This window comes from Patiria miniata, unplaced genomic scaffold (genome assembly GCF_015706575.1).
Source record: "Patiria miniata isolate m_02_andy unplaced genomic scaffold, ASM1570657v1 HiC_scaffold_7, whole genome shotgun sequence".
In the NCBI taxonomy this organism is placed as follows: Eukaryota; Metazoa; Echinodermata; class Asteroidea; order Valvatida; family Asterinidae; genus Patiria; species Patiria miniata.
In genome coordinates this window covers 38,004,508-38,063,153 of record NW_024037074.1, presented here as the reverse complement: position 1 = coordinate 38,063,153, position 58,646 = coordinate 38,004,508, and the positions used below count along the sequence as shown (strand labels likewise).

The 58,646-nt window shown below is 41.5% G+C and overlaps 5 protein-coding genes across 12 annotated transcripts; all 5 read right to left on the bottom strand.

Moving 5' to 3' along the window:
* Positions 1 to 661: 661 nt before the first annotated feature.
* Positions 662 to 7,962, bottom strand: LOC119746241. The gene is made up of 4 exons (XM_038223072.1): positions 7,491 to 7,962; positions 4,312 to 4,502; positions 2,289 to 2,411; positions 662 to 1,952 (listed from the first exon to the last, which is right to left on the bottom strand). Exons 1-4 carry the CDS (start codon positions 7,679 to 7,681, stop codon positions 1,369 to 1,371), a joined length of 1,089 nt encoding a protein of 362 aa, XP_038079000.1. The 5' UTR covers positions 7,682 to 7,962; the 3' UTR covers positions 662 to 1,368.
* A 3,063-nt stretch (positions 7,963 to 11,025) lies between these two features.
* Positions 11,026 to 14,701, bottom strand: LOC119745162 (sterol 24-C-methyltransferase-like). The gene is made up of 4 exons (XM_038221386.1): positions 14,697 to 14,701; positions 14,166 to 14,356; positions 12,160 to 12,282; positions 11,026 to 11,815 (listed from the first exon to the last, which is right to left on the bottom strand). Exons 1-4 carry the CDS (start codon positions 14,699 to 14,701, stop codon positions 11,232 to 11,234), a joined length of 903 nt encoding a protein of 300 aa, XP_038077314.1. The 3' UTR covers positions 11,026 to 11,231.
* A 5,274-nt stretch (positions 14,702 to 19,975) lies between these two features.
* Positions 19,976 to 28,861, bottom strand: LOC119744656 (demethylmenaquinone methyltransferase-like). The gene is made up of 4 exons (XM_038220714.1): positions 28,467 to 28,861; positions 25,808 to 25,998; positions 21,706 to 21,828; positions 19,976 to 21,123 (listed from the first exon to the last, which is right to left on the bottom strand). Exons 1-4 carry the CDS (start codon positions 28,673 to 28,675, stop codon positions 20,504 to 20,506), a joined length of 1,143 nt encoding a protein of 380 aa, XP_038076642.1. The 5' UTR covers positions 28,676 to 28,861; the 3' UTR covers positions 19,976 to 20,503.
* A 4,780-nt stretch (positions 28,862 to 33,641) lies between these two features.
* LOC119746072 lies at positions 33,642 to 41,374 on the bottom strand. Of its 5 annotated transcripts, none has more exons than XM_038222859.1 (5): positions 41,276 to 41,373; positions 39,073 to 39,364; positions 37,917 to 38,116; positions 35,632 to 35,754; positions 33,642 to 34,975 (listed from the first exon to the last, which is right to left on the bottom strand). In XM_038222859.1, exons 2-5 carry the CDS (start codon positions 39,276 to 39,278, stop codon positions 34,407 to 34,409), a joined length of 1,098 nt encoding a protein of 365 aa, XP_038078787.1. In that variant the 5' UTR covers positions 39,279 to 39,364; positions 41,276 to 41,373; the 3' UTR covers positions 33,642 to 34,406. The 5 variants fall into 5 exon arrangements, with proteins under 5 accessions (XP_038078787.1, XP_038078783.1, XP_038078786.1 ...); XM_038222855.1 differs by having other exon boundaries at positions 34,407 to 34,975; positions 39,073 to 39,359; positions 41,276 to 41,374; XM_038222858.1 differs by having other exon boundaries at positions 34,407 to 34,975; positions 39,073 to 39,356; positions 41,276 to 41,351.
* Positions 41,375 to 44,506: 3,132 nt separating this feature from the next.
* Positions 44,507 to 57,757, bottom strand: LOC119745769 (ubiquitin-associated protein 1-like). 4 transcript variants are annotated; one of them, XM_038222366.1, is made up of 8 exons: positions 57,627 to 57,757; positions 55,425 to 55,648; positions 52,882 to 53,000; positions 51,663 to 52,595; positions 50,104 to 50,157; positions 46,863 to 47,066; positions 46,059 to 46,160; positions 44,507 to 44,927 (listed from the first exon to the last, which is right to left on the bottom strand). In XM_038222366.1, exons 2-8 carry the CDS (start codon positions 55,462 to 55,464, stop codon positions 44,796 to 44,798), a joined length of 1,584 nt encoding a protein of 527 aa, XP_038078294.1. In that variant the 5' UTR covers positions 55,465 to 55,648; positions 57,627 to 57,757; the 3' UTR covers positions 44,507 to 44,795. The 4 variants fall into 4 exon arrangements, with proteins under 4 accessions (XP_038078294.1, XP_038078295.1, XP_038078296.1 ...); XM_038222367.1 differs by having other exon boundaries at positions 57,608 to 57,756; XM_038222368.1 differs by lacking the exon at positions 57,627 to 57,757 and adding an exon at positions 57,177 to 57,194.
* Between the last annotated feature and the right edge of the window lie 889 nt (positions 57,758 to 58,646).

The following is a 58,646-nucleotide window of genomic DNA, read 5'->3' as shown; positions in this document are numbered from 1 at the left end:
GACTCTCTAAATTGTTAGGTGTCTTGTGGCAGATCTTTTGTCGAGGAATATAACGAATAATTATTTTGATTGCTTTGCATCATCAAGACAATAATTCAGGATTGTATTACGTTAATGCCGTATTCGCCAACTTAATTGTTTTAACAACTGAAAATAAATATGTAAATATGTAAGCGAGGAATGTAAATAATCATGAAATAAATTGATAGTGCCGTTTCTTAAAAGTATAGTCTCTTGAAATCACAATTGCAAAAGAGAACACAAGATATACTTCCATCAGACTGGCACAAATGATTGACTTTTATAACAGTATCGGCTAGAACCGTTTTGAAACCATATCTGACGTCCCAAGAAACCTACTTCAGACGGAGAGGAGTAAGAGTCTGTGATGTTGGAAGAGGTCTAGCACTTGATTGGCCTAATATGTCAAATGACGTAGGGTCAATTTAATTTACATAACCACCGGCGCCCGAATAGGGCACGCCTCTTTGAATGTTAAATATTCAGATTATATTTCAAAAAAATAATATTTTAAAAGCCAAGAAAACAGTGGTTACTCTGTTGAAAATTATTAACACATGTGACACTACATTTAACAAATAGAAGTACTTCATTTTTGTTTGAACATTCACCTTGTCATAATTATCAACCAACAAATTAATTGAAATATCAGGTAAATTACATGATTTCTTCTCCTTTATTGAGGCCAAATAGAAAAGTGTTCCCATGTTACCGATGTTACTGATACAAACATTTTAGACTAATGAGATATTCAACAATGAAAGAAAATATTAAGCAAATATAAAATATCGGCGAATAAATTTAGAACTTTAGCTGACAGGCTTTCATCTTCAAATTTTTGGGTTTTTTTTATATATATATATATATTCTTATTACAAACTAAGTCAGCCCAAGAATTGTTCTTTCTCCCTAATGCCAATATTGTAATATTGATTCAAAGAATAATTGAAGTGTCACAGAAAGTGTCCATATTAGCGAGATACTGTTTGCAATGCAAGCTCATCGATCTTGATCAAAACATTACAAGCTCAAAAGAAAGACGAATCTCACACCCGTGCATTCATTCTTTCATTTATATATCCGTGTCTTAACAAATGGCATTGAGTAGGACAGGCTATCTGTAAGTTTGAATACGGAAAGGTCTTTCCTCCAACCACCTTACATTGCCTGCTGAATACATGTATCTACAAAATGAAATGAGCTTGTTGCCAGATTTATCCCATTGAAATCGTGGGGAAACTCGAAAAAATTATCGGTGCCGGTATCGGAATCGCAATCAGCATCGGTATCGATACCGACGATGTTGCTTTTACCATTACAGTTTCTGTAACATGAATTATGTGGCATTTATTCATGTGTTGAGGGTTTACGGCACATCAGATGCAGTGCATCTGTCGTCACTTCAATAACAGACACAACCTCAAACTTGAACTTCTCCAGCATCTTCTGAACCTCCTCCCGCCCCCAGAATGCACCAAACCCATCCCCTCCCTCCCAGACCAACGAGGTGGGCATGCAGTTGTACAGACTGTAAGTGTACTCAACGTTGACTCTGCCCTGGTCCTCGTACTTGGTGAGATTGTCACTCAGTTTGGAGTAGCCGTTGGTCTCGATGAGTGAGAGCGTCCCGCCAGGCCAAAGCACCCGGTACATCTCCCGTACGGCCTTGGCTGGGTACGGTAGATCGTGCAGCACAAAGTTCATGAACACGTACCCGAACTTGCCGGCCCAGTCTGCGGGCATCTCGCCCAGGTCTCCCCGGGTGAACTCGACGTTGGTCAGGCCGGACTGCGCTGCCGCTTCCCTGGCACTGCCGATGGCGTGCTCAGAGAAATCGAGCCCGTAAAATCGACTCTTGGGGAAGTGACTGGCCATGATTCTGGTGGAGTCGCCAATTCCGCAACCGGCATCCAGTACCTCGATCCCATCATCTACAAGGTCAATTGAATTCATTAAATGCACTGTGAAACAATTTCCTCTTTTCGATTGAAGATTTTTTTTGTTTTAACGAGCAGTGGTAACTAGTGATAACACGTCCTCCTTTTCCAACTTCACATATATACAAAAATCTAAAAGATAGAAAATCACATAAACAAGACCACACGCACCAATCGACAAGGGTGCTGATGACCGCTCTTCTCTTCCACAGAATTTGGGGAGGAAACGCAGACTTCACAAAGACTTACAAATTAAGATTTACTTGTGATTGTGTACTTGTCATCACACGGGGGAGGGGCGGTTAGCAAAACCTAAGAGGGCCCACTCACTCAGTTGCTTGAGGAGCTGTGGCATTGAAGGGATCACCTTCTGTACAAGCTCGTCACGAAAGAACGGGCCTTGCATGAAGCCCATCAGCTCGTCAAACTTGGGATAATGTTCTGATGAAACACCTGCGGAATAAACAAAACAAGGATGGAACAACATATTTGAAATGACGAGTGCAAAACAAACTCTCAAAATGAACTTCGTCGATGGATTCTTAGAATTTCTGTCACGTCATCGACGTTTTCAATTACGGATTGACAGTAGTCGACCACTCAAATTAAACTGGTTCTAGAGGCCAAACTTGAAATCTAGTCTGTTTTAATATGAATCTAGAAAACGAAAGACAATCGTTATAGCTTTCTACGAGCTGAAGTTTTATTTACAGAAGAATTCCAGTCAATAAGCTTTGTTTTTGAAAGTCTACAGACCCAATAAAGACCATGATTTTGTACTGATAATTTAATTAATGTTTTAATATTTATGAAACTTGTATTCGAATCTTTGCCCTATATACCATGTTTAAGACAGCGCAGCTTAGCAGGGGCAGCCGAACGCTTTTCAAATGGGGGGGGGGACACCAAAAAAGGTGCACTTGCTTATTTCATCATCTTTCATTTTCTTTCAATTTATGGGGGTCAACTAATGACTTTTAGGAGAAATTTCTATCCGAAGATGATCACCCCTTGAAATAGTCCTGAAGCTCTTCGCCATTTTGAAAAACGATGCCTACACTCCATAGCAAAATAGAGCGCTTTTAGGGCCCCATTTTCATCCAAATTAAACGTACAAGCTCACAGTCCTGTGCATGGCTTCCACCCATATTTTTTACAAACCCTCTAGTTCATGGCCCACAGTATGCTCAAATATTGAGGATTTTGAGGGCATGAAAATCGTGATTTGGCCGGCGTAGGCAATTTTGGACTGATTTACTGGTCTGCAGTCATAATTATGAAGATGAACAACTTATGAATACGTTGTCCATCTTGCTCTTTGTGTTTCTTTTACACAGTTATGTAGGAAGACTTTTGTTATCGCGAGAGGGCACTGTTGCTTTTGATGGCCAATTCAGTGACCGTTTCATTCGCGTGAAGAGCACAATTCTTTTTTTATGGGCCAGTTTTCCATCTTGAGAGGGGCACAATTTTAATGTTGCGAGCGGGGCACTAATTGTGCTTTCGAGGGGCATTTTTCCATCTCGAGAAGTTATCGTGAGAGGAACACTAATGTTTTTGATGGCCAATGTTCCATCTCGAGAGTCGAACAATTTTATTATTCCGCGAGGGGTAATTGCGTTTTTGAGGGGCAGTTTTGCATTACAAGAGAGGAGACAATTTGTATTGTAGCGCGATCATTATGCTTTCATATACGTGTGCATGAGCCTCATGCACACGTATGAAAGCATAATGATCGCGCTAGCTAGAGGGGCAGTTTTGTTTTCATCTCGAGGGGGCACATTTATAACTGCGAGAGGGGCACTTTTGTTGGGCTTGGCCTGGGAAAATCTGGGGGAGGCCAAGTCCCCCCCCCCCCCCCCCCCCCCCCCCCCGGTTCTGCCGCCTCTACAAGATAACACTGGAGAGAGTGCTGCCCCCAGTTTATGATGAAACCATATTAAAAGTCAACAGCTCATTCATATTTTCCCTTTGTTTGTGGGTTACCTTTCTTGGAACATCCTGTATAATAGCTGTTTGTTGATTTGTCTTTTCTTCGAGCATGAAAGTTCGTTTACTGTCCCATTATTATATCAATTAAATAAAAGATACCTTTTTAAAACTTAAGTTACAGAGCTCGTATCGGGAGATGGAGGGTACGAGCTGGCCCACGTGTACGACCGTCTCATGTTGTGTGACCAAGCCTGGTCACGTGACGAGTCACGTGAGAGCCTAAACAACACCAATTGATAAAGACACCGTGATGGTGTCGCAAGCTCCTAATACGAGCTCTGTATTAAACTCAAGTCTCAAACAGGTATCTTTTATTTAATATTATACTCTTGTTTATGAGTAATTAATATGCAGTATATACCCGACGGTCCGTCTCGCTTGAAACACTCGGCCACTTGATGGAACCCCCCGTACAGAATGGGCGGGGTTAGCGCCAGTCCTTTCAGCTCCAGGATGCCCGATCGGTGGGCGGGGAGCCAGAATCGCTCCGCCTCCGAGTCAAAGCTGACGATCCGCGCACTGGTCATGCATCCCAGCCACTCCCTCACATATCTGTAATTTCAACCAAAACTCTGAAAATGTTTAACGGGCATTTGAAATAGATAAATGTGCAAAAAAAAATCACAACTCTCCATACATTTGGGGCAAAAATCATCCAAGATTACTTCAAAGCAAATATTTTAATTCAAAAACACAAGCCAAGTTCAAGATCTCATTTTGAATTTTCAAATCGCGTTTTCGTTATCTTATTTAGTGATTCACGGATTGACTTCGTATAGATCTCGTCAGTGAGATTTTAGAAACCAGAATCTGCGTTCAAACAACACAAGGACGTGCGATGCCACAAATAACACTAAGAGCAGAATGTTCTTCACGAACCACAATAAAGCCTGAAATTAGGTTCCCACTGGTAGCGCTTCCGGAACCCTTAAATCGGAAAATTAACGTGTACAAATTTGCAGTTAATTTTGGTACACTGATTTCTTAAGAAAATCACTCTCAAAAAACGTGCTCGGCGTTCTGTCAGTAAAACGAAAACAATTCACATGCATCCCTGTAACAATTGAATTCGTTTTGCTGAAAGAACACTTACTCTTTTTGTGATCCGTGGACAAAACTTTAAAACAGTGTTTGTGTTCAACATTTGAAAAGTACATAAGTGACCTGAATGATTCTTGTGCTAAAGAAAGTTTAGTGACCGGGCTTTCATATCCCGGATTTTGAAAGTGCTACAGGCAATAGCTCATTCAAATATTGGTTCTGCCATCTGGGATGCGTTAGTTTGTACTCACCCTCTATGTGGGGTGGTACGTGGTAAGTGAATGACCCAATATAATAAGGACGTGAATGGGTATAGCACGTGCGTTGGAAATAACGTGAGGAAAGGGCAAATGGGTTTTTTTGTTGAGTAAAAAATATATATAGCACTGTGCATGCTGTGTGCAGAGGCCAGGGCCAGGGAGAGTTGACATTATAATTTGAATAACACACTACCACACACTTTCTCAAATTTGTATCCTTGTGGAGTCATTCCTTTGTTCTCGTGTAGTAAAGTGTTCAATTTTGAAAGTGAAGTTTCAAAATGCTCTTATTTTAACCAGAATTAGTTTCCTTGGCTGAAATTTGGACTTAATATCCCTTTTCTAAAACTCTTCCATTTGTGACAAATCAACCCACCTTGGAAATTCCTAGTTTTTGAGTAAAACCCATATATCTATTTCGTGAAAACCTTGAGGAGACCTATTAGAAATTGCCCTGTGGAGACCTTTACAATGTTTTGTTCCCTATTGTGTGTGAGTCTCCTATAGGGTGCAGACCAGTAAATCAGTCCGAAATTCCCTGCGCCTGCCAAATCACGATTTGCATGCCCTCAAAATCTTCGGTATTTGAGCATGCTGTGGGCCATGAACTTGAGGGTTTGTAAAAAATATGGGTGGAAAACGTGCACAGGACTTGGAGCTTAATTGCAGTTCTGTGTAATTTTGATGTAATTTGGACCCTAAAAGCGCTCTACTTTGTAATGGAGTGTAGGCATCGGTTTTCAAAATGGCGATGGGCTTCAGGACTATTTTCAGGGGTGATCATCTTCAGATGGAAATTTCTCCTAAAAGTCATCAGTTGACCCCCAGAAAATTGAAAAGAAAATGAAAGATGATGAAATAAGCTTTAATTTGATGTGTGTCTCGAACACCTTGGAGAGTTGTGAGTATTTTTCCCGAATTTTTGAAGTGGGAGCATTTACCATTGGGGTCTATGGAAGTTTATTTACTGGTCTGCTACCTATAATAGGGTGCAGACCAGTAAATCGGTCCGAAATTGCCTGCGCCTGCCAAATCACGATTTGCATGCCCTCAAAATCTTCGGTATTTGAGCATGCTGTGGGCCATGAACTTGAGGGTTTGTAAAAAATATGGGTGGAAACCGTGCACAGGACTTGGAGCTTGCAGTTCTGTGTAATTTTGATGTAATTTGGACCCTAAAAGCGCTCTACTTTGCAATGGAGTGTAGGCATCGTTTTTCAAAATGGCGATAGGCTTCAGGACTATTTTCAGGGGTGATCATCTTCAGATGGAAATTTCTCCTAAAAGTCATCAGTTGACCCCCCGAAAATTGAAAAGAAAATGAAAGATGATGAAATAAGCTTTAATTTGATGTGTGTCTCGAACACCTTGGAGAGTTGTGAGTATTTTTCCCGAATTTTTGAAGTGGGAGCATTTACCATTGGGGTCTATGGAAGTTTATTTACTGGTCTGCTACCACAAGGATACGAATTTGTGGTCAATATTCGCCGAGTGGAATAGAACATTCAATCTGTCACCGAATGAAATTATTCTTTCCATCGCACGAACGTAAAACATTCGTTATTTGTTTTATACAACGCCTGAATAAATTCTCGTCATTTGATTGGTAAATTATAAACTACAATTTATTTTGATTTTAAAGATGTTGAACTACCCCTTCACGAAAATGTTTGAACCCAACGCTGTAGCGCTGGCTCTTTGGAACAATACACGCTACGCTGAACGCGCACACCAGCATGCATTTTGCACGCAAATACCGCGTCATGGAACAAGCGCAAAGTGAAACGGTATAACGCATGGGTATAACGCATGGTCGCACCGTGCATTATACCGAATAATAATATGTCACGTGATCTACAATTCACCAATCAGATGACGGGGATTTATTCAGGTGGTGTATAAAACGCATTAACGCACAACATTCAGCTTTGGAACATTCCATTATTAAGTACGGGTAAAACACATGAATACTAGTTGAAAATATCACACTGGACAACTTTTTGGCCAATGTGGACACCAATGGTCAGCAGCGAGTTCAGCGACTATCCAAGGAAAAGTCTGTTTTCAAAGGCACGGCGATCGATATCATGCAGCATGAAATTATGAAGTTGAACTCGTACAATAAAAAACGTCAGCTATTTAAAACTTCTATCCAAAGGTCGCCGAACTTTGGTTCTCGATCTAGGCCATGGCCCTTCTTCTGGCCCTATGCCCTATCAGCCGGTAAAACCCGCCTCACCTTTCCTTATAATTGCCAGCATCAGCGATCTCCTGGCTGGTCTTGGGTTCCCCTCCCAGCGAGATCATGACCTCAAACAGCCCAGTCTCCAGCCCCATAGCAATACCCATGCCCACTACCCCATCCAAGAGCTGCTGCGTTGTGTGAGCCAGGAACTCGGCCGCGGTTTCGTTGCTGTCGTTGGCTGCCATTTTCTGTAGCCGTTTCTTTCCAAAGGTCACGTCGGGACATACATTTAAACGCACCTGCGCAAACCGCCAAGGGTCGCTCGTGAACTGCAAATGCCAACCTCGTTCTCATAGTGTTGAGCAGTACGCTCCCACCTCTACTTGCTCTTTCAGAGCTGCAGTACGATCTCGCCACTACCTGCTCTCTCACCCTGTTATTGAATCGTTTACATATCCACGCTTCTTTGAAACGGATGCAAATTAAGAATGGTCTGTTGCCTGGTTGTGCTTATATTAACATCAGTATCTGTTTTGTTAAAACAACATCAATTTGTCGTGGCGTTAGTAACGAAAACACAATATTTGTTGTCCAATTTAAAATATTGCAATCTTATCCGGAAAATATAAAGTATCACATTTCATAATTAATATGAGCAAAATGGAAAGGGGATAATTATTTTTCAGAGTGTGTGGACGTAATAATTTCAATGATCGTTAAAACAAGACACGTTGGAAATAACACAACCAAGTACACAATATAAATCCATTACTTGCTAATTGCGGTATCGAATCAGGACACAGGAAGCAAGTTCCAAACCGAGGGCTTACTGCTGACTAAACAGTAAGCAAATTAGTAAGTAAATGTACAATGGTTCAAACCACAGAGTAATTAAAGATTTAAAGGAACAGTTCATGGTCCTCTAAAAGGGATAATTTGGGAAATTTGCATTTATTGCAAACAAGGGCGGATCCAGAACACAATTTTGGGAGGGGCCCCAAAAAAATTTGGACCCCCCCAAAAAAGTGGGTCAAAAAAATAACGGCGTGGGGTTCGGGGCCCGCTTAAGGGCCCCGAAAATTTTTTGAATTCTAGATGCTCTGTGGTGCGATCTGAGGCAATTTCTGACCACTTAACCAATGGTTTTTTGATGAAAAGATGATGGTGTACTCATAGCCTGGCTTTATTGCGATGTCACATAAAAAAATTTAAAAAATTGGTCTCGTTTTTTTGGGGGCCATGGCCCCCTTTGGCCCCCCCCCCTGGATCCGCCCTTGATTGCAAAAGTACCTACCGAATTATTATCCGAGAGTTGTTACTTTTTATCATAATTTTGAGAAGTGGGGGTATTTATCACTGAGGTCTATTTATTGTTGACTGCTGTGATGTGGGATATGACATTTTGAACATTCATGACAATCGAAAAACTACTCACATGCAGGTTGCGAGCTCGAAACAGCTGATTGTCTGCCAGTTCGCTGCTCCCACTCATGTGTGAAAACATAGTGAAAATAGCTTGGGTACGAACCATTCAAGCGTTTCACATCGTACGTACCGTACACGTGTACGTGATATCCCACAGAGAGTGTGCCATGACATTTTTATAAACTTAACACATGATCGTTCTAGGCCAATGAAAATACAGTATTCAAGACAGAGGTTTTACACAAAGCAGTTTAGATCCAGGTTTGGCTCAAGAGGGGGCGGTTCAGCTGTCAATTTGTGCTATTCCTTTCTATAACTATAAAAAAAACGTATAGATCTGCCATTAACGCATATAGAGAGGTACCACATACTGAGGTACCTTTTGGCCAATGACGTATAGGGGTCAATATAATTTACATGACCACCAGAGCCCGAATAGTGCACTCCTCTTTGCATTTTAAAGAATCAGATGCATATTTCAAAAAAATATTATTTTAACACCCAAGAAAACAGTGGGCACTTTGTTTAAAAAAAATATTAACACAAATCATGTGACACTGCATTATACACCTGTTGCGGTTTTTTAGTCTTCGCCAACAAAATAGAAGAGTAACATTTTTATTGCGACATTCGCCTTGTCATTATTATCAACCAACAAATTAATTGACATATCAGGGAAATTACATGATTTATTTTCCTTTATTGAAGCAAAATAGAAAAAGTGTTCTCATGTTACCAATGTTACGTTAAGATTCAGAGAGGAACAATTGTAAACTGGCAAATAAAAAGACAAAATAAGTACGATACCTTTTGCAATGCAAGGTCATCGACCTTAGTCAAAAAAAATATTACAAGCTGAAAAGTAAGACGAAGCTCACACGGTATTTATTTATTTATTTATTTATTGATTTCTTCTTTATACTGGGTGGCCCATTCTGTCCTTTTATCAGAACTGATCTCCCATGGGTCCCAGTAGGAGAAATAATACAATAAAACATGATATGAACATTAAAATTGATAAAATTTCATCTAGCAGCTAGTGCCCAACAAAAGGCACATTATTCAATCCCTCAGACATCATTGTTGCATATTTGATGATCAAAATTAAAGAAAATCAATTTAATAATCATCATCAATAGCCCAGCTAGTTAAGAGTCAAATAAAATGGTTGATAATGGTCTGGACAGTTGTGGAAAATGGATATTTCAACCTTGCTGGCAGGCTTGGGCACCCCCATATTGGACAGCTTTCCTGCCAGATTCGGTTTTGGGACGTGGCAGAATAACATTCCCCATAATACTAGATCTTGTGCGATGCGAATGCTGTGAACGGTACATTCATTCTTTCGTTTATACATGTATATCCGTAACTTAACGAATGGCGTTAAGTAGGACTAAGAATCTGTTATTTTAAGCACGGAGTGTCTTTGATAGAAGCACCTAACATTGCCTGCTGAATACATGTATCTACGATATGAACTTGTACCCAGATTTATGAAATCATTTGACTCGTAAAAAGTTACAACCAACAGAAATTTATCTGTGCGATTTTTAGAAAGTAAGAAAAAAATATCGGCATCGGTATCGGAATCGCAATCAGTATCTCTATCGATACCGATACTCCACCATGCAAAGTATCGGATCATATCGAGGTTGCTTTATAGGCCTAGCATTACATTTTATGTAACGTGAATTTTATGGCATTAAATCATGTGTTGAGGGTTTACGGCACATCAGATGCAATAAATCTGTCGTAACCTCACTAAGGCCAAAAAAAAAAGTCTCCGGTTTCTGGTATGCGCGCGCGTCGCCGTAGCCATGCGCGTCGGCAAAATGAAAAAGTTTTTTTTTTAATGAAAGATGATGTCCCAAAACCGCCAAACTCACTGGTTTGACTGGAATACTGCTGCTGCACAATTTTAACGTGTTTTTAGATTGGGTTATGGTCGAGAATAAGCTTTATGTGGCCTCTCTGGACTCCCATATATTTGCACTAAGTTTAGTCGGGCACCATTTGCAGTCATCAGCACACATTTGAAGCAAAAAAGTCAGGTAAAAAAAAAAAAAACCGCGTCGCCGCATCACTTTTTGGGCAAGCTCCATACCAGAAACCGGAGTCTTATTTTTTTTGGCCTAACAGACACAACCTCAAACTTAAAGTTCATTCATCGAGGTTGCTTTAGGCGTAGCATTACATTTTATGTAACGTGAATTGTATGGCATTAAATCATGTGTTGAGGGTTTACGGCACATCAGATGCAATAAATCTGTCGTAACCTCACTAACAGACACAACCTCAAACTTAAAGTTCATTCATCGAGGTTGCTTTAGGCGTAGCATTACATTTTATGTAACGTGAATTTTGTGGCGTTTAATCATGTGTTGAGGGTTTACGGCACATCAGATGCATTAAATCTGACGTAACCTCACTAACAGACACAACCTCAAACTTGAACTTCTCCAGCATCTTTTGAGCCTCCTCCCGCCCCCAGAACGCCCCGAAACCCGCCCCTCCCTCTAAGAAGAGCGAGGTGGGCATGCAGTTGTACAGACTGAAAGTGTAAGAAACGTTGACTTTGCCCTGGTCCTCGTACTTGGTGAGGTTGTCCCTCAGTTTGGAGTAACCGTTGATCTCGATGAGTGAGAGGGTCCCGCCAGGCCGAAGCAACCGGTACATCTCCCGTATGGCCTTGGCTGGGTACGGTAGATCGTGCAGCACCAAGTTCATGTACACGTACCCGAACTTGCCGGCCCAGTCTGCGGGCATCTCGCCCAGGTCTCCCCGGGTGAACTCGACGTTGGTCAGGCCGGACTGCGCTGCCGCTTCCCTGGCACTGCCGACGGCGTGCTCAGAGAAATCGAGCCCGTAAAATCGACTCTTGGGGAAGCGACTGGCCATGATTCTGGTGGAGTCGCCAATGCCGCAACCGGCATCCAGTACCTCGATCCCATCATCTACAAAGTCAATGGAATTCATTAAATGCACTGTGAAACAATTTCCTCTTTTCGATTTAAGATTTTTTTGTTTTAACGAGCAGTGGTAACTAGTGATAATACGTCCTCCTTTTCCAACTTCACATAATTTTATATACAAAAATCAAAAAGATAGAAAATCATATAAACAGAACCACACGCAACAATCGCCAAGGGTGCTGATGACCACTTTACTCTCTTCAACAACATTTGGGGAGTAAACGCAGACTTCACAAAGACTTACAAATTAAGATTTACTTGTGATTGTGTACTTGTCATCACTAGGGGGAGGGGGCGGTTAGCAAAACCTAAGAGGGCCCACTCACTCAGTTGTTTGAGTAGCTGTGGCATTGAAGGGATCACCTTCTGTACAAGCTCGTCACGAAAGAACGGGCCTTGCATGAAACCCATCAGCTCGTCAAACTTGGGATAATGTTCTGATGAAACACCTGCGGAATAAACAAAACAAGGATGGAACAACATATTTGAATGACGAGTGGAAAACAAACTCTCAAAACGAACGTCGTCGATGGATTCTTAGAATTTCTTTCACGTCATCACCGTTTTCAAAGACATGACGTCGGATAGTACGGATTGAAAGTAGTCAACCACTCAAATTAAACTGGTTCTAGAGGTCCAACTTGAAATCGAGTCTGTTCTAATATGAATCTAGAAAACGAAAGACGATCGTTATAGCTTTCTACGAGCTGAAGTTATATTTACAGAATTTCAGTCAATAAGCTTTGTTTTTGAAAGTCTGCAGACCCAATAAAGACCATAATTTTGTACCGATAATTTAATTAATGTTTCAATATTTATGCAACTTGTATTCGAATCTTTGCCCTATACCATGTTTAAGACAGCGCAGCTTAGCAGGGTCGGTGGAACGCTTTTCAAACGGGGGGGGGGGACACCAAAAAGGTGCACTTGCTTATTTCATCATCTTTCATTTTCTTTCAATTTATGGGGGTCAACTGATGACTTTTAGGAGAAAGTTCCATCCGAAGATGACCCCCCCCCCCCCTTGAAATAGTCCTGAGGCCCTTTGCCATTTTGAAAAACGATGTCTACACTCCATTGCAAAATAGAGCGCTTTTAGGGCCCTAATTTCATCCAAATTAAACGGAAATACAAGCTCACAATCCTGTGCACGGCTTCCACCCATATTTTTTTACAAACCCTCTAGTTCATTGCCCACAGTATGCTCAAATACTGAGGATTTTGAGGGCATGCAAATCGTGATTCGGCCGGCGTAGGCAATTTTGGACCGATTTACTGGTCTGCAGAATACGTTGTCCATCTTGCTCTTTGTGTTTCTTTTACACAGTTATGTAGGAAGACCTTTTTATCGCGAGAGGGCTCTGTTGCTTTTGATGGCCAATTCAGTGACCGTTTCATTCGCGTGAAGAGCACTATTATTTTTTTATGGGCCAGTTTTCCATCTTGAGAGGGGGTACAATATTAAATGTTGCGAGCGGGGCATTATTATAATTGTGCTTTCGACGGGCATTTTTCCATCTCGAGAAGTTATCGTGAGAGGAACACTAATGTTTTTGATGGCCAATGTTCCATCTCGAGAGTCGAACAATTTTATTATTGCGCGAGGGGTAATTGCGTTTTTGAGGGGCAGTTTTGCATTACAAGAGAGGAGACAATTTGTATTTGTACTAAATAATTGTAGCGCGATCATTATGCTTTCATACGTGTGCATGAGCCTCATGCACATGTATGAAAGCATAATGATCGCGCTAGAGGGGCAGTTTTGTTTTCACCTCGGGGGGGCACATTTATAACCGCGAGAGGGGCACTTTTGTTGGGCTTGGCCTGGGAAAATCTGGGAGGAGGCCAAGTCCCCCCCCCCCGGTTCTGCCGCCTCTACAAGATAACACTGGAAAGCGTGCTGCCCCCAGTTCATGATGAAACCATATTAAAAGTCAACAGCATATTCATATTTTCCCTTTGTTTGTGGGTTACCTTTCTTGGAACATCCTGTATAATAGTTGTTTGTTGATTTGTCTTTTCTTCGAGCATGAAAGTTCGTTTCCTGTCCCATTATTATATCAATTTAATAAAAGATACCTTTTTGAGACTTAAGTTACAGAGCTCGTATCGGGTGTTGGAGGGTACGAGCTGGCCCACGTGTACGACCGTCTCCTGTCGTGTGACCAAGCCTGGTCACGTGACGAGTCACGTGAGAGCCTCAACAACACCAGTTGATAACGACACCGTGATGGTGTCGCAATAATACGAGCTCTGTAACTCAAGTTTAAAAAAGGTATCTTTTATTTAATTGTATATTCTTGTTTTATAAGTAATTAATATCAGCATATACCCGACGGTCCGTCTCGCTTGAAACACTCGGCCACTTGATGGAACCCCCCGTACAAAATGGGCGGGAATAGCGCCAGTCCTTTCAGCTCCAGGATGCCCGATCGGTGGGCGGGGAGCCAGAATCGCTCCGCCTCCGAGTCGAAGCAGACGATCCGCGCACTGGTCATGCATCCAAGCCACTCCCTCACATATCTGTAATTTCAACCCAACTCTGAAAATGTTTAACGGGCATTTGAAATAGATCAATGTGCTAAAAAAAAAATCACAACTCTCCATACACTTGAGGCCAACAATCATCCAAGATTACTTCAAAGCAAATATTTTAATTCATATACACACCAGCCAAGTTCAAGGTCTCATTTTTAATTTTCAAATCGCGTTTTCGTCATCTTATTTAGTGCACAACGGATTGACTTCGTATAGATCTCGTCAGTGAGATTTTAGAAACCCGAATCTGCGTTCAAACAACACAAGGACGTGCGATGCCAGCCAGTATTGTCGCTGCTGACCACAAAGTAATCGTACCTTTTACCTCATTGTACCTATGTGGTGTGGTTTTTTGGGACATGAATGGCTCAGTAACGACTGGGACGTATGAATGGGACGTATGTGTGTTGAAAATCACGTTGGGAAAGGACAAATCGGCGTTTCCATGAAACGACCACCGAGTGACCACTGAGTGACCACTGCCTTAAATCCGCTAAAATCCTGTACGTGGCGAAGGATATAATTAAAGAAAGTGGTTCAAATCAGCTCAAGAATGTTGCATAAAAAAATCATTGTGTAAAATGACCCCTAGTGACCATTAGGTGACCATTGGCCAAATTATGTGTAAAACCTATATGACGAGGCCTTGTTCAGACATGTAACTGACCAAGTTTGAGACTAATTGGATACAGACTGTGGGAGCAAAAGCATTTTGTATTTTTGAAGAACCACTAGTGACCACTAGGCGACCTTTGACCCAACTTGCTGATCATCTTAGATAGGCATATGGAGCAACTTTTGAGACATGGGGACTCTTACCACAAATCCTGTAGCAATGCTACATGCTACAGACTGGTAACCTGCCATAGCACATGTAAACAAAGGCGTATTATGTTTACCAGTGTGTGAAGCATTTCATTTGTGCACAAGTCAATGGTGTAGCACTTTTTTCTGAGTCCTTTTCGCCCTTTCATTTACACGTGTAGCACTGTGTAGCATTTAATTTGTGCACAAGTCAATGGTGTAGCACTTTTTTTCTGAGTCCTTTTCGCCCTTTCATTTACACGTGTAGCACTGTGTAGCATTTCATTTGTGCACAAGTCAATGGTGTAGCACTTTTTCGTTACTTGCCACGGCCCCTTCCTTTTCGCCCTTTCATTTACACGTGTAGCACTGTGTAGCATTTCATTTGTGCACAAGTCAATGGTGTAGCACTTTTTTGTTACTTGCCACGGCCCGTTCCTTTTCGCCCTTTCATTTACACGTGTAGCACTGTGTAGCATTTCATTTGTGCACAAGTCAATGGTGTAGCACTTTTTTGCTACTTGCCACGGCCCGTTCCTTTTCGCCCTTTCATTTACGCGTCAAGGGCGGATCCAGGGGGGGGCCAAAGGGGGCCATGGCCCCCCCCCCCCCCCCAAAACGAAACCATTTTTTTTTTTTTTTAATGTGACATCGCAATAAAGGCAGGCAATGAGTACACCACCATCTTTTCCTCAAAAAAATTGGTTAAAGTGGTCAGAAATTGCCTCAGATCGCACCACAGAGCATCTAGAATCCAAAAAATTTTCGGGGCCCTCACGGGCCCCGAACCCCACCCCGTAATTTTTTAGACCCACTTTTTTGGGGGGGACCAAAATTTTTTTGGCCCCCCCAAAAATTGTGTTCTGGATCCGCCCTTGTTACGCGTGTAGCACTGTGTAGCATTTCATTTGTGCACAAGCCAATGGTGTAGCACTTTTTTCTGAGTCCTTTTCGCCCTTTCATTTACACGTGTAGCACTGTGTAGCATTTCATTTGTGCACAAGTCAATGGTGTAGCACTTTTTTGCTACTTGCCACGGCCCCTTACTTTTTCGCCCTTTCATTTACACGTGTAGCACTGTGTAGCATTTAATTTGTGCACAAGTCAATGGTGTAGCAGTGAAGAAACTAAGTAGAAAAGCTTTTAAAATGCGCCGTGTTGATGTAAGAGCGAGTATACATATTGATATATATATATATATATATATATATATATCCTGAAGAGCGCCCCTAGTGTAATGTGGTGTCCAGCCCCCCCCCCCCCCTCCCCGACCCGGTTTTACATTCCCCCCCCCCCCCGAGGTTTTTTAGCCCGTGTATCTAAGGCCAAAAAAAAAAAGGCTCCGGTTTCTGGTATGCGCGCGCGTCGCCGTAGCCATGCGCGTCGGCAAAATGAAAACGTTTTTTTTTCAATGAAAGAAGATGTCTCAAAACCGCCAAACTCACTGGTTTGACTGGAATCCTGCTGCTGCACAATTTCAACGTGTTTTTAGATTGGGTTATGATCGAGAATAAGCTTTATGTGGCCTCTCTGGACTCCCATATATTTGCACTAAGTTTAGTTGGGCACCATTTGCAGTCATCAGCCGACATTGAAGCAAAAAAGTCAGGTAAAAAAAAAAAAAGCCGCGTCGCCGCACCACTTTTTGGACAAGCTCCATACCAGAAACCGGAGACTTTTTTTTTTGGCCTAATGGTTTGTCGATAATTTTATGTAGGATCCAGTTCGTAACCATTTTCATATAACGTCGTATTTCTGAGAAATTTGGGATGAAATTGGACCGGAGAGTTGCTCTATTTTGTAATGGCGGGGGATGATTTATTCAAAACGAATCGTCCAACCTTAATTATTAGGAGCTTTTTTTTTTAAATATGGCGGACACAGCAGGAGGGAGCTTTTAATTCTTTTGAGTGGGTAGGGGGCAGGCGCGGTTCTAGAGCCAATATTTTTGGGGTGCTAGCAGGATGGATCCAGAATTTTTTTCAGGTAGGCGTGCTGAAATGTAGACCGGTTATTTTCTCCGGACACTTAGGCCTCCGAAAATCAATGGGGAGGGGGGGGGGTTCTCGTGCCATATTTTCAATGGGGATCGAGCGCTGTTAAAATCCTACAATCAGGCACACTATATTAACTCAAAGTGTACAAATGCACCCTTCTCACCACTATTAATCAGGGGGAGACCGTTCGCTTGTACGTCACATTCTTACATTTTACTAGTGCAATTTTTTTTCTATGGAATGTTTTTTTTTGGGGGGGGGGGTTGACAAAATTTGGGAGGGGGGCCTTAAGCTCCCCCTGCCCCCGTAGAACCGCCACTGGTAGAGGGCCTGAAGTTTACAAAACAAATTGACAAATTATTTCACAGGCTTCACACTCAGGGTGTTTTTCTGTTATCAAACTCTATTACTAACTTTGTCTGCTGATAACGTGTTTCTCAAAGCAACTGTGTGTTTGTTTTGATTTGCTCTTGTATCACAACTGAGTCATTTTGTTCTTAAACGCTTGGACAAAAAAATGCCACTTTGCCAATCAGTCTTGAGATAAATAAAGATTACAATTATTATCTTACGATTAATACACAGTCATGTCAGTCCGTGACAACATGATGATGGGTAAAGTCCTTGTGTCTAGCCCGAAGTCCAAAAATCATGTATTTACCGTTCATTGTTTCCTGTTTCCATTTATTCTTAACCTTTCATTTCAACCAAATTAAAAAAATTGTATCGATTGTTATCCCGAAGAATTTTTTTGCAACCCTCTTTTTCTTCAATTAGGTAACATTTGGCACTGATGGGTTCGTTTATCTTAGGGTTTGTGTCTTAAATTATTTCACCATGACGCATCCACAGGTTTCCAGGCAACAGTAAAGTGCTCTAGAAATGTTCTGTCTGATCTGGTATACCGCACATTAAACACAGGCCAGTTTAATATAAAGGTGCAGGCCAATAAAATACGCCCAAAATTGCCTACGCGGGCCAAATCAAGATTTTGTATGCCCTTACTTTTGTTTTACTGCTGGAGCATTTTGTAGGCTATGAACTTGAGGGTTTGTCCAAAAAAGAAGGGTGAAAGCCGTATAATCCTGACTGCGATGTTATATACATGTAAAATTTGGATGAAATTAGGCCCTAAAGTCTCACTATTTTGCCATGGGGCGTCAGCATCATTTCGCCAAATGGCTATGGGCTTCGCGACTACTCTTAGTGGTGATCATCTTTGCATTGAATTTTCTCCCAAAAGTCATCTAAATACCCCCCCCCCCCAAAAAAAATGGAACAGAAAATGAAAGATGGTGAAAAAAAGTTTTACTTTGATGTCCCAAACATCTTGGAGAGTTGTGAGTATTTTTCCTGATATTGAGAAGTGGGGGTTTTTATCACTGAGGTTCTATATGGCAGTTTATTTGCTGGTCTGCAACCATTTATATGGAATATGTGTATAAGTATTAATATAATATACTATTGAAATTGATAATACTGTCACATCGCGCAGGAGGCGGATCCGGGTTTGGCTCAAGAGGGGGCTGTTCAGCTGTCAATTGAGAGGGGGTTTAGCTGTTTAGCAGGCATTGTGATGCACTGTAGATCTGCCACTAACGCATTGAAGAAAGGTACCACACTCTCTCGTTATCGAAATCACGGCTTCTTCTCAGAGTTCGGCTTCATCGCTGGCTTCTGCATATAAAATAGGAACCCGAGTCCAAACAAAATCGAACTCATCTAAATTTTAGTCCGATATTATATGATACGGTGTTCCCGAATAGAGAGTGCGGATCTTTATTAAGCCAGAGTCGTCCAATAAGATCTAGTGAATCCGATTGCCAACAGCGAAACCATGGTTTGAGAAAGAAATCCAAACCAGTTTGGGACACGTTGAACTTCAAGGTACATATATTCGAATTTTAAGCTTTCTCGTAAATTCTTATAAGACTCATATGTAAAATCTGGCAGTCATTAAACAGCATTCACTTAAAACCCACCACCAACGCTATATTCATAGAAATATACAATTTCTATGAATTAACTGCTCAGAAATTCGAAATGCTTTTACTCAGTATAGAGTTGAAGCTGCTCATGTCATTAATATATCAATTTTTTTTTCGAATATACATTTTTCGAAAGGATTACATATATGAATTGGCTTACAGATATAAATGACACGAACAATCACATTGGGTCATATTAGAACAATAGTAATGATGGTGGTTTCGTCGATGCAAAGTGCTGGTGAGTACACTACTTCATTAATTACAAATCTCTTGAAATGTTGCGCGAAAATTATAAAACGTAATGCATGTATAAATATTATAACATCTACCGGTTGAAATGGTTTTGAAAATGCATAAAAGCTATCGTACACGATCAGAGGTCTTTACACTCTCTGTCTCATAAATATTCATAATATGTCAGACACTACTTTATGAATTGCGAAACTCTCTTGTAATGTTTGCGTAATAAATAATAATAAGCTATATGGCATTTTGCTTAATAAACATAGTAGTTCGAATAATGCATAGAAACCTGAGCAATATTCAAGATCTTTACACTTTGCAAATATTCTTACGAAAGCGAACATGAAAGCAAAGCATGCGCAATGAAATAATAATGAAATCAATTCGGAAACAATGCTAACACTATGTTTGCGGATCACCGCTAGTTTTTCATCATCAGTTATACCAATGGGCCTTGTTCACGAGTCGGCCATAAATACTGGATTGAGAGTGAGGTAAAATCTTCATTTTTTGGAACTTGCGAAGAGAAACGAAAGCAATGACATTAAAAATTAATACCAGTCTGCTCTGATGAATAATTAAAAAATGATTAAATATTCTCTAATGTTTTATGTCCCATTTTAAAAAAAATAATGAAAGTGAGGCTATATGAATAAATAGTCTGGCACCATCCCGTTTAACAGTTCACAATTTATGAAACACATTCAGGGGAACAGACAAAAATGGCCGACTTGTGCATCAAGCCCATAGTTCAATGCGGTTTTATTATACATCTCCATATGTCCCAGCTTCCCAAGATGCACCAGTGAGAGGGAGCAGACCAAGCGCAATACTAACCCCCTGCGGTAAAATAGCCTCAAGAACGCATCGTTCATACGCGGGACCAACACTCCTATACGGCCAATTTCACATGCTATTATGCACAAAGATCTGCTAAGCGCGGAACCTATTTGCTTAAAAAAAAACACGTTACCAGCCAAAATGCTATCCTGTGTATACTGATAATTGCGGCTGGTTCTCAACTGATTTTTGCTTGCGATATAAATCTGCTTAGCGACATTCCCACTCAGTATTGCTCCATAAAATTAGGCATCAAGCTATATCCCGTTAGTCCCGTTACTGCGCATGTTGTTGTTTTCGCAAATCGGTTTACTGCACAGGTAGTGCAGCCCGTTCAACTCCGCGTTTGTAGCGCTAATGGACAACACCTCAAAGTTTGCATCTTCCAGCATCTCACGGGCCTTCTCCCTGCCCCACATGGCCCCGAGTCCCGCCCCGTCCCCCGGGTGTGAGGACACCGGCAGGCAGTTCATCAAACTCATGGTGAATTGAGTCAGGACGTAGCCTTTGTCCTCGTCCGCGATGTTGTCCTGGAGTTTGGTGTGGGTGACCGTGTCGACAACGGACAACGTGCCACCTGGCTTGAGCACCCGGTACATCTCCCTGAGGCCGGTGTCGGGGTACGACAAGTCATGGAGCACGAAGTAGATAAAAATATAGTCGAACTTCCAGGTCCAGTCGGCAGGCATCGCGCAGACATCCTCGCAGACAAACTCCAGATTGGTCAGACCCAACTCTTTTGTCTTGACCCGGGCTTGTTTGATGACCGTCGGGGAGATGTCCAGGCCGTAGACGGCGGTCTTTGGGAAGCAAGAGGCGAGCATCCTCAGGGAGTCGCCCTCGCAGCAGCCGACCTCCAGCACCTGAATTCCTCGCTCTGACAACAAGAAATGAAATCAACGTTTGGAATATGAGACTCCAAATCAACCAAGCATGGGGAAATAATTCGTAGGGAACCTTTCCATAATCTTACCCACTGTTTTGACACATCTTTCGTGTTTCCTGCATCTGACTTGTTTCCTTATTGTGAACTTTATGAGACATAATTTCAAGCAAGGCTGACCAAATGTTTGAAATCGTCCATATTTCGAAAGCATCCTTGAATTTAAAAATCAAGAATATAGTCATAACATCAGGGTACGACTATTTTTAATCCAACAATGACTTCCATTCAGCTCCACATGGACGTAAAATTCCTCGCTTTGGCTTCTAATTTACTTCAACATAAAGGCAACTCGTTAAAACACAGGCAACTAATTAAAAACTAAAAGCAGACACACTTGATTTTTTTTGTCTAAACGCGGCATTAGCTAATCCGGGCGGCCACGCCGGGGCACGCCCCTCCCACATCTCACGCCCAAGTCTTGTTGGGTGGCTAATGTTTCTAGATAGGTGCTTCGACTCTAAACACGTCAAAGACACACACACACAAAATGGAGTCCGTCTAGGATCAACCTACTGAGTTGCTGAAGCAGCTTGGGCATTGATGGAATAAACTCCTGCAGAAACTGATCCCGGAAGAATGGTTGGTGCAACTTGTCTAGGACTTCGTCCAGTTTGGGATACTTGTCGTATTCGACACCTTGATGGAGAAGAAGAGAATATTGCTGGGTTATAATACCCTTGTTGCTTGCATTTTGAATTTGAGCCAAATAAATCTATTTGGATTGTATGGTTTTCACGGCTTTCTGTACCCTTGCATAAACCCAAGTATATGGACAGATATAGCTCAGCTGCTATAGCTGGACAACAGCATGCATGCTATTATATAGTATCCCAGAGGTCGCACTTCGGTCACTCTTCTTTACTTATGCGAAAATTGATTTGAATTTGACCTCGTGGCGGATCCATTTGTTGTGGAGGGTTAAACATAAAACCAAATTTAAACATTGAAAACAGATTTAAAAATAGAGAAATATTTGCGAAAATCTCGATCATTTTGAGTGCGCGAACAGATGGGCCTTCATTCATACGCCACATCTCCCAACCCACTTTTCTCCCGAATGAGGGTGCTGTGGAAACATTTTCTTGAAGAAAAAAAAACAGTAGATATATCGAAGCAATTTAGCAAGTTCACTTAATACCAACAAATTAGTCACTGCAAAAAAAATGTAATTTTGGAATTTATAGGGCCATGAAAGAATTTTGCACTGGAGCATATTTTTGTAAGTTGTAGCAAATATCCATTCCTCTGAAATATATGAAAGGTATGAGATATCCTATTTGGTAAAGAATGGTTATAAAGCGTTTGCAAAGAGCACTTGTTTTATGCTTTTCCTGACAAATGAAGGCGTAGTTTTGGTGCAAGACGTTCTTAGCTGGGTAGTTCACGGGACAGCCAGGCCCTTCGCCAGCCCTGAGCATAAGGGGGCCAAAGTACCAACTAGGGGGCCAATTGCTCGCCACCCCCCCCCCCCCTCCCCCCGGTGACGGGCCGGCTGGGGACAGCAAACTCGTAAATGATCTTTTGCTCAAAGAAATTAGTTTTAGGCCTACTGGTCAAAAAATGCCCCGGATCGCACCACAGAGCGTCTAGAATCCAACATTTTTCAGGGACCTTGTAAAGCGGCTCATAATTATAAGGGTTTTGGTACTTACAAACCTGGGAATTAGCATTTGTTAAGTCCAAAAATTTAACCTAATTTATCCAAGTTCGTACAGATTTTAACGCCATCACGCGGTTTTTAGGGGTCTTCTCATGACTAAAGGGAACGTTTTTGTAATCCCCACATTAATTTCCATATGATTTGATTTGATCGATTTCACTACAATTTGGCAGGAAAATTGGTTGACCATTACTATAATATGACATTCTTTGCTCCATTGCTGCTACCACTAGAGATGATTTATCATCATTTTTTTTAACTCTTGGCATAATTTCAGTATTTTCCTTCTAAATGGTTTTATATTTTGTCTACAAACATTAATGTTCTACATATTCATCCCAATCAGATAATTGTTTGTATCCAATGTCACCGCTATTATTGGTGGGCCTTTCAACCCAAATTGGCAAAATCAAGTAAAGATGCCTAAATATGGGGATATTTTTTAATGCTCTGCAATAATGTTTCATGTACTATATCAGAAAAGTACCTCAAAACAAAGAAAATGGTACAGATTGAAAGGTGAAAATTACATGGGCTTCTCGCACCAATGTTATACATACTGAGCATGCAACTATGTGGCCGTGAATTTTGTCTGAACAGGATACAGGTTTGGGAAATGATGGAAATACGTTTGACCTACATTTATGAGCGCCGACGCTTGCAAATCGGTTGCCATGGCAACAATGGGCACACTACAGAAGTGGTTTTTTACCATGGTGACTACTGTTAAAAGTTTGGAAAAGTCACACAATTTCATGTATTCAGGCAATTACAAATTGGGAGGACACAGCGGCACCCATAACGATACTTTGTTGAACCACAGAGCAAAATCTACGATTTAACGTAGCTTTTACTCATTCCAACCGATATAGGGCCAGGGCCAAGACGAATCAGATTGAAATTCATGTAATCAAATAGGCCCTCTTCTTTCGTTTTTTTTTTGTAAGTACATGTACATGTATTTCTGATAAGATTGATTTGCTCTCTGAATCGCCTGATATGTTCTCTGTTAAAAAAAAAATATGTAACAACCGTAATTTTGTTACGTTCGATCGTGTCGAACCATCACTGCCGCTGGAACAAACTTTTGCCAGGGGGTGCTGGAATATAGAACGGACAAAATTAATGCGAAAGCGGAGCGCAAAACCATTACGTCGTGGCTTAATTTGGAATATAGATGCTCTGTGGTGCAATCTGAAGCGATTCATGGCCACTATCATTTGACTTTTTTAGCAAAAGTTTTTTGAGATTATAAAGACAAATTATTTCATTATTTTGTTTACAATATACATTGTACTGTTGCCCTTAAAACGTAAACTGTACTAAAAAGTGGAGAACCCTGTATTTTTATCTCCATTTTTGGTTCCATTTAATTCTGGAAAAAGAAATGTATCACTATGCATGACATCGCATGTAAATATTATTGTTGCAAGGCTGCATTCTTACATTTAGTAAATTCCTTCGTGTATGTTTTGTTTTATTTTCCGAGCCTTTACGGCGTGGGGCCACAGGGCCAGGGGCCTGCTTTAAGGCCCCGGAAAATGTTGGAGTTCTGGATGCACTGTGATGAAATAAACTGAAGTATACTGAAACTTATCAAACCCGAAAGGATGTTTTTTGGTTCAAGTTAAAACAAATGGTTCCACTGGAAGCGGATGAATTTCTGTTCATATAAATATTCACATAGTTCTAACTCACCAAACGATGTACTCTCGATATATTTGCAGTGTTATTTGTTTGTTACAGGGAATGGCAAATATAAAAGACTGAAAGACCAAATGCATCTTTATGTTTATGATCGGTAGATGGCAAGTTTGGGTCTGGGCAAGGATTTATCGGTCTACTGAGTTTTTATGAGGAAAAACTTGAATAGCTTTTTTTATTAAAACGAAACTACACTGGAATTGGCGTAAATTAAGCATGACTAGTTTCAATGAAAGCCAATTCCACTACCATTATGTTGGAGATGTGTGTGTGAACCTTGCTATTTGTTAATGCTGTCTGCAGAATGCTAGCAACGTCAATGCAACTTTTAAATGTAAAGAATAACCTTCAGGGGAAAGGTATGAATATTTGCCCTTATTGAAAGATCGTATGAAAAAAATCCTGGCAAGCATAAATCAACTTTGCCAATATTGTCATGGCCGAGGTTATTGCTTTCGGGTCAAAGCTTCCATTGTGGCGGAAATATCATAGACATGTCATGATTTTAGATACCTTGAGAGAAATATCGATTCTGCACTGCCTGAAACTTTAGAAAATACCTCATCTTGATATTTTACAGTGTTTGTGCAAGACGTTCGAAGCGCCGTGCTTAGCCGCGGCAAACTAGAAACGAACAAAACGAAGGAGACATATTTGTAGAGCAAGCATAATGTATAGTAGCCTTGGTCAATGCTCTCGTCGTTATTCGTCCCGTACGCGGTCAATCGTCGGCATATATCCTCACGCGCTATGCACGTGCATGTAAAAATACAGCGCGAACAGCGACCTCACGCTGCCACTATTTTTTATGCAAATCAGTTGGAGACGATGTCGACATCGTCTCCAACTGATTTGCATAAAAATAGTGGCCGCGCGAGGTCGCTGTTCGCGCTGTATTTTTACATGCATGTGCTAGCGCATGAGGATATATGCCGACGATTGACCGCGTACGGGACGAATAACGACGAGAGCATTGACCAAGGCTAAATGTATAGCGGAGCGGCACAATTTCATCGTCGTAGAACACTACTGGCTGGAACACATTTTTTCTGGGAGTAGGGGGTGCTGAAGCATATTCCAGCACCCCAATCCAAAAAGTTGGGGGTGCTGTAGCACCCACAGCACCCCCCCCCCCCCCCCCGTTCCCGCGGGCTTGAATATGACGTCATTACAGCTAGCGCCCTCCTTCTGGCGAAAAGTGTGTTTCCAAATGCATTGAAAAAATACGGGGGGTACCGGGAATTGACTTGCCTGCAGGTCCGTTTTTCTTGAAGCACTCAGCCACCTCGAAGAATCCACCGGCAAGACACGGAATGGCCATGGACAACATGCTTGACTGTAAGATGCCCATACGGTGCGCAGGAAGCCAGTATCTCTCCTGCGCAGGTTCGAAGGTCACGATGTCCGAGGCTGCCATGCACCCAAGCCACTCACGGACGTACCTGACATGAATTTGATATAAAACAACATTAAAAAAAGATCATGATCACCTAATTCAGGATGAAAATCGGGCTGTGCTTCAAGTATACGAAGACAGAGTGCGAGTTCAATAACCAGCAAGTGAAAAGACAAGAGAAACATCTCATAGTGTTCATGCAGTAAGTTTCATGCCACAGAAGTTTCATCAAGAGATTTTATTATATTATTTCCAAACACTTTGTTTTTCCACTTTAACAATTAAACAAGCCTAGTTAAGGCCTGGCCTATACCACTTTTTTGTTCTAAAGGTTCTATTCATCTGAGTCACATTATTTTTGGGGCTACAATGAAGCTTGAGCAAGTCTAATTCACAAGTGACACCAAAGCCTAGTTTCCATTATGGGCCTTATTCACGAGTCGGCCATATTGAATTGAAAGTTGGGTAAAATCTTAATTTTGGGAATTTGCGAAGAGAAATGAAAGCAAGTTAATTTATAATAAATTCCAGTCTGCTTTAAAAAGGAATAATTTAAAATTTGTAATTTGAACATTCCCTTATAGTTTAAAACCATATTCCAAAAAAAATGACAGTAAAATTAAAGGTTGCATCGTGCCTGCATAGATAGTCTGGCGCCATCCCATGCAACAGTTAACAATTAATGAAATACATTCAGGGAACTCGACAACAATGGCCAACTCGTGACTAAGACCCATCTGCGAGACACTGTGCGTCTGTCTGGGTTGTGGGCGACACTTGCGGATAAAATGTTTCCATCATTATGTCATGTTTCCATATATATATATATATATATACATATATATGTGCGTTGCAGTTTGTGTCTTGTTTTCGTTGCTCTATGCGTTTCTTACCTCGATATAGAAACTAGGCTTAATTTTTTAGTCAGGAACAAGCTCGTTGCGTTTTGAACAGTTTCTTGCAGAGGACATTTTAGTTTGGTATGAACTCAAAACTGATTCTTAGCCCGGACGAATGTCATTATTTTGAACACATTGCATCATTATTACATAAATTCATTGTTTTAACGGATTGTATTTCGGAGGCCTTTTCAGTTAAAAATACAGCGCACATTTAGGTACAGTGGGTTAAAATCTATACGCACTTGGGGGACAACGCCATTAGCGTCCCCCACCCCAAAACAAATTGGGGACATGCCCCCCCCCCCCCCACCCAAGATCGCAGTCCACATGCTGGCATGTCCTAATATATGTACTATATGTTTGAAATAGTATCATTCCACACATTTTTTGTTTATAAGAAGTGGCTTTGAATGCCGCATTGCGCTCCATACGGTTTGGTATATGGGTTGATGCCCAAAGTAATTTCTTCTTTTTTAGCGTCGATTTCTTTTTGGACAAAATGGCACGGAAACAGCGCGATGTTTGGGCAGCTTTTCACACCACTGAATGCGACCCATTTTGCCCCCCCCCCCCCCCATTTGTTTTTTAATATGTTTTAACTTTGCTCAGTCATTCATGATTGCAAGGATGCGAGTGTGGTATCAACGGGTAGCTGCTAAACAACCCTTTGAGATAATTATGTTACCACATTGCAGTGTTCAAGTCTTTTTTAACGTGCTGACATAGTGTTTTCATTGCCTTTTTTTGGTATACCCTAACCGTAATGAGCGGGATATTACTGTAATGCAAGAGAAGCCTTTGAAAAAAGTACATTTCTGGGCAAAACAACTAGATTTGCATATTTGCAATTCTGTACACAATTATTTTGTTTGCAAGAATCAAGTTAAACGAACCGCTTTTGTTACCATTTTGGTAACATATAAATATGAACATTTGTATGCATGATCTTCACAAGCCCAATACAGTGCAGACAGTGCAAATGGGAAACCCAATAATAGATGGGAATCAAATGTGCCATGATGGGTAACAAGGAACAAAATAGACACAATTGCTCCCACCCTTGCCTATATAGGTGTATGGAAGTTTTCTCGCGAAATTGCATTTCCTTAGGAAAAAATGAAAATGGAAAAGTGCATGACGAGGAAATCACAAACTCAAAGGGACCCGTATAGGAATCGATCAATTTTCCACAGAAGTTTCCCTATGGGACAGTCCTAGGCCTATTGAAGTTTCTTCATGGGACCTTTTACTCAAGAACTTGCCTATGGGAATGGTCGCATTGCGACCATGTCACCAATTGGGCTCATTGGGGATACATGGGTGACCACTGCATATTTCCCATTGAAATATCTCCAAGACCCACTTATAATTATGGAAGTTTCCAACGTCACCTTACGCTTGGGAAACGTTCTATGAAAAAATTATCAAGGCGACAATAAAGGCAATTTTTTTGCAGAAGTATTCTCACAAATCCTTTTTTGGTATAACGTGTGTCCTGAGGGAAATATCTCGTGGAACTCATGGGGAAATTTCCTCGGACTGTCCCGTTGAGTTTTACATGGGGGGTGTTTCCGTGATTTTCAGTTCAGCCGCAAATTAACTCATCACCTACCTCTCCTTGAGGTCAGCTATGTCCGCAATCTCCTGGCTGGTCTTGGGGTCCCCTCCCAGCGAGATCAGGACATCGAAGAGCCCAGTCTCCACGCCCATGGCGATCCCAAGGCACGCCAGTCCACCGGTGATCTGACGCACCACGCGAGACGAGAAATCCTCCGCCGTCTCGTCGGCGACTTCCTCGGCGTTGTGATTGGAAAGCGCCATAATAGTCACGTCAACAAACGGAGTCCGCAACGTTTTTGTTTCTTTCTGTCGCAACTATCAGTTTCAGCTTAGACGTCGTTGTCAGTTTCTGTTTAGTTTTGACGGAGCAATAGCGTCACAGCGACTGAAAGAATTATCATTAAAACCTTGATTCCATTGTGTTGATACCAACTATTTTTCCATACGTTTGACCTTAACTCATCACGCATGAAGAAATATTACCACATACCAGCACTGAACGGGACAATTAATGCATTGTCGAGCCAAGGGTAGGCCTAGGTTAAAGCATTGTCGCCTTTGAGGCCAAACGTTTCAACTCCGCTACGCGTGACACCTGTTAGTTGCGAAACCTCTTCCAGACGTCCGGGACGTGCGTGTCGCTTCAAAAGCTAGGGCGTTTCTTCGTGTGGCATCGTGTGAAATCAGGTGCAGATTTGGTAGAAGATTTTCTGCGACGAACAGTGACAAGTAGCGATATGTTCGGATCACGTTTGATTCACCTTTGGTATTGTGTCAGAATCAACCGCGCGAAAAATGACAGTGGCCCAGAGAAAAGGCGTGAAGAGGTTTCATCATCAAACAACAAAAAACTGAGTTACTCTTTATTTGATGAGATCAGAGGGCAAGATTGGGAAAGAACAAAAAAGGGGGCGAATTCTTTTTCAGCGGAGATTGTTATATTTGTTTCTCTTCTCTTTGTGAAAAGAAGCCTTGGCAAATAAAGCGTGTACGCCCGGCAGGGCAACTGGTGAGAACTAGGGTTGGTTGGCAAACACGGACAGAATTAATCATTAGCTGGGAAGATTGATAAAAAAAAATACGGCTACATGAAAATAATGGGTGCGTTTGACGCATTTGAGTGGTCGGCCACTCGGGTAGGGTATAACTTTTTGGAGAGGTTTCGACATTATTTTGTTTGGGGTAAGTAGTACGTGGCATTTGGCACATTCCAACGACAGCAATATTGTCAATGAGAGAAATAACAAGCATCGTCCAAGTTGGAACTGGGTTTAGGGCGGCAGCTCCACCGCCTATAAAGTGCCATCTTCTTTGTTGTCTTTGTTCGGGACCTTTCCCTGACCCGTAACACTATACAAGGCTTGCCTTTAATATCACGATAAATCATATTATTCAGAACACACCTCGGCTGACACAGGAGAACCACCGTGACGACAGTGTTTGTGTTTTGAGTAACTGACTTATTTGCCCTTCGGCGGCGGACAATTGGAGAAAATAACGACAAAGGGGTAATATACTTATAGTTTTGAATTCATTGTGTCTTCAAAATAGAATAATTATTTAGACATTTACTTCAAGTTGAACCTTGGCTCAAGCTCAGACCTGACCACAGATTTGTGTTTCTCCAGTGAATATTTTGTAAAAAAAAAAATAAGCAGGTTTAACAGCCAAACTGCATGGCATTTCTCTGCGGAATTTGCAAGTTATATTTGCTCCATGAAAATGCAATCCTGCTCTCCGAGTTCCATGCTTGGAGAGTGGGCTGCAAGCATTGTACGCCGCCTTCCGCCTCCCCCACCGTCTACCCCTCACTGTCCCCTCCCCCATACAAACTTACCTCCGACCCCTCACACTGACACCCATCCATGTTAAACCTTATGGTGAGGTATAGTATGTGGGGTACTTGCATTGTTCTAACGTTATCCTTCTTAGAAACTCCCTCGTGGGGCACCTTTTTGATTTGTTGTTCATGTTATTTTATGGATACTTCCAACAAACATACACTTCCTGCACCTGTATATAAGTACATTTTGTAAAGTGAATTTGAAATTTCTAACATGTCGGCCGTCTAAATATGACATGGCATCAGAAGTAATATTCACCACCAGATTATTGTACGATGTGAATACATTAGAGTACAGTTATTTGTATAGCTAGAGACAGTACAGGTTGGGAATTCAGGGCGGATCCAGGGAGGTTGGGGAAGGGGGTCAACCCCTCCAAGCTGTGTCCCCCCCCCCCCCCGCCAGCTCCGACCCCCCCCCCCCCCCAAAAAAAGTTGTTTTCTTCGGAAATTCCTTAAAAAATAATGCAAACCCCCCCCCCCCCCTGACACCCCAAAAATGAAACTGGTAATAATGTCCGCCTGTGCCCAAAATACGGACAGAGCCAGCTTGGTTTATAGAGTGTTAATAATCGTCACCCCCATTGAAATTTTTGCTGCGCGGCAACCCGTGGTCCGATTTTTATATTTTTGGTATCAAAATATGCGCAAGGCTCGAGGCTACAAAGTCATAACAGCTCGGGTCGCGAAAAAAACATTCAAGGCCATCGCGGAAAAAGTCGAGGGGGGGGCGGTTTCCGCCCCCCTGCCTTTTAGGGTTAAACAATGGTGTAGCCTAAAACTGCACATGTGACGGGCTCTTGGCTCGATGTCTCATTCAAAGGTGAAGAGCAATTGTATTCCTAGAAAACTAGCAAACGAAAACAAACTTTATTTTTCGCTGTGAAACTGGAACGTATAGCTTGGGGAGAGCAGCTAAAATTTCTTTTAATACGATTGTGCTTGTGATGCTGTTCCCGGAATTAAAATAAAAAGGTCAAACAATAGCATCAAATACCGTGGGGGAAAATGTCCCAAAGTGAGTGTGTGGCTTCTACACGGTGCGGGAGATTAATGAAATACCTTCAGCGTTCAAGTCCAGACCAGTAAACTTTAGACCCAAAATTGCCCACTCGGACCAAATCATGATTTGTATACTTTCAATTTCTCTCTAAAAAGAGTGTTCGGTGGCAGTGAAGGCTTCCACTCCAAACCGGTCTCCAAACCAGTCTTTGAACTTGCATTTCTGAGGCATTCGGGATGAAGTTGACCCGAAAATCGCTCTGTTTTGAAGTCGAGTGGAAGGTTAAGTTTTCAAAATGGCTCCAGGTTTCACGGGCTTTACTTTTAGGGTGATCATCTTTGGAGAGATAAATCATTAAAAAAATCACATGTCCACCTCCCCCCCCCCCAAAAAAAAATTATATATATATATATCAACAGAAAGTGAAAAAGTATATTAAGCTATAATTTGATGTATGACTGTAAAAACCTGTGAGAGTCGCAATTAAGTATTCTTCATGATTTTTTTTTTAAATGGGGGTACTTTTTGTATTGGTATCTATGGGAGTTGATTTACTGGCACTGCCCTTCACCCTCATCAGCGTGCGTGCTGTACGCCATCGAGCGTGAGCTTTATATTGGGTAGGCTGGAGAACCTTTTTTGTGTTGGCCCGAAAACTTTATTTTGTGCAGGCCGGAAAAAAAAGTGTGAGAACTGTGCCTTGTCTGCAAACTGTACACTCTCGATAAAAACCGTGCCTCCAGTGGTTCGGTTTAGTATAAGCACCTGGAGTAGTGCAGTATGTAGGGCAGAGTAGATTATTTTGTGACCCGGACATGCCCAAAGGCCACCCTGGAAATTGGAATCAAGCAACAAAGTGCGACTTATCTCCGCGTTGCCAAAGCCTTCACGAGCGCGTGCGTGTTTTAACTTTCCGAACTAGTTCATGTCATGTTTGAACATGGTTAGAACACTTGCCAACAAAGAACAGAGCACTTTATCTTTTTTCAAGGGGCGTGTTCTAGACAAATGCCTAAATAAACAAAGAATAGTCTTTCTTTAAAAACTGGGGCAACATTTTAGGTATAGTAAAAGATAAAAGACAAATGAAATTTTTTTACAAAAAACATGTCAAGTAAGTATTCAAATTTTTTTTAATTTTTGGATTTTAATTTCGAACGAATTCTCCAAGAATATGTCCTCCAATGAGTAATTTTATTCAGCATTTAGATGCAATGATTTTCTCGAAACGAGTTTTGTACTTATTCACACTCGAGCTGAATTTGGACTTGGCCCGAGTCGGGTGTTGCTCTTTGGTCTGTGCAGTATATTATGCATACACATTCACACCCACGTTTACGTTTTAACGTATACCTAGTGTGGACATTCCGTTGTTTTCGTGTAGTTAGGAAAAACCTGTGAAAAAAACTCATTTTACTCACACTGTGAAAACTCTTTCAACCCATTTTTTTTCTATGATTCCCTTTAGTGTTTCTCTTCCTTTTGCCACGCATAAACCTAACCCCAAAATGCCTCTAAACCTGTCTTCCAGAGAGGGGAAAACCTTGTGTGGACATGGGCAAGTCCGCACAACATCGCTGCTACCTGGTTTATGTGTGGATATCTTTTGTTTGGAAGTCCAGACAGTGAATGTAAATGCTTGTACACCGATCCACGAAGTGCTAGGCATGGCACTTGTTGCTTTGGACGTGACGCTGATGATGGAATTTAGGGCTGGGTTATATGGCAGTGTGTGTTGTGGATATCGACTTCAATCCGACTTGAGACCAACAAAAAACAATATAATTGCGTGGACCGATGTTTTCTGTTCACCGTCTCATTAGAAAGTTCATAATTTTTGTAATCCTCACAAATGATCAATCAAATTTTTAAAAAGGAATAAATGTACATGTACACATTATTTATAGAATCTCTGGGTGCAACTCACAGGAATTAGTTCCCGCGGAAATTTAAGGAGACCTACTAGTATGTTGGTGTATATGTGCACAGTGAGCCGTAGGGCCATGTGTTTCAAGTCAAAAAAAAAAACTTTCGAGAGGGGAAGGCACATGTTTCCTCTCTAATAAAAATCACTTTACTCTATGCTATCTTGTGTTGGTAATTCTTAGCTGCGGACAGCAGCGTCGAGTTAGTATCAAACAGTTAGTGAGTTAGTAACAAACATTGCAGTGGCAGCCTTGCATGGCTATATATCAACTCGTCCCTCAGGCCCTCCCTTGTGTCACTTTTATGGGTCTCCACTGACCGCCTACCGCCCCAACATGTCACATAACCAAAATGGGGTCACTATGGTCCCAGAACCTGATTTGTGTTCTCAATCAAAACACTACTCCTTCAAGAAATTACATGGCACAATCACGTCACTGATGCATGAACACAAATTTGTTGTCCCGCAGCTCCCGAGATCATTTCGAGCTTGTTTTATTTATTTTCAGCTATGAATATATAACTTTGCTTCTTAAAAGTGATGCAGATAAAATACAAGATTTTACTCATTATATTGCTTTAGTTAACAGAATTATATTGGAATGGATTAACCAAAAGGCACACAAATCTACACACACTAAAATGACAAGGCATGGGCCAGCTGCGATCACAGTGTCTGGGTTTTTTTAAGAGTAAATAAACCTATAAACTGCATTACTCTTTCGTGTGAATATGACACAATACACAATCTTAATATATATTTTTTATCTTCCATCGTGTTTTAACACGTCCAAAGTCCTTTTTTTTCCAATCAAAATCTCAATCACAGATTTGCAATGCTGAACTTCAGCATTGGTTAAAACCAGCTTGGCCCAATTTCATGGATCTGCTAAGCGAATTTGTATGCTAATTAAGAATCAGCTGGGCACCAGTTAATAGCAGTGAGCATTGCATGACATTTTGGCTGGTTACCCAATTTTGAAGAGCAATTTTTTTTTGTGCTAAGCGAATTTTCATGCCTACCAGCTCTGTGAAATTTGCAGATCAAATATGCACAGGCAGTTACCCTCCAAGTTTACTCTAATAACCTCTAGAGACCGTAGTAAGTAAACTTTTTTTAAAGAATTTGAATGAAATCCAATTTCTAAAATTGTTGAGGTGTCAACCTTTACCAGCTTTATGCTTAGTCATAAAAGGTCAATACCAAACTTTTTTCTTACTCAGACTTTCTGGCACTGATAGTTGAGAGAATTTCTCGTCGCCAAAGGGCTGACTGCGACGATTTCGAAGTGGGCCGCCTGCATCATTTCCATGGCTTTCTCCCGCCCCCACAGGGCCCCAAGCCCTATCCCTCCTTCGGCAGACAGGGACGTCGGGACGCAATTCATCATGCTCAGGACCGAGGCATACCTGGTGAAAGCGGCTGCCTTGGAGAGGTTATCCTCGAGTTTTGAATACGAGGCAGTGTCAATGACCGACAAGGTCCCGCCCGTTTTCAAGACGCGATAAATTTCGTGGAGACATTTCATGGGATGGGGCAAGTCGTGGAGGACGTTGTGCATGAACACAAAGTCGAACTTGTCAGACCAGTCCGCAGGCAAGACAGTCCCAGAAAGACAGAGGAACTGGACGTTTCCCAAACCCATCTCCTTGGCTTTCTGTTGAGCGTGTCTGATGCCGTCTTCTGTGATGTCGATTCCATACACCTGACACTTCGGGAAGCCCTCGGCGATGACTCTGGTTGATACTCCCTGGCTGCACCCGATTTCTAGAACTTGGATTCCTTGTTCTGTGCAATTACAACACATCAAAACAATGGATTACCAAACATGCCTTGACCTTAGTGGTAGCCCACTAGCCAAATGTGAGTAAAAACAGCGGCTGGCTATAGTCAAAACCATTCTCTAAGTAGCCCGCCTGGTGAGTCAAAATTATTGAGCTAAGGCCTGAAACTCTTCCGCGTACCCTAAATGTAATCTAATGTATCCCAAATGTAATCTAATACTAACTTGCCATCGGCTTGTTTCGTGCCGTAGCGCCGACGAATCTAAGAAAAATAACTAAAAGTTCTATTGCAGACTAGCGAAAAGGCCCAGGGGCTAGATAAGAGTCTGGTTTACTAGTCTGGCGGATTAGTTAAAAAAAAGGTTAGGGGCGAACCCTGCCAATAAAAACCAACAAATTACAAATAGATAGACGACAGCTTCAAAAATTCAGACGCTATTCTTACAAGTTGCCTCAAAAATGGATAGGTGGTTCTTGACGTTGGCACACAGGATTTTTTTTCTAAAGCTTACATTTCAAGAGGGTCATGATAAAATCCCAACTAAAACAATTGTTTTTAAGTTTTTAACAAATATGGACCCTCCTCGAAAATCTACCCCTACACCTAGAACAATAACAGTCATGGTTCTCAAAACTTGGTATTTTAACAGTCCAACTTACGCAGTTGTTGATAGACCTTAGGCATAGTGGGGAAGAAGTTCTGCACCAAGTGCTCCCTGAAGAATACCTGGTTCATCGCGGTCATTAGTTCATCAAACTTGCCATACTTGTCATAGGACACACCTGAGGAATCCAACCAAATATTGACAAACGTTGAGTACTGCCAAATGATGAAGACAAAAATAACATCTGGCATCAAAGACAGCTGGCGACGACTAATCTTTCATAAATCAAATAAGGTTTTGCCCTTCACCGACGTATAAACGCTGTATACTCAGTGTGTTACCTCCTGAGTGAAAGTTGGAAAAAATCACTCGGGTGGGACTCGAACCCACGACCTCCTGCTTTCTAGTGCAGATGTCTTACCACTCGACCACCGAGCTAACGGGATCGGTTGGCTGGTTCGAATCTGATGTACATAGCAGCGGGTACCGCATAAACTATTATAAGATGGAATTTTGCGTCGGGTGATATAAATCAAATAAGGTTTTGCCCTTCACCGACGTATAAACGCTGTATACTCAGTGTGTTACCTCCCGAGTGAAAGCTGGAAAAAATCACTGGGGTGGGACTCGAACCCACGACCTCCTGCTTTCTAGTGCTAGATGTCTTACCACTCGACCACCGAACTAACGGGATCGGTTGGCTGGTTCGAATCTGATGTACATAGCAGCGGGTACCGCATAAACTATTATAAGATGGAATTTTGCGTCGGGTGATATAAATCAAATAAGGTTTTGCCCTTCACCGACGTATAAACGCTGTATACTCAGTGTGTTACCTCCCGAGTGAAAGTTGAAGAAAACAAACACTCGGGTGGGACTCGAACCCACGACCTCCTGCTTTCTAGTGCTAGATGTCTTACCACTCAACCATTGAGCTAACGTGATCGGTTGGCTGGTTCGAATCTGATGTACATAGCAGCCGGTACCGCGTTCACTATTCATAAGATGGGATTTTTGCGTAGGGGTGATATAAATCAAATTAGGTTTATACGTCGGTGAAGGGCCCAACTTAATTTGATTTATATCACCCCGACGCAAAAATCCCATCTTTTGAATAATCTTTCATAGTTTTTGTTTAACCTCGCGCCTCAAAATCAATTTCTTCACCCACGGTCCAACGGCTCTACTGTAAACTACAGTACACGTTTAGGGTCCAAATCCACACTTACATCTGCCGTTTACCAATTTAGGGTGTTATAGTGGTCAGACAGACTGCAAACAGCCATTACTTGAGCTTGCTGACTAGTCTTGTTGATAGTATGATTAATTATCCATGCAATGTGTTGGGGCCGGCTATTATACAGGGTGAGTAAAAAAAAGCGAAACCCTAATGTTGGGACTATTGTTTAGTGAAGTTCTGCATGTGTACATGACGTCTATGCGAAACATTTTTCGCTATGCGGCAACCCGTGGTCTGATTTTTATGTTTTTGGTATCAAAAGATGCGCAAAGCTCGAGGCAAAAAAGTCATAACAGCTCGGGTCGCGAAAAAAAAGGCTTAGAGGCCTTATCACGGAAAATGTTGAAGGGGGGGCGGATTCCACCCCCCCCCCCGGCCCCTTTAGGGTTAAGTTATGGAATTTTAAACACAACCACTGTTTTAAAGTTCTGTCCACGGATCACAAAAAAAGGTGTGCGTTCTTTCAGCAAAATGAAAACAATTCACACTCGTCCCTATGTGATTTGTTTTCGTTTTGGTAAAAGAACACTTACCTTCTTGTATAATGATTGTATATAACATAAACATGTGGTTCTTGTCAGAGGGGCTGGTGTTTTTGGCTGGGACTTTCAGGGTCAATAGTTCAACCCATGCTTAGGTGGCACTCACAATGTTATTTGGCTATGTTTGAATGAGGTATGCACTTACATGTACTTCAGCATTGATCCCCTTGAGCAAAATCTAACCAATGAGAGTTTTAAGAAATCAGAGGTTACCAATGCATTTTGTGGGTGCTTTACGCATCACGTGAGGCAAGTCACTAACTGAAATGTCTGCGCACATGCAATGGACCGATCCAGTAAGCACCGCCCTATGTTATTCTGACCAATCACAGCCGTGATTTATGTCCGACATGCGTGCACAAAAGTCTGACATGTGTGCACGCGCGTATGATGCGCGCGGCAGGAAAATGCAGTATGGCATTGGAGAGGAGCACGTGTTAATTTGCCCACGTGCGCAGTGGGAGGGGCTTACTGGATCGGTCCATTAGAAAACAAAGCTGCCTTAAAGAACATGGCTCGATCACAACCCTACAACATTCGTTAGGCCATCAACCATACCTGGGGGCCCATCTTTCTTGAAGCACTCAGCCACATCAAAGAATGCAGCACACAGGTTAGGGATTGCTTGCACCATAGCAGTGGCTTTAAGCGAACCGTCGGCACAGTGGTGATGCGGGGGCAACCAGTATGTCTGGCTCGGCGCATCGTACACAACGATGTCAGTCGCTGCCATGCTGGCTAGCCACTCTCTGACATATCTGCAAAGAACATAATAATATGGCGCCGATGAGGATACAGTTCAGGGCAGTTAGCTCAGTAGAAATGTCGCACTCTCAAAGTTAAGCAATGTTGACTGCTATCAGTACTTGTATGGGAGACCACACATGTATTGTATACATCAGTGTGGCTACATATCTGTAGGAGCAGAGGAAGTTACTGCATTTGAATAAGTTTTTGCACCGAAAAAAGCAGCATCTCGTTGTATACTCCCAGGAGAATTTAACTTACCAGAGCAATGTACATGTTATATGGACCACATAAGCAGGGATAATGAGTGACCTAGTAGAAAGAAACTTGTGCCTCGTGATCAGCAGGTAAGGGATTTAAATTCTGCTAGCCACATGTTGTGTCCTTGGGCAAGCCACTTGACTCCCACTTGCCTCTCCACCATGGTGTATATAAGAAGAAGGCAAATTCTCAGTCATTTCATGCCAAGGAAACCGGAGATAAGCACTAGCTTAATTAAGGAATCATCTGGACTTGAGGCAGACTCTTCTTTCAGAAGGGGTGGAGTGGAAGATCTCTGATATATCCGGGATATGTTTTGAATTTTTTTCCGGTAGGCCTAATTGGTAACAAAAAATTGAATTGGTAAGGTGGAAAGGGTGTTAGCCAATAGCCACCCGAACCGATCGATGCCCCTGAATCCCCCGTTGGGGTACTAATGATGTAAGATATTTCTATCTCTGCCAATAGCAATACAGAACTACATGCAGTCGAACCCTGATAAGAAGAGCACTGTTAATACAAGGTACTGCTTATAACAAGCAAAATTTTAGGTCCCAAGTCTTTGTTTTTCTTTGTTTGCCGTAACTGTTAACACAAGGTACCTGTTATAACAAGGTAATTCATAAAGTCCCAAGGACCTTGTTATAAAGGTGTTCGACTGTACATGTTATTGTCACACCTGACAATGAAGTGTTAGTCGCAATACCTTTCTTTGTAATTGCCAGCGTCTGCAATCTCCTGACAAGTCTTGGGTTCTCCCAGGTCGATCATCACCTTGAACAGCCCTGTCTCTATACCCATGGCCAGACTGATGCAGTTCAGGCCGCTGACCACCCGCTCCGATATGCGGGCAATAAAGTCCTCCTTTGTTTCAGCAGACGAGCTGTTGCAGTTGCTGTTACTCGTTGCCATTGCTCATGCAGATTCCTTCGATTGACTGTTCAGTTGCTTTCCGCTCACTTACACGTATGTTTCACAATGCTGCCGTACCTTCTGTACCAAATGACACAAATATAAATCAGAAAAATTACACAATTTGCTGTACAAATAAACACTAAGATCAAGTACCACTACTAAAATGGGGCAACGAGCTACTGGATGTTAGCTCCAGCAGATACAGGCTGCCCTATGCCCTAATACTAGATTCAGCCTAAGTTTTAAGATATTGGACATGGATATTTAGCCGGATATTAAGCCGCTAGCGAGATTGCACAGCGCCTTCTTTGACGCGTATACGAGTAGGCCTACATTGTAAAATGTATTGAAATTAAGCACCATCATTTGTGTAGCATCCTGTGGCCAAGTGGTAGCGCGTGTATATCTCATGAGTGAGAGGTCCCTAGTTCAACTCCAGGCGAGCGACATTTTGGATTCTTTTATCCTTTATGATACGTCTAAACATGCAGATGTGCAAGCCGCGCGCCAGCCAATCGGAGTCGACTTTACTAAACTGTGATGTCATTTATTCCCAAATCATGACTAATGGTTTGATTGGTCAATTCAAATGCAGTGTTTTGTATAGTCGTGTTCCCTAACGTGGCGCACTTCGAAGCTTACCCAACTTTCCTCGTGTAGTGTTGCCAAACCTCTTTGTTGACAAACCTCAAATTCATGCAGTAAAATAATGGTACTTTTACCTTATTAATGCTTGCTATTTAACCTCCGTGAACAATTTCGGTTTCATAAAATTTAAGCCGAAATTAAAAAACGGTGGCGTCCGGAAATTGGGCACAAATTGGCGGAGTGTTCCCTAACGTGGCGCACTTAAATAAATCTTGGACAATTCCAAATTAACATTTAAGAATTTCTGTAAACTTGATCAATTCTGATAAATCATTATTATTTCTACTTACATATCCAGCCAGATGTTTGTCAGAAAATTATTTTCTTATTTTTCGGGCATTTTCAAAGGTTTCACTTTGCACTTGAAAATAAAATCGGAAAATCACGCCAAAATAAATTTTCTTTTAACTTTGTAGCGGGTAAATAACTCGAAATTTATGTACGGGAGTGTTTTAGAACTTGATGAAATTTCACTTTCTGTGAAATTTCAGTTAAAACTTTTGCTCTAGGTAGGCGCTACAGGCGAAAAATCAAAGTGCGCCACGTTAGGGGCCGCGCCACGTTAGGGTACATCAACAATAATACAACAGCTGGGCGCATATCGCATAACATGGTACAGAGCGTGTGACACAGGTGTTTTTTTGTATCCATATCTATCTATGACGTGCAACAGGTACAAAAAATGTTAGGCTACTGTACAGCAGTGGCGTAGCTAGGATTTTTGTAGTGGGGGGGGGGGGCACGGGGGGGGGGGGGCATTAGAATGTCATGGTGCGGCACATATCGCAAACATCCTATACTTTTAAGTTTTAGTAGTTTTTCCCAGTTGGGCCGCATATTGCAATAATTAATATCCATTGACATGAATTTGAAAACAGTAAAGTAGGTCTAAGCATGGAGAAATAAAACAAACGTTTGATCCAAAGATCGTTGTAACTCCCCGTGTTTTATTTCTCCATGGTCTAAGCCTTTGCCTTTTGGCTAACTGAAAAAGTACAACTTACAAAAAACCATTTTCATTTCTGGTCATGTTGGTTGGGGAAGGCAAATGGGCATTATTTTGGTGGGTGGGAGGCACCTGGGGGCACGGAAAATTTGTGGGGCCACGTCGTCCCCCCCCCCCCCCCTACTGCTGTACAGCCGACGGCGGCAGCCGAACGGCCTCGACTTCGTAAAGTTTGACACCGACACTGACAGCCGACCGCCTCCTAGCTCCCCTTTCAGCTTTAGTTACCACAGCTTACCCAGTGCAGTGGCCTACACACAAACATTTTTCTTTCGAGAACTTCCTTAAGGCCACCAATTAGACGATGGTGACTCAACTCGGTAAATGGGAAAAGTCCTACCTTCATAAAGCAGCATTTATTTGCAATATGGTCAGCTGCTAGCTACGCCAGCTGTACTGACGTGACAACTTCACTCATAAGAGCGCCCTCAATTTCAAGCGCGTGCACAAAATCCCTCAAATCTGCACGAGGGGGGCTGGCCGGCCGGGGAGGGAGGGCGACATCGATTATTACTATAGCCGTTCTATTCACGACTACAAAACATCCACCAATCACCTATGTACTCACTCAGTGAATTGAAATCGTTGTCGATTTTCGAAATAAACCAAGAACGAGCCAAAAAAAAAGGGGGAGATATAACTGTATATAGAAATTGGCCACCTATAAAACCAAGTGCTGGTTAATTGAGTCGCACTAAAAAAAAGACAACATAGATTATAATTATATCCAATATATTTATTATGCCACATTGCAGATACCTTATTAAAAGAAAATCAATATTCAAATTCTACAAAGAAAACAGTAAGCACTGGACTATATCGAGCAGCTGACAAGTATACATCTTATTTACAATAAATTATAGCAGTCTATTTATATTTCCATATTGAAATCAAATACATAAAAGAGTGTAGTCAAAGATTTAGAAAAACACCTTTAAATAGCAACTTTGTTATAACGAATGATTCGGGACTTTGGATGAAATATGTTGGAAAAGAGACCATTTGAAGAAGTCATACAAGTAATATTTACAAAGTTTCTATTTGAGAAAACAAACTTGGACATAATTGTGTTTAAAAACCAAAGACGATCTTCCACCTAAAACCAAATAAGAAAATCAAAGATTTTCATGCTTTAAAAGTTTGAAATCAACTGGCGAAAAAAAAGATATTTAAAAGTGATAAAGAAAGTGGACAAATCAGAGTGCGTGCATCTTTCCATCAATTTCCCTCAAATTTTGTGAAAAACCTGAATGTAACAACGGAAATATTTTATGCAGTCATTTTTTTTTATTTTGCAGAAAAAAATGTACTTCTTTCGAGTTGGCATCAAGCCCTGATACTAACTGGGTTCAACCAAGTGCAGAGGATCCATAGTTCATCCTCCCTCAAAATCCACCAAAATTCTTGTTAAATTCTTTGCAGGATTGAGGTGGCTTTGGATAGCATTAATACAAGATATGAAACCACATTATTTGATATCTTTGGAATGGAGACAATGAATTCTTCTGAACATTTATTTGTACCCCTGTTGTGTTTGTAAATAAGTTGAGTTAATTTATTTTTTTTAATCCTCAAATGTTACTCGAAGTTGCATGCAGCTTGTATAAAAAAAATCACGGTTGTCTCGCCTGTACATATGCTATAAGAACACAAATGATAACCATGTATAGAAAGTTGGACAGTGATGAATATTCATAAGTTACTGATAACAGAAATGTCCTGCAGCCTTCAATGGGCCTGAAATCTCACCAGATTCAAAAGCATTAACTTAATACAAATGTTTATAATTATGAGATTGTAACACCAAACTTAAATGTTTTACATCTGCAGATTGTATGGATTTGTTTTCTTTCATGCAGACACCATAAGCTGAGGGATCCATTCATACTTTCCGATTTTATTTATTAAAGGGGACATCGTCCTGAAGTTAGCCGCATGTGTTTAAAGGGAATGTACATGTACATCATTGGCTTTCGCTGTAATTTTCAGAAATGAACTAGTTAAGGGGTTAGTATAATAAAACAAAATATTGTTACACTGACATGTTTGAAGTTTTATGTCCGAAAATGCTGGAAAAACCAAGAAAAACAAAAATGTTCAAGTAGTCTGGCTACCTGACTCCACTAAAAATGAAATGGATCAATTTATAGATGCCGGAAAATTGTAAGGTAAGGGATCCAGTCTAGCTGGCCTGCACACGTTCATGAACATGTAACCAATAGCAAACACAATTTGGACTGAAACAAATGGTAAATATGGAGCAGTAGCTGAAAAATAGTTAGGTTTTTCCAACGGTGGTCGGCCGACCACCGTTGGAAATGTATACAAAAATACCATTTTCTTGAAAATGACTTCACACCAGGTGCCATAATTTTACAGAATGCTTAAGACTGTCATTTACCAACATCCTAGTAAGGTATTTCGTAAAAACTTGGTAGTTTTATTTTTTGATGTTTGCACATGTTGTATTTTCCCTTTAAGATTGTTTACTTATCCTATTTCAAAAGTCTGGTTGAAAGGAAACTAACCTAATGTTGCCCTGTTCTTGAGAAAAAACACAAACAAACCAATTGTTTACCTCTGATGCGACGAACACTTTGATGCATAGGTGTACGTATCAAATATATGTCTCCTTCTTGGACACTGCCCCAGCCTCTGTCAGACGATTCAATGTACGTGTACTTGTACGCATACTGTACTTGTACGTATAATGTGCAAGTACACACAGTACACACAGTACCAATACATGCGTTGTTTCCTGTATGTCATCAGCATGTGATGCAATGGTGAAGCATGTGCAACCGGATTCACGACTAGCACCAAAACAGCTCCATTTTTGAGAGTAAACATTCCTCCTCCCAAGGATAACACAAAAACTGCCAATTTTTAAAGGATGGTTGTGTGGATGTTTATATTCTACTTTTAAATGCTCTTTCCAACTGTTTCACTTAAAACGCATTTTGTAGCCCGATTGGGTGCTTTCCAGGACGCATTGTCCTTTAAGGAAACTTAACAAGAAAAAGACAACCCCCCTCCCCCCAAAAAAGGCAAAAAATTCAGCTTTAAAAATACTGGTGGAAAACGACACAATAATATTTATAGCATATATCCCAAAAGTATTAACATCCTTTCCTTTTCAGTACACTAAATCCGACAAGAACTGTCCAAATTTAAATATTAAATAGGAACCCACATGATGTAACAGAGAACAATGATGCGAAACCCAGTGACAAATCAGAGATTTCCAAAACTACCCCAGGATAAAACTTAAACCACTATTGCTTCCTCCTACAGGTGCATGGTGCCATCACTACCTGAACCCTAACCTTCCCAAATCTTCCAAAAATCATCTTTGCATAATGTTTGCAAGATTGAGGCAATATGGCAAAACTGTGTGGCTGATTTTGGAGGATGCACTGTGTCCAGGTCTTGGGCCGGACCTTGTGTTGTTTATGCTCAGCCGTGCATAAATTTAGGCCTAGACTGTACATGAAATCCTACGCACTGCTCCAGGATGTCACTGGCTCTGCCTCAACATAACTGACAGTGATTGCTTGAGGACTTTGCAGGATTGAGGCAGTGGTCACCCCTCCCAGGACCACATTCAAGAAATAACGGAGGATTTTGGAGGTTTGAGGCTGTATGCAATTTTTACATGGCGGCAGTTGGAAGATTTTTGCAGGATTGAGGTTGCACCCTATTAAACAAAATGCTCAGGGATTTAGGGTTAAGTGATGTAAGTCTAGGTAAAAAGTGCCTTTGCATTTACATTTGCCAAATAAGAGAGTCAAATTAAGCTTGTGACAACCTTTGCTTTAAAGTACAAATGCATTTTTGAGGTTTCAATTTGGCCTTTTTTTTCAGCTCTTTGCTGTCAAGACATTGAGAACCTTGTCCTCGTTGTTTCCGTGGACTATCAGCTCCCGTTTGATGTCCTCCGACTTGAATCCCAACTCTTCGAATCGCTGACTAAGGAGGAGGAATTCTTCAGCCTGCAGATGGGTTGAAAAAGGAACAGGAAAATTAGTTGGAAGTACCTCCAGCTTTTATGTTTGAAAGCACAATCTCTTTTATCTAGTTTTGTGCATATATCTAAAGGTACACTTGACGGATCTCTAGTACATCACAACCTTGTCTGCTCCCAAATCCAGTCAGAAATAATAAGGGATGTACAATTACAAAGGAATGTCTGTGTCACTTTTTTACTCCAAAAGATTGTGAGTTGACTTGGGACAGGATGACTTGTGATTGACTTGTGGTGGACTGTCCCGAGCCAATATGGCCCACAAGTCTTGCGTTTATCTCATAGAGCTATATTAAATGACTAGAGCGCTAACTCGATGTACAAAGTAATGCCTGATGGGCGCATCCATGTTTGTGCGCAAAGCTATGGAAAACTTTTGTACAGCTTTTGTACGGCTATTCGCATATCTGCATTTGTATTCCATACCGGTGCGTCATCGAAGCCGATACGCCCAAAACCGAAATGCACGATCAGCAAATGAGCGTTTCATTTTGCTCTACGCAAACAGCGCAACGTGTGCGCGTCCCTCCGCTGCAGATGCTTTTCGCCGTGACGTTTTTTGAACTGTCATGACGCGCTAATAAGTTGTTTGCGTATGTTCTACTTGCGTGTTGCATTTAGAGTACACTTTTAAAATTCAATCCATCTATTTTGATTGTGTTCTACAAACACGCACATAAATTCAAAATGTCTGCGCCCAGAGCGGCTTCAAAAGCGTCTCCGTGCGCAAGAATGAAGGTTAGCGCTCTGGTAATTTAATATAGCTCTATGGTTTATCTCCAGATTCACTGGCATGAACGACTGAGAATGCTTCTCTTCCCCCTGGATGGGATGCCAGTCCATCGCAGGTTCCTCCCCAGCTAATGCCGGTACCCATTTATAGTCCTGGGTGGAGAGAGGCAATTGGGGGTGAAGTAGCTTGCCCAAGGACACAACATATGACCAGCAGCTGGATTTAAACCCCTGACCCTCTGATCATGAATCATAAACACTAACCACTACATCACACTCCCCACAAGTGATGATTTGTGAACCAACCCAAGTACCTCCATTACAACACTACCATACACTCAGCAGACAGACTGTGTGTCTCGCTTACCTTCTTCAGGTCATTGTTCTGCAGATTGAGCGCGAATTCAACTTTGTCTTCTTGGAAACCCATGCTGCATAGATGATCCACAGCACAAAGCCACTCCACGACCTGTGGGGTAAAAGGCGCAACAGATTGTTGTAGGGTGTCCATTTTCAAATAATTCAGTATTCAATTATTCAAATCTGCATTTGACCTAATAGTTGACCTTCGAAACGTGATGATCAAGTTTTACATGCGACAGCTGCAACACCAGTCAAAGGTGCACCAAAGCGCGCTGGTTAAAATTTGCGTGCGGCGATCGGTATTATGGGCCGCTGACGTGTTTTGCAGTAAATAGTTTATAACCGTCAGGGGCTTTAACTTGATAAAAAGATGGGAACAATGAACCTCCGTCGACACAAAGTATGAGTACCTGCTTCTACTCACGCCAGGACGAGTACCAGAGTGGATGAAAACCACAAGTGGAGCAACGAGTAGCATAAACTACTCGCGAATACTCGAGTAATCGAGTTACTCGCCCAGCAGTGCTGTACACATCTAGGTTTCGTAAAATGTTGATGAATACATGACTCGTAGAGAACCAAGATTAATTTGGAAAGTTATGGGGCAGACAGGGTTTCTAGTAATGGTGTTATGTTCAGGGACCTCAGAGCATTTCCCTACATGGTTTAAACCACAAACTGACATGCATACATGTACCAATGCTTAGCATGATACTGTATTTTAACTGCGATTGTACATTTGAACCAAGTACTTCTGGAGGAGTCACAATTTTTGTTTACTATTTCAGACTTCTGTGGTATTTCTTACCAGTCTATCATCGTGCCCAAGCTCACGTACTGCCCTTGCTGTACGGGATCGAGGGAACCCCATCGACGCAATCGTCAACACAAAGTTCCTATCCTCGGAATTCATGCCGTCAAAGACCGGATCCGGCGAGGCTTGGCCGTGGTCCACAGAGTTTGTCCGGGACTGGTGGGGGGAGGGCGGGAGGGGGGTGTACCGACTCAGATTCTAAAGAAAAGACAAACACACAAGAGAACAATATCATTGATTAACCTTCCTATGCAAACATACATTCTGTGGAAAGTTGTCCTTTCAGTCAAAATCAATCAAGTGACTGTTTTCAACAGTTAAGAGCTTCCAGTCTACATAAAGCAGGATTGACTGGCTGTGACTGTTTATAAATGTAACTTGATGTAGCTATGCTTCGACTGCAGGTGATTGATAAGCCAGCTGTGCCAACTTCTTGCCTGCTTTTGTCTGCTGATGGAATTTGACTAGTGACAGTGCTTGCTTGATATATGATCTGACTGTTGGTGACTAGCTTGTGTAAAAGGCATGGCAATGGGACAGGATTGATTTTTTTGGACTGTCTGTGACTGTTCAAACAGCAGGAGGGTTAAAGTGAACGCTGTAAGTGGTGGCGCAGTTTTCTGATGTAGAGTAAGGTTAAAATAAGCCAATGAAACATATTTGTGTTCCTGAGCAAGATAATTGACTGTAATTTCCTGTCTCAGCTCAGGAGCAAGTGGGTTTGCGAGGCGAGCGAGTTGGCTACTATACATGGTTAATGAAAAATGGGAGTGGTTTCTCGTAAATAGGTTGTTTGTTCATTTTACAGAAGGTCACATAAATAAAGGGTTCGGATATTAGTCCAGTAACAATTGACCTGAAAAGTACCCAACCTTAACATTTTTAGTTAACCAAATGTTTACTCAAAATCCTTTACATGGTTGCCATCCCAATCCCCCCCCCCCCCTTTCACTACTATCAAACGGTATTCGGTGGAAAAAGTGGAATTAGTTTTTTATTATCTATTAGGAGCATCTCTTTCCAAAAAGTTTTACAAGTTTTGAGGGTGGGAGTAATTTGGCATTTTGATGGTGATGACAATGATTATGACAATGACGATGACGACAATGACGTTCTTAATAGGCTTTTATCGTAATCAATTTGGTCATAATCTTCACAAAGTTTGCACCTTTGCTATTATATTTTAAGTTGAAAACTTGCAAGGATCCTTGCCCATTCATTCAAAGGGTAGGATTTCGCTTAGATGTCGGAAATACATGCCTTCTAATAATTATATATGGCACATCCCTTTTGTTTTTTAATTAATTAACATATTTCCCCAAGGTTGATTTTGGTTGAATTGTTCGGGAGATGGCTTGAGTCCCAGTAAACGCATTGCCACCAAAATTTGCCTGTTAACTAAAATGTTGGGGTCCTCCTCAATTCTTACTGGACTACTATAGTGAATATAAAGTAATAAATCCATGGTAATTATTGCAAATGTTGTACATGTAAATGCAAATTTGATAATGATTTGTGAATTGATCAGTAACCATGTAAAATATCATCCATTATCCATGTGACACATCATCCGTTATAAAGTGGGGAACATTTCAAATGAGTCCTTTTTTAACAACATCTGGTCAAATCCACCGCCCTACCATTAGTAATTATGTATGCTAATTTTTCCCACAAGTTTGTCATTTTCAGTAGTCCAGATACAATGACATGAGCAAATAAATTCTCTGTTTGACGAGTGGTATGTTGGATTGGGTTTAGTGACTATGCCATGAAACGTATGTGTGCTGACTGAGTACAGTCTAACAGATGTTGTATAAGGCCCCCTAAAAAGTCTTCGGTTTCTGGTATGGAGCTTGCCTCAAAAGTGGTGCGGCAACGTGGCTTTTTAATACTTTTTTTTCCTTCAAATGTCGGCTGATGACTGCAAATGGTGCCCGACTAAATTCAGTGCAAAATATATGGGAGCCCAGAGAGACCACAAATAGCTTATAGTACTCGATCGTAACCCCATCTTAAAACACATTAAAATTTGTGCAGCAGCAGGATGATAGTCAAACCAGTGAGTCTGGCGGTTTTGAGACATCATCTCACATTGAAAAAAAAAACTTTTTCATTTTGCCGACGTGCATGGCTACAGCGATGCGCGCGCATACCAGAAACCGGAGCCTTTTTGGGGGGGCCTAAGGCAAAAATGACTAATCTTGTTTTTACATTATGATTAAATATGAAAGATACTAAAGTGCAGGTGAATCCCAACCTGGGCCATATCACGTATCTTGATGTACAAAGATGTAAAGTTCCATCATTTATAATAAAAATGCACATCACTATGTTACAGTCCATGCTGTTTTAGAAAGGAAAAGTCACAATACTGTGTGAAAAAAAATTACAAAAAGAAACACCCATCTTACAGTTTTACAGAGTTACAAACCCATGTGCACATTTATCGGACACAAGACACCAAACGAACAATACAACAGAAATAAAGGAATTGTGATATGATTTCAGGTACAGACTTTGCCATAGCCTTCATTAGTAAACGTAATCCTGCTTGAAGCATTTTAGTGAGCACCACATTTAACTCAAAAGATTCTACTAACACAGGTGGTAACACCTGCTGGATCAAACAGACCCAACTGCTAAAACACAACATCTTGTATGCTCTGACAGAAAGTCCCAACTATTGGGAATTTGCTAGATTCAGCAGGGTTACAGGAAAGGCTCTTTGTGTTACTAGCGGGACTAGTAACTCAAATACAGGGTTTATTGAAAGTGTGTATTAGAAAGGTGAAGGGGAAAGAGAGGTTATAATGTGCACAACAATGCTTGTGTATGAAGGGAATGGATTTTTAATTCACGTGTAAACATGGAGACAGAAACAACATGTGACATAGCAGGACCAATGAAATGGATTTAAACTGTCATTTCCCTTCACCAATGTAACGTTATGAGCACTGCGAGCTTGGCACTTTCTAAGAGCTTGTGAGGAAATGCTCCCCAAGCTTTGATGGGATTTGAACCATGACCCCCTGCTTACTAGTCCAAACATCGTACCACTCAGGTAAGATGCGCGCTCATCAGGTAAGAGCTCTCACTTAGCTGGTGAGCAAACTTGTGAAAATCTGCCCAACAAAATCTCATGAATCAGAAAAAATACGGCAGTTGTAGCATTTTTCACAGCACCATGATGATAACAAAAAATGGTGATGCAGGGGATGCAACATGCATGGCTAACCTCAAAGTCAAGATCTGGGAGAGGCGTACAGCTGATTGTCTCAAGGGAAACACTCTAAAAGGAGAGGAGCAATTGTCAACAAACAAGCATTAAGACACGCCACACAACGTCATTGTCAAGCCCAGTGCAAGTACTCATTTCATCACATGTCAATCATAATTCAAGTCGCGTCACGAGCTGTTAAAGCTACAGTCCATCATTTGCAGCTATCCAAAAAGTAACTGACGTAATTATTGTTGAAAAACATACTTAGTTGAAAGATAGTAAGGGAACTAAACTCCCTGTGAAGTTATTCTTTCTGGCAAGCTGTCATTTTGAAGAAATCAACAAAAGAAGGCCTTTTTTCTGTTAGTAGTTCGTTTTTTTTATTCGACGAAGTGCGCACAAGCGTTGACACGACTCACACGCGCACGCGGTTGCTATAATTCACCGGATCAGTGCGCGACATTGCGTAGCTGCAATGGGCTCAGTAAGAACATGTCTCAGATGCTGAAATCAAGCCCAATTCAAAACATGATTCAGCAACTTTTGATTTGAAATCGAGATCCTAGAATGTTGTTTTTCTTGAAATATGAAGCTGAGCTGAAATTTCATCAGGTTAGTTGTTCAGCACCTTTCTTTAGATGATGAGCACTTTTGTTGCTTCAAACGAACAAAATGCACAAATAACAAATGATGGACTGTACCTTTAAAATGAACTGTACGCAACTGTGAATGGCCTTGTGATTCACGTGTAAGCAGGCTTGTGATCTACTAGTAATGGACTAGACTACAACACTGCCAAACGGTGACATAATCAGGGATTGCACATGTAGCCCAGTCCATCACAAGTCCAGTCACAAGTAACTCACGAGTCCAGTCACAAGTAACAGTGGCCGAACAACAGCAAAGGAATGCCTTTGTCAAAGCTCATTTGCATAGCTCGTGATTTGAATTGGGATTGGATAACTTGTGATGGACTTGCAGGGACTTGTAATGTACTTGACTATGTCCCTGAACTCAATGGGCACTAGTGAGGTGTTCCATACACAACGCAGCAAGAAATACTCAATGAGAAAGCATGTACATGCTGTACTTGTATTAATGCTCACAGAGAAAGCATGAACTGGTTGTGGGAGGCAGATTGGAACAGTGGTACTAAGGTCGCCTTCCAAAGTCCCTGACCCGGGTTCGAAACCTAACAAGGTTAATGTGTGCATTTGAGGTTCTTTTTTCAGTCTCTGTGTGATTTAGTAAGTTTCCATGGAATATCATTCCGGGATTTTCCTCCCAACTCTTAAATGGAGCATTTGTTCATTTTCTTCTTCCTGTATTCTGGGCTGCAGTGTCTAGTGTGGATTTTTGAGAACCAGGGGGAAGGGGGAGGGAGTTTCATTACAAAAAAAAAAAGTTTGCGAAGCAAAAAACAGTTAATCCGCTAATAAGTCACACAATGTATAATGCTTTCGATCGATTCTCAACTGACTTTTTCCCCTTAACACAACAAATTTTTTCAGCAGTATTTTCTGTTGAGCAGACCCATCAATAAGGGTGAACACCGTATGGGTCCAACTACTCACCTGTGGGTAACTCGGAGGGAGATCCATGGGACTAATCATGGGGTTACTCGCTGAAGTAAAGTCCTGAGAGTCATAACTCGGGGGCGGTGACCTGTTACGAAGGGGCTGAACCGAATGATCCGTGGTGGGACCTCTAGCGATCAACCGAGATGGCCCACCATCCCCTGGACTGAATGCCAAACCATTGTCATTTATAGTTGAGTTAATCGGGGGAAGGGGATTCCGTACGAAAGGGTCCGGGTTTCCTTCAGGGGATTGAGGCAAGGGGTTCAGATTGGCTTGGCCCTTGGGTAGTTGAGAATTAGGTCCATTCATCCCAGTCGATAGTGTCTGCGGTTTGCTAGGGGGCTTAGGTTTGTCCGGTTTGTATGAAACAAGTTTTTCTGAGGCCTGTATGCTAACTGTCGCTGTTTCTGTCACTTCTGGTGGGCAGGAGTCAACCTCCATGTCAAGGGAATGATCAGGGGAGCGTAGCGGCTGTTCAGAAGTCACGGATCCTGGTTGGGCAGGGACATGAGTAAAAGCAAGCACGCTCTTAAGCTCCTCAAGATCATCGATTGTTTCCAGTTCCGTTGACTCGAAGGGATCCGAAGCATTGTTTTCAAAATCTGCAAAGTCAAAGTTCTGATTGCGGTGCGGAGCCCCGGCCGGTAGCCTGCTGGTACTGCTGGGTGTGTTAGCGGTGGCCAAGGGTACCGGCTTCATGATGTCACCGCCCAAGCTCGCCATTGGTGGAATGGAGTGATTTTTGGGCTCTGATTTACTGGTTTTTGCAGCGGTCGGTTGCAAGATTCCGTTAGGGAGCTGGACAGGGCTTGTTGCCGCAGCGCGCTGTTCTTCCCTCGCCTGTTGCTTGATTGCCTCCTTGGCTGCATCTGAGGCTCGCTTGGCGTCGAGAAATTGCAGGAATGTGCGCTCCGTCTCAAAGGAGTACTGCAAATTGGAAACATAAATGGCAAAACTTCAGCAATGAATAAAAAAAAAAATTCAATGCCATTTCTTCCCTCACTGAATTTCACCTTTGAATAAAATTTGTAAATCTCCAAGGAGAACATTAACTTTTCGCATTGCTGTTGCTTTCCAAAATTTGCTGAAATCCAACATCTAACTGTCCAGTACTTTTTTAAGGGTTATGAAAATTAAAACACAGCCAGTAATAATTTACTAACATGACTAAGCAATGATGTTGGGCCCTGTTGTCCTAGTTTTATTTTCTCACCTGGGTTGCATTGAGTGTTGCAGATGGGTTGGGTTCCTTGTAACCCGGAGGTAAGGTAACTTTTTCTGGGGGTCTGAATCGCTCCCCAAGACGCACCTGAATGCCTTCCAAGCTGGTCACTACAAATTGGGTAAATTGAGCAAAACAAAACTTCATTCACAATCCTTACAGTTGGTAGCCCAGTGGTAAACATTTACGTGTATGGACCATATCACCTCTGACATCATGGGTTTTAGGGAGCGTCTCATAAGTTGGAACGCTCGGAACGTTCTCATTGGAACGGCGTGTTCCCGAACTGGAACGCTCCGGCGTTCCATTGGGAACACGGGACCGTTCTGTTGGAACGTTAAAATCCCTTTGCGAGAACGGTCCAGCGGAACGGTCGGGAACACGCGTTCTATTGCGCGTTCCAGCAGAGTGTTCCTAGCATAGCCCGTATACGATGGCCCAGTTTCGAATATTTGCCCATATTGCGTCAGGAAAAATGGCGTCGCAATCTCCGGCAAACCGTGCGTCACTGAACGGTAGCTTTTGCCTGTTTTTGAGGATTTATATATAATATTTGGACGTGATTATGAAATTTCTGTGATGGTTTGGGTAAATAGTTCAACACAAGGTACGAGTGATTGTTAATGCGGTTGGAATCTTGGTAAATCTAATGATGTAAATATCGTTTCTGTGGTGAAACGTCGGTAGCCCCGAACCTCACATCACTTGCAATCGCTACGCTGTGGTGAGTGTGTATTCACGTCAAAGTATACTTGTGCAAGAACAATATTTTGTTTAATAATACTTTGATAATGCATACTAGATTAAGGGAAATCTCCCCCAAAAAATCGTAGATAGAGAAGGGGTATGGGGATTTCGAAATATGTTAAGTGAATTTCTGTTAAATATAATCGATTACGAAACACAGTGGCTGTTGGTACGGAAGATGTGAAGTTCTCTGGTGAAATTTCACCATGAACTTTTACATCACTACGTTGATTGTATATTCACGTTTACAATTAATACAGGGCGCATGTTTGTAGTATGCATGCAAGAACAAAATGTGTCTTTGACACTAGTGCGTAATAGGTTTACTAAAATCACCCGACAAAACAGCGTAGAAAGAGTGAAGGATTTTGAATTACAAACAAATCATTTCCAAACAATATAGCCTTCATCTCGAAAACAGCCCCGCTGATAAAATGAACGAGAGGGCCTGTATGTTTTGTCATGGTTCTATGCGATACTTTTACGAAATAGAAATAGAAAAAGATAAAGCAGAGCTTACTATTGACGATATACTTTTTGTCAGACAAATTCCACGTTTGAAACTAAACTCTGACTCCAGGTCCTGCTGCACGGACGTACTCACGTATACCCGAGCGCGAATACCCATCCGTGCAGCGTTCCGCCGGGAACACGGTGTTCCCTCCCCGTTCTAGCTGGACCGCAGCTCGGTGCGTTCCCTTCAAGCCGCGGAACGCACCCGCGTTCAATCGGGAACACGGCACGTTCCCGATGGAACTCCTGGCGTTCCTACGGAACGTTCCATTGGACCGCGAACGTTCCCGACTTATGAGACGCTCCCTTAGGTAAGCATCAATATTGTTTTAATGTTCCATTTCAAATGAAAAGTAGAACAGTTTGTTAAAAGGCAGTCAGTATCATGCGTCAGCATCACAAATTTTGTAGACATACGTGTGTTATCGTCATATGGTGTATACAACTTCTTTCAGTAGGGTCTATTCATAGAGCTATATTAAATTACTAGAGCGCTAACTCGATGTACAAAGTAATGCCTGATGGGCGCATCCATGTTTGTGCACAAACCTATGGGAAAACTCGAAATTTTGTACGGCTTTTGTAAGGCTATTTGCATATCTGCGTTTGTATTCCATACCGGCGCGTCATCGAAGCCGATACGCCCAAAAACGAAACACACGATCAGTAAATGAGCGTTTCATTTTGCTCTAAGCAAACAGCGCAACGTGTGCGCGTCCCTCCGCTGCAGATGCTTTTCGACGTGACATTTTTTGAACCGTCATAACTCGCTTAAATTGTTTGCGTATTTTCTACATGCGCGTTGCATTTAGAGTACATTTTTAAAATTCAATCTACTATTTTGATTGTATTCTACAAACACGCATGTGAATTCAAAATGTCTGCGCCCAGAGCAGCTTCAAAGCGTCTCTGCGCGCAAGAATGAAGAGTTAGCGCTCTAGTAATTTAATATAGCTCTATGGGTCTACTTCAGATGTACGCTATTAAACAAGCGGTCCAATAGAATGCTCAATCCAATTGAAACATCAGTCACTTTCCAAAAGTGACCATACAATTGCTTTTTCACTCTTGAAAAAATACTTTGAAGAGAGGTTGCTATATTTTTGAAGTTGGGATGCTCCCTTTAACAGGTACACAAATTCATGATTACATATGCTCTGTTTACATTCATGGCATTTGTTAGAATTCCCATATTTTTTTTAATGTCACAGCAAAATGAGGAAGAGCACGGTGTTCAGAGAGCAATAAATATTTCAGACTGGCACAGTTCATACCTGAGAGAGATCGTCCCAGCGACTGGGAGTGGTAGGCCATGACAACTGCACTCCTCGCCTCCCAGAACTGATACTTCACATGTGAAACGGCAATCCGTTTTGATGTGTGTGTAGCCGAATGGTGGTTCTTTACTTCCTCATGCAACAGCAGTTACAGAATAGTTAGGCAATTTGCAAGCAATCTACCTGATGTTTACAGTGACTGACACTTTATTTCTTGAATCCTGTAAGCAAAACCGACAGTCATGACTTTCCAAGTTCAGTGAGCTTTCCTACCAATTATGTGTCTGTTACGCCCCAACTACCCGTAGGCCATAGTCCCAACTTGGGCAGTCCCAGCTTAAAGGGAATGTACATCATTGGCTTGTGCCGTAATTTTCAGAAATGAACTATTTGAGGGGTTAGTATAATATATCAAATATTGTTACACTGACATGTTTGAAGTTTTGTGTTCGAAAATACTGGAAAAACCAAGAAAAAAAAAATGTTCAAGAAGTCTGGTTCCCTGACTCCACTAAAGATGAAATGGATCAATTTATAGATGCCGGAAAATTGTAAGGTAAGGGAACCAGTCTAGCTGGCCTGCAGCCGTTCATGATCATGTAACCAATAGCAACTTTTGGACTGGAAAAAAATGGTAAATTTGGAGCAGTAGTTGAAAAATAGTTAGGTTTTTCCAACGGTGGTCGGCCGACTAATAAGCGTCAACACAGCGTCAACACACGCAGAAGCGTCAACACAGCGTCAACACAGCGTCAACACCTCCAAAGCGCATTCTAAATTGACGAAAAGGGCATAGAACTGTAAAGTTTAGACTTAAAAAGATTTTCTGTGGGTCAGAGGTTACATTTGGTTACGAAAATGGAGGTTTTTTTTCACGCAAAAAAACATATCTAAGCAGCACTGCCATTGTCCGCCATCTTGCCTTCGCACGGAGCTTGGACTACACCATTTCAGATATGGATGTCAGGATGTGCAGGTAATAAAATTATCATGTCGTCTTATGCGGATTCACACGTAACGACCGCCCTCTGTTGATTTATTATATAATGTTATTACCACTTTTGCGTAATGGTATCGTCCGCGCTGACATGGCAACATGGCTGCCGATTTGGGAACTGCACGGAGAGCCAATTTTCTTGAACTGAAAATTGCAATTTTCAGACGTTTAACCGATTGATTTTAAGCCAAAATTTCATTTTTGCCCATACTTGACGGTTTGAATACTGGTTTTGTCCATTTGAAAGCCCTTTGGAGGTGTTGACGCTGTGTTGACGCTTTTTAGTATGACCACACTTTGCTACCATCACGTTAGCAGTTTTTCCAATGGTTGTAAATTTTTTTTACAGTACCTAAAACCACCCAAAAAGTTTTTAAAATGTGAACAGACATGTAGGCTTATACATGTAATGTGTGTTGAATCATTTCTTTCTTTCTTTTTTTTATTTTTGAAATCACCCTCAAATTTCCATTAAAAATAGACGGAAAAAGTGACCTACGTTTTCCAAAATTTGATGGAAATTTGAGGATAATGTCAAAAATCATTATAAATAATCAATAAATTATCTTTAGCAAAAGGCTGCATGTCCATTCATGAGTTGAAATTGTTCTTTCTTGATTTCATATATTTAACAAAAAAATACTTCCATGGGAAAAAAAACTGCTAACATGATGGCAGACAAGTAGAATATGCAATTAATAAAAATAAAAACAAATAAAAACTTAAAACATAAACTAGTCTCTCGTTCTCACCTGCTTTGTCTATTTTCTAACAAAATTGGCAGGAAAAAAATGTTGCAACCTGATGCCACTTTTTCCTATATCATCTCGGTTTTGTTAGGGAATCAATAGGCATTGATAGGTAGGCCTACTTAATACAATTTTCTTGACTTTCCATAAACTTTGTACACAATCACGGAAGTGGCGTCAGGTTGCAACATTTTTTCCAAGAAAACATGATGACTTCACGATTATTGAGTTTAATACGCAGTGCAACACTGCTATGCAACCTGCAGCATACTGAAGCATGGCAGTGCAAGTTGATCACATCACTCAGTGTCACCATCGTCATGTTCAGAATAGCTACACAACCAAAGCGGCAATACCTGCGAATTCAGACCTAGGCCTATGAACAAAATTATTCTTTCTGGAAAAGTAGCCCCCAAAACCATGTTAAATCTTACAATTTATCGTAGGCCTTACCACTCATTCGCGATACCCTCACTCGCCAGTGTCGCTTCCTTCTCTACGATTTTCGGCAGCCATTTTAGTTTCTGCAGTGTCATTATTTATTTTTAGACGTGTATATGATGACATCACTGCACGCGACGTACATGTACGTCAAGTTGCGCCACTACACAAAACATGGCGGCGCGCACATGGGATCTTTTGTGTTGACATCCGGCGTGGCGGCGCGTACAGAGTGAATCAAAAAAACAAAATACATGTTTAACGAAATGCGATACGCCTTTCCACTTTAAAATGAGACATCAATTGTCCACATCTGATACTTTTTAACAGAGTTATATGAGTAATTTTCCAGCCTGACCATGGGACCGCCGTTTTCAATAAGCCTCAATTGCTCTGTGCATATGAATGTGCCAGCGAGTAAAAACCGTCACAAACCGATAGCATTAGCAATTTAGTGTTTAGAACTGTCATGACTCTCTAAATAGGCCAGGCAAAATATGCCAAACCTTTGTCCCGATGCCTAAAATTGAGCGGAACTTACATGGCGCAGTTGCGGACAAAGTCACATTAGAATCACACTCTTGGAAAAAATTGTCCAGTTAACTTATTCTTTATGATGGCCTATGAAGGACCAAAAGTGGACAACCCATTTTCTTAAAAATCTGCTAGAACAAAAACAGAATTATGGTTGAAATGAAGTCCTCTTTCTGAATTTTCATTTTTCTATTATCAAAAATTTGGATTAGGCCTAAGTTTTATTTTCTTGTACAGAAACAGAGTTTACGTCCGAACCAAATTTCCGAATTTCTGCTAGTAGAAAAGCGGAAATTGCGTTTACGTCCAAACCAAATTTCCGAATTTCTTCTAGAAGAAAATAGGAAATTGCTTTTACGACCAAAGCAAATTTCCAAATTTCGACTAGCAGAAAATCGGATATTGCGTTTATGACCAAAGCAAATTTCCAAATTTCTACTAGCAGAAAATCGGAAATTGCTTTTTACGACCAAAGCAAATTTCCGAATTTCTATTAGC

Bases quoted from the DNA above. Each gene is read 5' to 3' on its own strand.
- LOC119745769 (XM_038222366.1), bottom strand. From the start codon at position 55,464: ATGGCCTACCACTCCCAGTCGCTGGGACGATCTCTCTCAG. The intron at 53,001-55,424 runs GTATGAACTGTG...CCCAATTTGTAG, and splicing joins GCTGGGACGATCTCTCTCAG to TGACCAGCTTGGAAGGCATT. The intron at 47,067-50,103 runs GTTAGCCATGCA...TCTTTTCTTTAG, and splicing joins TCCCAGATCTTGACTTTGAG to AATCTGAGTCGGTACACCCC.
- LOC119746241 (XM_038223072.1), bottom strand. From the start codon at position 7,681: ATGGCAGCCAACGACAGCAACGAAACCGCGGCCGAGTTCCTGGCTCAC. The intron at 4,503-7,490 runs GTGAGGCGGGTT...TTGAAATTACAG, and splicing joins GCTGGCAATTATAAGGAAAG to ATATGTGAGGGAGTGGCTGG. The intron at 2,412-4,311 runs GTATATACTGCA...TTTATTCCGCAG, and splicing joins CAAGCGAGACGGACCGTCGG to GTGTTTCATCAGAACATTAT.
- LOC119744656 (XM_038220714.1), bottom strand. From the start codon at position 28,675: ATGGCGCTTTCCAATCACAACGCCGAGGAAGTCGCCGACGAGACGGCG. The intron at 21,829-25,807 runs GCAAGTCAATTC...TTCTCCATCAAG, and splicing joins CAAGAAAAACGGACCTGCAG to GTGTCGAATACGACAAGTAT. The intron at 21,124-21,705 runs GTAGGTTGATCC...TCTTGTTGTCAG, and splicing joins CAAGCTGCTTCAGCAACTCA to AGCGAGGAATTCAGGTGCTG.
- LOC119745162 (XM_038221386.1), bottom strand. The intron at 12,283-14,165 runs GTATATGCTGAT...TTTATTCCGCAG, and splicing joins CAAGCGAGACGGACCGTCGG to GTGTTTCATCAGAACATTAT. The intron at 11,816-12,159 runs GTGAGTGGGCCC...TTGACTTTGTAG, and splicing joins ACAGCTACTCAAACAACTGA to ATGATGGGATCGAGGTACTG.
- LOC119746072 (XM_038222855.1), bottom strand. From the start codon at position 39,278: ATGGCAACGAGTAACAGCAACTGCAACAGCTCGTCTGCTGAAACAAAG. The intron at 38,117-39,072 runs GTATTGCGACTA...TGTTCTTTGCAG, and splicing joins GCTGGCAATTACAAAGAAAG to ATATGTCAGAGAGTGGCTAG. The intron at 34,976-35,631 runs GTAAGTTGGACT...GTAATTGCACAG, and splicing joins TAAGGTCTATCAACAACTGC to AACAAGGAATCCAAGTTCTA.